Source organism: Opisthocomus hoazin, chromosome Z, assembly GCF_030867145.1.
Source record: "Opisthocomus hoazin isolate bOpiHoa1 chromosome Z, bOpiHoa1.hap1, whole genome shotgun sequence".
Taxonomy (NCBI): Eukaryota; Metazoa; Chordata; class Aves; order Opisthocomiformes; family Opisthocomidae; genus Opisthocomus; species Opisthocomus hoazin.
The window spans coordinates 58,485,742-58,557,830 of NC_134454.1; the positions used below are offsets into that span (position 1 = coordinate 58,485,742).

At 43.2% G+C, this 72,089-nt stretch overlaps 1 protein-coding gene across 1 annotated transcript; it reads left to right on the top strand.

Moving 5' to 3' along the window:
* Positions 1–18,088: 18,088 nt before the first annotated feature.
* TMEM38B (transmembrane protein 38B) lies at positions 18,089–36,355 on the top strand. Its single transcript, XM_075411297.1, has 6 exons — positions 18,089–18,277; positions 25,391–25,547; positions 28,568–28,752; positions 29,825–29,912; positions 32,526–32,643; positions 34,228–36,355. The coding sequence occupies exons 1-6, from the start codon at positions 18,172–18,174 to the stop codon at positions 34,435–34,437; spliced, it is 864 nt and encodes a 287-aa protein (XP_075267412.1). The 5' UTR covers positions 18,089–18,171; the 3' UTR covers positions 34,438–36,355.
* The last annotated feature ends 35,734 nt before the right edge of the window (positions 36,356–72,089 follow it).

The window sequence follows — 72,089 nt, forward strand, 5'->3', positions numbered from 1 at the left end:
TACATGCTAACAAGATTCTGACCAGCCCTTGAAAAAGGCAGATAAAGAAAAATGTCATTCTGCAACACTGTTGTGGTTGTCTTCCAAATATTCATAATTCAAAATATTTTAACCAACCCTGTCTTGAAAATCAGGTCACCTTAAAGAATTAATTTGGACTATGATTTGAGCGTATCTTTGGAGATGTTCAAGTAGGCACAATCTACAGATCTGAACTGGAGTTGAAGTTCAGATATAAAAATTCATCCAAAGCTGAGGGAAGCTTAGGATGTAAAGCTTTCTCATGAACACCTGGTGGCAACAACCTAATCTCCAACTGAATGTGAGGCTGGAAGACAGGAAGCACTAGGATGACAGATGCAGAAGATGTGAGGAGATGGGAAATCACACAAGGCCAATTTCAGTTTCATGCTCAACTGGATGTCTCACAGCCCTGACACTGCTCTAAGATACACCAAGAGATTTCTGCATAATATGTGCCTGAGAAAGGTATAATCTCAAGACATCATGTCCAAAAGTCATTAAATCAGCAAATGTGAGGTTCGGAATATGTATTTATATTAAGCAAGGCAATGCCATCTTAGAAAGGACTCTCTGCTTACAGCAGGTAATTAGTATGCTCAGGATCGTGTAGCAATGCCTCCTCTGGAAGTAGTCATGGTATAGGCATGTTAACATGGTGATGTGCTGTGAGATAATGGGAGATGTATCAAGCCATTTGGACCTGACTGAAAATGTCTCACATCTATTTCAGCCGTGGCAAAACCTAAGGCCCCTACTAGCAGTAACTAGCAGTGCTAGAGCTGTGTGAATAGCACTCTCTTCCCTTTATAAATGTTTTTTGGGGGGAGGATATGGCTATCAGTATTGCAAGGAAGACCAGCTAAGGTGGTGTCTTCTAGAAGCATCTTTTCTGTCTCCTGCAACAAAAAGGCATGATGCAAGGTTAAAACAGTTATGGCTCCCTCCAACCCATGGTATGCCTAACCTGCACAGAGGGTGTGAGGTGTCCTCCCATGCCTTTATGAAGCAGAAATCCCACTGAGACATTCCTTTACTTTGAAGTTCCACCAGGATCAACGCAAGAATATAGCTCCACATTTCAGGTCAAATGAAGATTACCTTCATCAGAGGCTGGGTGCTAGCAGAGAAGTGCCACTCTTCAGCTACCACAGAACCTGAGAGAACTGGTGCTAAGGAGAGGTGCGATGTACACTGTCCTTAGAAGCAGCCCACGCATCGCCAGGAACAAGCCTGCTGTGCAGACAGCTGTTCATCATGTCTGCTTTCTCAGTATCTCCTTTGTGGCTATGGAGTGTAACTGAAGTTGGATATTTGGATTGGGTAAGGAAAGAAGTATGTCCCAGCTGTGCCTTGCAAGGATGCTGTGGTCTTGTGCATGAATCCTAGTGATGACCAGGCTATGGCAAGAGGAGAGGCAGGTCTGCAGACAGGGATTTGGCCTGACATTCAGTGGATTCAAATCCTGGCTGATATGAACACACTGCGCCTTGAGCTGGACATTACACAGTTAAAATCTAGACCTGCATGGTGCCTTTGTTCTTCTGGAGCGTTGTCCGTGCCAAGGAAGACTTTGTGGTGAGGCATGTACTCAGCAGCCTTGTTAGTTGTACTGAGTCTGAATCAGGCAGAATGAGAGTACAACGAGCACAGCAGAGGGAGACTCACAGGATTCCTGAGTCAGCCAAATTAAATGACAAAACAGAGTCATTTTAGGACACCAAGATTCATCCTAGCATCTTGGGCTGAGCAAGAAGCGGAAGCTGCAGGACCGATGTGTTTCAGAGGCATACGACTCATGAACCATTTAGTAATTTATCTTCCAGTATCTAACTGGCGCCCACAAATTTCTTTGCTGCTAGGGAATGATATGCAGTGACCATGGCTAAAGTAGTGTGACCAAGGCAGATCTGACTTTTGTTGTTTGAAGGCTGGGTGATGAAAGGAGGTGGAGAGAATGGGCGACTTAACTAGTGACCTGTGGGGCAGGGGTTACATGGGAGCCAGTCTTAAATCTAAACGTCATCAACAAAGTGACAGAGTCTAAATCCATCACTTTTCAGGGGTATAATTGTATTTTTAATACAGCAGGTGCTGACAGAATCAGAGGGAGAAGGTGGATGGAGGAAGCAGCTCAAGTATTTGTAGAAGGTAGAGATTGCCCTCTGTGTGGTTGATACATGTATCTAGTTAAGTTTATTCATTACCATTCTGTCAGTAAGGCATGGGTAGCATTTTCATTGCACTCTGGGTTGGTCCAGCTTTCCTCTGTCAGAGTTAGTCTCATCCCATTGTATTCTCCCCCTGCCCTCTTCCCATGTGCGCAAATGAATGCGCATCCCATCCCTCCACGGTTTGTTTTGCCACTACAGATTACAAACCTGACAGTGCACAACCGAGGACTCTGTGATAAGCTCCTGTTTGGGAATGTCTTTTGGAAAAGGGACCCCACAGGCAGTGAGAGTCAAAACGAGACGCAAAGGGCAACCATCCTTCCTGTGGGTGCTTCTCCACTGCTGAGCGTCAGTGCCACAGAATAGCACAGAGGTGGCTCAGCATCAAGGGTGGGAAGAAGTCAGTGAGATTCCTGTGGATCTTGGCATGGACTTCATTGGCCTTGTGTGCTGGCAAGCAATGCAGAGAGGTATTCACAAGTACAGGGCAGGAGAGGTTTCCCATTACAGCTGGCCAGGAGCACTGTTTGCAACACCAAATACCTCAGACCTGGGGAAGATCTCTCACTTTCTTTGAAATCCCTTATTCTGCACCTTGAAAGACAGACTCTGTATTAGGTAGCCTAAAACCTTAATGGAAAGCTAAAGGATGATGGCCCACAGTGAGCAAGTCTCCAGGGAGGTTTTCTGCCTCCAACCCTGGGTGTGGGCAATATTTAGCATGGATTTTATCTCAGCGACTGTATTTGGCAAGCCCTGGCAGACAGCAGTGCTCAGTCCTGGAGCTGAGAAAGGCTAAAAGCGGCCAGTATTAAATCCCTCTCAAATCACTCGTGTGTTCTGATATGCAGATGTACAACCAACAAAAAAATAACCTATAGATTCCCCCAACTCAAGACTATAGAGTATTAAATTCAAGCTTTAAAAGGCTTTACACTTACAGCAAAGACATAAAGACTCTCAAGAGGAAACTACAACGCCTAAACGTACCCTGAGTGGAGGCTATTAGACCTAGCTAACCACAGAAGCTCAGGCCAGATGACCATGACGTGAAGTGTTTTACCGCCTGTAGGTTAAAAGTTCTTTTCAGAAGGAAGTATATGGCCCTGTTAAGAGGCTCTGCAGTCGTCTCTATTGGGCTGAGTGGCAAAAAGACGGTTGCCATTGAGAGTCTCCAGAAGAGCGAGTAAGACTGGCAGGTTGGACTTGCCAGAAGTGCTTGGCGTTGGCACAGACCGCTTAGGTGGGAAACATTCCCATCATTTGAATGTGAACTAAAATAACTCAATGCTGCAGGGAGCTGCCTTCTCTGCCTCTTCCTCATGAGCTATGCTGCAAACATTTTCCCTAAATCTTCAGGCATGGAAGGGCAGCCAGCTGCTGTCTGGTGAACATGCCCAGCCACTCTTTTGGCACAAGACAGCCCAGTCTCAAAGGGCACAATTCTGCATAGATACGTGGCATGCAACCCAGCTCACAGATTTGGAAGTGAGAGGAGAAATCCATGGCAGGTAACTCCAGCAGCATAATTTTACCTGTCAATTTTGAACTTAATAGCTGAGTATATTGGAAAACATATATATATGTGTGTGTCTGTCCGTTTGTCTATATATCTATCTACCTGTCTACCTATATTCCCCTTATTGTCTCCTTGAAGTCTATGTCGAAGTTCACTTAAGGTTACATGCAATGGAAGAACCACAAATTTTGCCTTTAAAATCAAAATTACTCTTCTTTCAGACTAAGGAAATAGAAAAATGAGAAGACCGAAAGCAAGATAAAATGTCACTGAAAGTCGGAGAAAGCATGCGGGATGGTTTTTCCACCTCTGACATACCTGGATGGACACTACTCTTCTTGTAAACGGGTAGACTTCTTCTATATTACTTCTCTATATATCATCTACAGAAAACAGAACACCACCACCTTGTTTCTGTTACATCTAACAAGTAAGTCAACCTGCCAGTTAGGTAATTCTGAAAGCCCTGATATGGTGACTCCTACTATTTTCAAACATTTTCCAAGAGTATAGGCTGCTGAACAAACACAGAGCAACATTGAATACATGCTTTTGATTATCTAAACATATTTTGTATTTCCCTTAACAATACATTTGTAAGTTGTTTGCTTATTTCTAAAGTCAAAGAAATGAAAATGCTGTTAAAACAATAGTAAAAAAAGGTTCTTTGCTTTTTATCACAACTTCATCAGTTAAATACTTCCAGCAGTTCTCTGCCGTGTGCTCTTAAGGTAAATCGAACCAAAGACAGTATTTCTTCTTGAAAACTGCAGGTTCAAGTCAGCCAGGCACTTGTCAGAAATACTGCCTCAGAGCTTGACTTACCCTGATGTTTATGTTTTATTTCTATCCTGACTCCATGAAGTACTGAAAAAGTCTAGGGTTAAGGCTGTCAGTAAGACTCTTCATCTTGAGGGGTGAACTTAAAACATTTTAGGGTTGTCATGACTGCTTTTTGGCCTGCTTTTCATGTAATCTCTCTCCATGCATGCTTTTAAGATAGCTCCGAGAGACGAGGGTGACTGGTCAAGGAATTCAGCTGGAAGAACTGGCAGTGTGGGAGCAGCCTTGGAAGGTATCTGAAGATTTTTTTAAAAGCCTTCAAGTCACTTCATCTTGTGTTCCTGAATACAATAGCATACAATGTCCCTAGCTGCTCTTAAAACCTGTGGCTATGGATTTGAGCCTTGAGTCCTCTGGGAGGGTTCTTCTCCCAGCACGGGCAGAAAGAAGAAAATTAGAGCAGGCACTAAGGTAAACAAGCAGATTATTTACTACTCTTTGCAATGCAAGCCCACCACAGGAAACACCCAGGAACATTGTCCCCTCCTCCCTGCCACCACTCATAGCCAGTTTACTTGTTTCCTACCACGTTTCTTATAAGTCTCCTGCAGAGACTCTAAAACTCTTATCTTGATAGGCCAGATTACCAAACTGATCTCCTCTTCATGATGAACAGGAATCAAACAATGTTTTCCACTGTCAGCAAACCATACATTCGCAGTCCAGATTACTCAATTAATAGAACCTCTCCTCTCCTCTCCTCTCCTCTCCTCTCCTCTCCTCTCCTCTCCTCTCCTCTCCTCTCCTCTCCTCTCCTCTCCTCTCCTCTCCTCTCCTCTCCTCTCCTCTCCTCTCCTCTCCTCTCCTCTCCTCTCCTCTCCTCTCCTCTCCTCTCCTCTCCCCTCCCCTCTCCTCTCCTCTCCTCTCCTCTCCTCTCCTCTCCTCTCCTCTCCTCTCCTCTCCTCTCCTCTCTTCTCCTCTCCTCTCCTCTCCTCTCCTCTCCTCTCCTCTCCTCTCCTCTCCTCTCCTCTCCTCTCCTCTCCTCTCCTCTCCTCTCTCTCCATCCCAGCCCTCCTGCCATCCTTTCTCTGCCTCGTTACCCTCCCCCCAATTAATTCCTATGCTTTAATACCATCTGAGAGTCCTTAGAGAGAAGAGGATCTGCTTGCTATGCAGGTGCAAGTTTTCAGCACCACAGTACAGCAGCAGTACCACCCCCGTCCGCCCTCCTCAGGGCTTCTCTTTGTGAACCACTTTTTCTTTTTCTTCCTTTTCAGCTCCATGCTGAACATCCCCATGCACTTAATCTGATTATGCTAATTTGTACTTCATGAACCCAAAGACTGTAACGGGATCTGTGGAGGGTGAGCTGGGCTGGGGATGAGGGTGCTGAGTACAGGAGAGAGGGTATGGGAGGGGGGAGCACAGACAATGGGTTCAAGTCAGTTAACAAAAAAAGCCGTCTGTATTGTCAAACAAAGCACACTCTGGGTAACCCCTTGCTGCTCTTGACAACTTAGAGTGTCCCAAACTGGCCTGTGCTACTCAGAGAAAATGGAGCACAGAGAATATACAATGAAGGGGCACAATGAGAAGTCTGTTTCCTGTTGAACGTTGCTTTTCTTTCTGCTTAACTAATCCTAAGTGGAAGAAAAGAAGGTTATCAGGAGTAGTCAGCATGGATTCACCAAGGGGAAATCATGCCTGACCAATCTGATAGCTTTCTACGATGACATGACTGGCTGGGTAGACGAAGGGAGAGCCGTGGATGTTGTCTACCTGGACTTCAGCAAGGCTTTCGACACAGTCTCCCATGATATCCTCCTAGGGAAGCTGAGGAAGTGTGGGCTGGATGAGTGGTCGGTGAAGTGGATAGAGAACTGGCTGAATGGCAGAACTCAGAGGGTTGTCATCAGCGGCGCTGAGTCTAGTTGGAGGCTGGTAACAAGTGGTGTCCCCCAGGGGTCAGTACTGGGCCCAGTCTTGTTTAACTTCTTCATCAACGACCTGGATGAAGAGTTAGAATGTACCCTCAGCAAGTTTGCTGATGACACCAAACTGGGAGGAGTGGCAGGTACACCAGAAGGCTGTGCTGCCATTCAGCGTGACCTGGATAGGCTGGAAAGCTGGGCAGAGAGGAACCTGATGAGGTTCAACAAAGGCAAATGCAGGGTCCTGCACCTGGGGAGGAACAACCTCATGCACCAGTACAGGCTTGGGGTGGACCTGCTGGAGAGCAGCTCTGTGGAGAGGGACCTGGGTGTCCTGGTGGACGACAGGTTAACCATGAGCCAGCAGTGTGCCCTGGCTGCCAAGAAAGCCAATGGAATCCTGGGGTGCATCAAGAAGAGTGTGGCCAGCAGGCTGAGGGAGGTTCTCCTTCCCCTCTACACTGCCCTAGTGAGGCCCCATCTGGAGTACTGTGTCCAGTTCTGGGCTCCCCAGTTCAAGAAAGATGAAGAGCTACTGGAGAGAGTCCAGCGGAGGGCTACAAGGATGATGAGGGGACCGGAACATCTCCCCTACGAGGAGAGGCTGAGGGAGCTGGGCTTGTTCAGCCTGAAGAAGAGAAGGCTGCGAGGGGACCTAATAAATGCTGATAAATATCTGAAGGGTGGGTGTCAGGAGGATGGGGCCAAGCTCTTTTCAGTGGTGCCCAGTGACAGGACAAGGGGCAATGGGCACAAACTGAGGCATAGGAAGTTCCGTCTGAACATGAGGAAGAACTTCTTCCCTCTGAGGGTGACGGAGCCCTGGAACAGGCTGCCCAGGGAGGTTGTGGAGTCTCCTTCTCTGAAGATATTCAAGACCCGCCTGGACAAGGTCCTGTGCAGCCTGCTGTAGGTGACCCTGCTTCAGCAGGAGGGTTGGACTAGATGACCCACAGAGGTCCCTTCCAACCCCTGCTATTCTGTGATTCTGTGATTCTGTGATTCCCAGAATCTAGTATTTGAAGTATGGTCCCCAAATTGTTCATCGGGTGGTCGCTATGGCACTAGGCAGCCTCTGAGCATGTACAACCTCATCTGTCCAACTAGACTGACACTGCACTTGAAATTTGTTGAATAATAGGCCGTGGCTTTGCAGGCACACAATCACAACTCTAAATATGGACCCAGCTCTGTTGGAGCTGACAGTGTCCCCAACATTACCTTTGCCAGAGCTGGAATTCATCAGGAAACAGGCCTGAGAGAGACATAAACAGTATGGAAAAAACTGTTTTCCGCTCTGTGGTAGAGTTTGGGCAATCACAGAATTGTTCATGTTGGCAGGGACCTGCTGGAATTGTCTGGTCCAATCCCCCTGCTCAAGACATGTCACCTAGAGGTGGCTGCCCAGGATTGTGCCCAGTCAGATTTTGAATATCTCCACAGATGGAGAGTCCACAGACTCTCTGGGAAACCCATTCCTGTGTTTGCCCACCCTCATATTAATGAGTTTTTTATTGTATTCAGATGGATTTTCACGATTTTTAATTGGTGCCCATTGCCTCTTGTCCTGTCAGCAGGCACCACTGAGAAGAGGCTGGCTCCCCATACATCATTCCCTCCCAACAGATATTGGTACACATTGAAAAGCCTCCCTTCAACCTTCTCTTCTCCAGGCTGAACGTTATCTCCTCCTATGAAAGATGTTCCAGTCCCTCAACCATCCTTGTGGCCCTGCACTGGACTTGCTCTCTTTTCCCTCTTGTACTGGGAAGTCCAGAACTGGACACAGCACTCCAGATGTGGCCTCACCAGTGCTGAAATGAGCGGAAGGATCAGCTCCTCAGGACCTGCTTGCAGGACCCTGATTGTTCCTCAGGATACTGTGATCAGCACAGGATCAAGACAGTGTGTTAGTCTGAGATGGTTCCCAGGATGGTGTGAGCGAGCTCAGGTCTACCACTGCCTCTGCTGAATATATTTGTCACAAACCAGAAATATACTTTGTCTGTCAAACTGGAAATCTTTGGAAGGAGGTACCTTGTTTCCACACATAATAAAAGCAGTATCTACACGTACATGCCTGCAGAGATGACAAGAGAGGGACTGGGGCATTACAACACTTCCACCAAGAATTGTCCTGGACTTGCTGTCCCTAAAACTCTGGTGACATTGTTTACCAGCCAAAGGCATGTGGGGAAATATTAACTATTTCCTTAATGTCTGTGCTTTGTTCTGTGCTCCTTTCAGGCAGGGATTCAGAAGGTTGGTTCCTGAAAGACAATTCTTGCCTGTGGTGAAGTTAAATCATGTACTATTGATAGGGAACAGGGGAGATGGAAGGAAGACGTTTGCTCTGCACTCCACCTTAAATAGGACAGCTCCCCTTTCTCATGCAGAGCAGACTATTCAGTCCTGCAGCCCTAAGCAAAACATTTCAGGACACCATTTTATGAAAGCAAATGGAGGAGGAATAATGACTGTCTTAAAGCTGTCATCTCACGTCCGGTCTTAGGTTCAGCTGCATTTGCATTATGTTTCAGAGAGGGGATTACATGTCATTTCTTTGATAGGGTAGAAAATATGTAGTATCTTGCTGGCATTGTTCTTTTCTATCTGAGATCTCATTTGCTGAATGTGTAGTGCATGACAATGTATATATCAGTATCTAACAAGACTAGCTCTAAATAACACTGTGAGTGCAGCGACAAAGCAAAGGAGCAGAAAGAATATCAGAAGTGTAAAATTAACAGGTTAAATTCAAATATAAATACTGTGCTTTTTGAAATTACCACATGCTGACTGTAGCCTCTATGCTCATAACACGCATGCAAATGTCCTTTGCTTTTCTTCTTTTCCCTAAGGAGGGAAGCTTATCAGATGCGAGCCAAACCAAACAGTATTTTTATGAGCTGTGTTGTATTATACATAAATACATCTGATTAAATAAATAGTTTGAAATCTGAGACAATCAGTAAATCCAGATCCTATGCTCCCTGAAGATCAGATTCTTGAAGGTATATTGGAACACCTAAAATCCACAGATATATAATGAAGTTTAAAGACCTGAGCTTTTACCCTACTGATGTATCTAACAGAAAAAAAGACAGTGCATGCAGCAGGACTAACTGCACAACAGTAGTCTGGGGCATGGTGATTCATACTGTATGAGGTCTTGCTGTATTCTTTTCTTCCCTTACACAGCACATCTTGAGTGAGATCAGACTGGAGTGGATTTGACAAAAGAGATAAACAGAGTAGGTACGATAATCTAAAGGATAAGGTCTTGCTTTGTCACCTTGGCTTTCTCCTGACCTGAGGGATGACCTTGCCCAAACCACTGCTTTTCCTAACATTTTGTTTGTAGAGATAATGAGTGGTACTAAGCAAGGGTATTTTTCTTGCTGCGTATATACAGGGAGTTTAATGCAATGGGCTTGGGCGTCATTTGAAACTCCTAAATAATATTGTGTCGTACAATATTAATGCATTAACAGTTATGGTAACAGGAAAATATAAGGAATGTATTGCCAACCATTACTGGCATTAACCTTGAAACTGGCTTGCAGTGATTATTAATGACATGGATTTTTCTAGAAAAATCCTGCAAAGTTGGTTGAAATAGGACCACAACTTTCAGATCCAGAACAGACTCTCATGAGTGAGACTGCTCAATTAACTACAGTGACAGTCATGTAGAGATGAAAGACACTAGAGGTTATTGAGAACACACGCTCGGGAGTCATGTATGTAATGAGAAGAGAGAGAGGCCGCTCAGCACTTGTCAGAGCTGAACAACAAGTCACTACAAAGTCTAAAAATTCTTCAACCAGGGAACATTATAGTAACATACAGTAACACTGCAGCACTCCTGTGTGCCATTGCCTCAGCCCATGTGCCTGCTGAAGGTGAGTCACGACTGTAAAGAAAGACGTCTTTGAAACTCGATTGGATAAACAGAGTGCTGGAACCTGTTTCAGTCCTGTGCACTATGCATCGAGTGATACATCTAATTGTGCAGTAGGGAGATAAAGAAGGCAAGCATGTGTTCAAGGCCACTCTAAAAGTTCAGTAAGCATATTGTTAAGGAATAAGATGTGCTAAGAAGAGGCTTAGCCCAAAACAGACACCTAAGCAGAGATGAAAAGAACTGAACGCTCAGGAGACTTGTGACCATCTCTAGAAGAGCTACATCCCTGCAGCTAAGAGCATACATTTTGTGGGGAATACCTCTAGCACCTGAATTCAGATCCACCTGAAGTCGTGACTGAGTTTACTGCTGTAATAAAGGCACATGGAATATGTAACTCAAGAGCCTGAATCAGGTGAATTGGGCTGAAAGGTACCTTTGTGGAAAGTCTCTGCTCGGTGAAAGCCGGTGGAGCAGGGCCCAAGGGGGAGGTCTTCAACAGGGGGTTGAAGTCTCCAGGATCTCAGCAGGGGGCTGGGATCCCAAAAGGGAGCTCCAACAAGGGTTGGGGTCCCTCTGATTAGTGTTTGTGATATAGTGCACAATCACTACCACTGGTCATTTGAAGGATGGGCACCTTTCCGAGTAAAAGACCCATCCCAAGGGGCACGCCTTTGGGATGTATTTTAAAGCACTGGAAAGAACTGGGGGGGGTTCCTTTAACTCGGAAACAGTTAATTGAATATTGTAATCATCGCTGGCCGTTATATACTCTGGATGACGGGGAGAAGTGGCCGGAGGATGGGACACTGTGTTATAATACCATTTTGCAATTGATGTTGTTTTGTAAAAGGGAAGGTAAATAGGAAGAAATAACATATGTAGATTTGTTTTTCTCGTTGAGAAATCATTCAGAATGGCAAAGGCAGTGTGGGATACATCCGCGCGGTTCTATGGTAATGGCTTTAAAGAAAGGAAACTGCGAAAAGGGTTCAAAAAAAATGTTGCGTCGCTTGTAGTGTTGGCAAAGAGTGTTTGAAATATGAGCCTGAGGAGGATGATGTTGAATTAATGGAGATGGGGAAGTGATCAGGAGGACCGAAAATCTGAGACAGACAGTCCTTCTGTTTCTCCTATGGGGGGGGGGGCAGGAAGATTTAGCCTGGTTTCGGGAAGGACACGGGAAAGGACGGGGAGGGGGGGTAGCAGAATCGGCTTCTCCCCTCCAAGCCCCTCTCTGAGAAGATAGGGAATGAGGAAGTAAAATTTTTAATAAATACAAGGACAACTTATTTGGTATTAAACACATGTAAAAGGAAATGTAGTCATAAATCTGTAAATGTCGTTGGTGTGACAGGGTAAAAAAAAAAAAAAATTAACCTTTCTTAGAGCTGTTGAAATTTAAATTAAGAAAACAGTGGGTAACTCACCAGTTTCTATATATGCCTGAATGTCCGTTGCCTTTGTTAAGACAAGATTTATTAAGCAAATTAGAGGCACAAATAACTTTAAAAAAAAATGAAAAAATTGAATTATTGATACCAGAATCAAAAGCCGTAGAGGCAAGGGTGTTTGTGTTACAGGATTCTTTTAAGGAGGAACAAATTCCAGAAGAGGTGGAAAACACAGTAATCCCGCTTGGTTTAGGCAAATGAAGTTCCGGGACAGTCCAAATTGGCAGAACCGGTAAAAGTGACCTTAAAACCTGGATCCAAACCGGTAAGACAAAAACAATATCCTATTAAGGGGGAGGCTCGAAAAGGATTGGACGGGTTAATCACGAAATTTTTGGAATGTAGACTTTTGGTAGAATGCGAGTCAAAATATAACACACCTATATTACCGGTAAAAAAACCTGGGGGACGGGAATATCGACTAGTCCAGGATCTAAGAGCTATAAATCAAATAGTTCAAAATATACACCCAGTAGTGGCCAATCCCTATACTTTATTGACATCCCTGAAAGAGGAGCATAAATGGTTTACTGTACTAGATTTAAAGGATGCCTTCTTTTGCATACCTCTGGATGCACAAAGTCAAAGCATATTTGCTTTTGAATGAGAGAGCCCTGCAACAGGATGAAAGATGCAACTGACATGGACTGTACTTCCACAAGGATTTAAAAATAGCCCCACAATATTTGGAAAACTGTTTGTCCATGAGAGGCAGCATCTGGCCCTTGGAGTGCTGGCACAACATCTGGGATCCTGAAAGCGACCAGTAGGATACTTCTCTAAACAACTTGACAACGTGAGTAAAGGATGGCCGGGCTGTTTGCGTGCTGTGGCAGCGACAGTATTGCTGATTCAAGAAGCTCGAAAATTGACTATGGGCCAAAAGATGGTGGTATATGTACCACACATGGTGGTAACTGTTCTAGAACAAAAGGGGGTCATTGGCTGTCCCCCAGCAAAATGCTAAAATATCAGGTTGTCTTGCCAGAGCAGGATGATGTGGAACTGAAAACCACAACCATCGTAAATCCAGCAATGTTTCTGTCAACGAAAAATCCAACAGAAAATCTAGAACATGACTGCCTGCTAACTGTTGAACAAATCTATTCCAGCAGACCGGACCTGAGGAATGAGCCTCTGGAGAACCCTAATCTGGAGTTGTTCACGGATGGAAGCAGCTTTGTCAAAGAGGAAAGACGAACGGCCGGACATGCTGTTGTCACCACCACCGAGGTACTGGAGTCAGGAACGCTACCTGCAAATACCTCGGCGCAGAAAGCAGAACTGGTGGCATTGAGGCAAGCCTTGTGAATGGCAAAAGGAAAAAGGGTAAATATATGGACTGACTCTAAATATGCATTTGGTGTAATTCATGCTCATGGAGCCATCTGGAAAGAAAGAGGACTGCTCTCAGCCCAAAGTTCATCGATAAAACATAAAGAAGAAATCCTTCAGCTGCTCGAAGAGGCGCAAAAGCCAAAAGAAGTGGCAGTGATGCACTGCAAAACTCATCAATTTGGTCGGACAGCTGTAAACATAGGTAATCAACTGGCAGACAAAACAACAAAAAAAACTGCGGAACAAGGTATCCTTGCACTAGTACCAGTAAAACAAATAAAAATCCCGAATCTGAAACCATAATATAGTAAATTGAATGAGCAATTAACAAAACAATTAAAGGCATCACAAAATACAGAAGAGTGGTGGGTAATGCCAGAAAAGCGAGTAACAGTAACCCCGCAAGTCATGTTAAAACTTGCGAAAAAAAAAACATGCACAGACACATTGGGGTGTAGATGCTATAGTCTAGAGCCTAAAATCATCTGCAGTGTGTGTAGGAATGACAAGAGTAATGAAATCTATAGTAACTAAGTGTCCAATTTGTCTCAAAAATAATCCTTTAAATCGGAAAAGGGCACCCCTAGGAGTAACAAAACAGAGTAACACCCCAGGAGATTATTGGCAAGTTGATTTTTCTGAACTGCCCAGGCAAAATGGATTCAGGTATCTATTAGTATTAATTAATACTTTTTCTAGATGGCCGGAAGCCTTTCCTTGTCGCACCAACAAAGCGAAAAAAGTAGTTAAAATATTGTTAAAAAAAATAATACCAAGGTTTAGGGTACCAATTGGCATGTCTTCCGATAGGGGACCACATTTTGTAGCAAAAATAGTTCAGCAAGTAAGTAAAATTTTAAGAATAAATTAAGATTTACATACCCCCTGGAGGCCACAATCAAGTGGGAGAATTGAAAGAATAAACCAAACATTAAAAAGACAAATAAGTAAAATTTGTCAAGAAGTGTCTTTAAAATGGCCACAAGCTTTACCATTAGCACTTCTGAAAATCAAAATCCAACCAAGATCTAAAGATGGTGTAAGTCCATACGAAATTTTGTATGGCAAACCTTATCAGACTCCTTTAATCCCAGGGGATATAAAAATAACAAGGGAAACAGATTTAAAAATGTATTTGGTTTCTTTAGGAAAAACACTTGAAGCACTCCGAAAATACATTGTGCTGACCAGATCGCTTGCTTTGGATACCCCTGTGCATCAGTATCAACCAGGTGATTTCATGTACAGAAGGACTTGGAACTCTGAACCACTGCAGAAAAAGTGGAAAAGACCTTTTCAGGTACTGTTAACAACTTACACTGCAATCAAAGTAGAAGGGGTGGAACCGTGGATACACTACACTCGAGTGAAGAAGGCCCCTTCGTGGAGAGTCATCAATAGAAATCCAGAAACTGCAAAACTGACTTTGAAATATATCTAAAAAGAGTAGTTATTGCTGTAAAATGCGAGAAGACTGTATCTCGATCTGGAAACTGATGATAATAGGAGCACTGTTCAGTGTATTAAAAGTAAGAACAGAAAACGTTGATTCACTGCCAATAAAAGCAGAAAAATTAACATACCTCCTAAGGAGGACTCCAGAAAAAATTTAATGATTTGGCTTATAAAAGAATTTGCAAATTTACAAAATGTGACCCAAATAACTGTATGTCTTCCAATCCCAAGGGCGGTAGGAGAATCAGTCCCATGGGAAAATTCAACAAGACATGCAAGAAAATTGGATTGATAAAATTTTTAATGGATTCAGGTGGAATATTAGTTCTTAGGTCAAATCTTTAGTCGGTACCGGACTACTTTTACTGGTAGTAGTTTTAATAATACTGCTCATTTATTATTGTCTAAAAAAAGAACTCACCAACAGAACAGCTTTTAATCAAATGATTATTCAGGCTATTGCAAGAAGACAAAACCTTAGTGAGTCGGTTGTAACACTTCCACCACCCTATAGCGAAACAAGTGGACTATAAGTGTAGTGTTGTAATTTTGAAATATATATTTTAATAATATTTAATCATTATATGATTAAAAAAATTTAATTATGGAAGTATTGAAAAGATAATTATTTCAAAACTTCCAAAGGGGGGAAATGTAACCACGGTGATGGAATTAGTTAATCATAAAGCACGAACAATGCTGCTATGTCCCTTGTACAGCCCTGCCCATCTGGACATTAGGTCTGGGAACAGAGGGTTTAGTCCCTAGGTAATCATTAATGTTAAACAATAATGGTGAAGGGGGATTTTTAATAGAAATAGCGTTACCAAATGATTGCAGGTGTATTTGTGGTACCTATCTATTGTGTGAATTAATTGAAGCAAAAAGTCATACATCTCTCCCCAAAGAAGTTAGTTTTAATTAAAACCAGCAGGTGCCTAGAACTGGTCAAGATGACCCGTGCCGCAGGGACAAGAGCCAGAAGAGGACTGAGTTTGCGCAGAAACTGTGATGAAGAGGATAAGCCTTCATCTTAGGACCCCCGACGACCACCACTAGGAGGCACTGCGCAAGTGCGGGTGGGAGGAGTGTATGAAAATGGACTGATTTGACTATGAAAGAAAGGGCTTATGTAATCAGATGAATATGTATATTTTGATCTATATAAACTGCACGGAAAGGGTATGGGGTATGCACGTTCGGCGGAATTATCCCCCGTGCATCCGACGTCGCAATAAAGAATGCCTGCCTTTTAACACTACATTGGTGTTACGAGGTTTTATTCCCAGATTTTCGGTGACACTATGCTCTGCTGACACTACTCTGAATGCACAGAAATCTCTGGACTCTCTCCTTGGTTACCAGCAAACTAAGAGAAACTGTTGTTCTTATTTCCCACTGGTGCTGGAGGTAGAAAACCCACCGGAACTTCTTTATAGTTAGATGTGTCAGTTAACATGCATTTCCCACCTAACTGCCGCCAGGGTGGCTCGTGAAGATCCACCTTCACACTATCTAGCTCTGCTTTGGAAAGCAATGCTTCAGATGAAGACCCCTGAAAGAGGATGTATTATGTATTTGAGGACTTGACTAAAGATTCAGGTAGCTATTGTCAATCTGCTACCTGATAGTACCAGTAGCGGTGCCATTTCCGGCGTTTTAGAGAACTTGGGTGTTATCTACATGAGTTGGAGGCACAGCAGTAGCTGCAGTGCAGACATTGCCATCAGGCACAACATGTTGCTGGCCCAAATTAAGATTTTCTTTCGTGTCGCTGTGGATTTGTTGCGGCCATTGCCATTTTTATTTCTCTCCCTCTCCTCCTATGGTCACACACAAGATAGTCTGAAGAGTTTTCGCTTTCTAGCAATGCACCTGATGCCGCTCAGTGGGAATAAAACAGTACTGCAAGGAGAAGAAAGCATCTAGCATTTCTAAGCTTGTGGGTTCTAGAGGGTCGCTACATGGTGTAAAACCCTGCCAGCAGCTCCTCTGTTGCTGCAGCTGCACAGACACAAACCACTGTTCAGTGGGAAAGGAAATGACGCTGAATTGATTTCTGCCAGAGGATGCAACTTGCTGATTTATTATGTCTTAAATCTATCAACTGCGGCAAAGCAAAGTTCTCTAGAAAACAACATGCAGTTTCCATGTCGCATATAAGCACAACAGGAAATAAGAATTAGAAATGTTAATCATAAGACTAGTAAGACATATGTGGCTAAATCATGGGCTCTTCACGTAGACGAAATGCAGGATGGAAACATCCAGAAAACAGAAACCCGTTATAAGCATATGGCATAAGCGTAAAGGAGAAAATGAGTCGCTGGACAAACAGAAAGGAAGAGGCATCAAGATGAAGGAGAACTTCTGTGAATATGGTACTGCTGAGGAAAATGAATGAAAAGAATAGCTGAATATTGACAGCAAGGAAAAGTTATTCTGGGAAAAGTTCAGCCGTTTGCTACCTTTCCCTGCATCAACATTTTTCCAGAAATGATTCTACAGTTATTCCAGTTATTTCCTGAACTTAGTAGGCAAAAACCACGTTTAAGAGCACCTGTGGAAGTTGTATGTTTTCAGATGGTTTGGCTTCATTAACTTCATCACACAGCATGCAAATCTTAGAGCCATTAACATTTCTCTTCATCAGCTTACTGAAATTGATCAGAAAATGCAAAAATGGGGCCTTTAGTAGGAAAAAACAGTTGAAGAATCACAAGCCAACTGAAATTCCATCCTCAGGGAGAAAAAAAAAAATTAATATGCCGAAAAAATGAAGAGACCAACAACCCCTAACCTGGATCCACCAGGAACGGTGTCACGTCAACGCGATTTCCTTCTGTGACAAGCTGGCCGTTCTGGTGGACAAAGAAGACGCAGAAGCTGTGCATGCTGGAGTTCACAGGGGTTCCATCACGCTTCACTCGGAGAGCTCATCAGCAAACCAGCGTTGTTGAAAACACTGTAGGGTTGATACAAAGATGGTTAGAGGTCTACTTTTCGGGGACAAAACACGGCTAACAACAGCCTTTGCTAAAATCGGATGTGAAGATGTATTAAATGGGTTTCTGCTGAGGTCTGACTGGGATGTGGTAGACATTAACACCCCGGCAATTAGGCAGGTGATAAACAGATGACATCAGCTTGGGAAAGGCCACACGCTGCAGGCCAAGACTCTCGATAAACTGAGAAAATGCTCGGGGGAGGGGGATAAACAAAGGGAAAAAGGTCAGGTGTCCCGCTTGCGATGCTTTCACGGGCCGGGCCCGCGCCCCGGAGGGGCGGCCCAGAACCGACCCCGGAACAGGTACGGTAGCGGGAACACCCCTCGGGGCCTGGGGGGGCCGGGCCGGGCTCGGCCGGAGCGGCGGAGCCAGGCCGCGCACAAAGACAACGACCGGCGCGCCAAAGCCTGCGAGCTGCGGCCGCCGAGAGGAGCGGGTGCGGGCCCTGCCACCGCCTGAAGGCAGCCCGCCACCGCCCCGCTCCGCCCCGCCGCGGACGGCGGCCGGCAGGGGACAAGCTTCCGCCGGGGCGCCCGCCGACGGCGGTTGGCAGTGCTCCGTCCCGCCGCCGCCGCTCGGCCATGGAGATGGGGCAGGTGCCGGTGCTCTTCTCCCGCCTGCCCATGTTCCCCTTCTTCGACCTAGCGCACTATGTGGCCTCCGTCATGGCGCTGAAGGAGCAGCGGGGTGAGCGGCCGCGGGGGCGTTTGGCGGGATGGGACAGGACGGAGCCCCCCCCCCCCATCTCCCCGGGCCCCGTTCCCCCGTCGTCCCCCCAGGTTACCCTGGCCGTGTTCCCCCGTGTCCCCCGGCCAGGCCAGGCCAGAGTGGGGGCCGGGAAGCCCCCGGCCGCCCCAGCCCCGGCTGGGGGAGGGTGGCTGCCGCGCAAGATGGCGGGGGGTGCCGGTCGGTGCCCGGGGGGGACCTGCGTTTGCCTGGGCTTTGCCGCCGGGTCTCTGGGGGGGAGCTGCAGGTGCCTCGCCCCGGGCGGGGTGCTAGAGCAGCTCGGGGTCACTTGCCTTCAGGCCCCTCCAGCTTGCGAAATGTTAGAGAGCGTTGCCCCCCCCCCCGCTACTTTTGGATTTTGTTTGTGTTCTATGACGGCGAGGGGCTGCACCTCAGTTCCTGTGCGTGCTCCCAGGAAACCTCAGGCGGTTTGCGTGCCGCTTGGGGCAGCGAGAGGTTCCTCGGGGCCTCGAAACCGCAGCCCTGCGAGCGGGAGTTGCAGTTTTACACCTGGGGCCGGGCTGGCAGCAGCGTGCCTCTGCCGTCCGCTCTGCTTCCACCAGAACCCCGGTCTTCTGCGCTACGCTCTGAGAGTGCAAACAAGTTCGCCTGCAGTCTTCCTGAGTCCGTCTGGCCATAAATAGTGTTGGATTGACCGCAGAAACCACATAGGAAGCACCCGGCTGAACTTTTTGCGCCCTCTCAGAACTAGAGGCACCGGTGAAATCAGGCAGGAGTTTTGTTGAAAGCCTTTTTGCAGTTCAAGATTTAAAAAGTCACAGGAAGAAGAGGGCTGACCCCCCTGAAGTTAGGTTTATGGTTGGACTAGGTGATCTTTAAAGTTCCCTTCCAACCAAAACTGTTCTATGCTTCTGTGCAGAGCGAGCAGGAGCGCAGATCACAGGCCAAGCACTTGCTATCAGCTAGCACATCTGGGAGGTGAGAGGAGAGCTGCTCGGCTCGTGGCTTTGTGTCCTTCACGCGCCCTGGTTATTCAGGAAGCTGTAAAGGCAATGCTGTCTGGTAGGAAACATACCTTGGGAATATAATAGGCAGGTTGTGTGCTAGTTAGTGACTTTTCACGTCGTACCCATAGATAGTAAAATTAAATTAGGAAAACTTCTCGCTCCCAGTAACATGATTTTGAATTTTGTATGAGTGCACATAACGACACTTCAGTCTCTACATACTCTTGTCTAGAAAATCTTTTGCACTATTGTTGTTAACCCCAAGCCTAGTTTTTAGTTGTCACAAACGTAGACACTAGCCTTGCTTTCATGTTTGAAATAACTACTTCTGAAGTAGCTTTGGACAGTGACAGTAACTCTGCGTCCCAGCTGAGAACTGTGTAGGAGACTGAGCTGGCTTTCAGGATTATAGTGCAGATTTGGGAGCTTCTGCTTGCGTCAGATTTTTAAGGCTCTGCGCTGTTTGTTTAGTGAGAGCTGTTCTTTGGTCCCTTCCTGAATGTGTCAAGGTGAACTTTTACTTCTGCTGAGTAAGTGTACTTAGCAAACTGTGAAGACTGATGCAAAATGCTTATGTATGCTAGCATCTTCACCAAATTTTGATACTGCTGCTAAAATTGTTTCTGGGTGCTGACTTGTGGCATTGTTCAATATAACTGTTCCATTCGAAAGGGAGCTTTTCTGTGTAAAGGTATTTGGTGTTACTATGCACCGCCTTTCAGCTTTGCTCTGGGATGGACACAGATTTAAAGACCATGATGAAAGGCGTCTCTCTGCTTTGCTAGCATCAGCATAGCTTTGGTGAGAAGGCACTTCTGGACAGTGGAAGTGCTGTCAGAAGTCTGGTCAGATCCGTGCCAGTAATTTTGTTTCTTCTTGGCATAACAGCTGGAAAGTTCAGGACTCTTGAGCATCCTCTTTGAAGTAATACTGTAATTCAGTGTTAATAACTGTAATTCAGGTGACAGCATGCTGGTCCGTTGCTCACTTGCAAGCAGTTTGAACTAAATATTAAATCATAACTGAAATAGCAGTTATTAGGAGCTACTCAAGATAGATATATTATCATTCATTAATATTCTGCAGGTATTACTGGGTATTCTTTTATGAAACTTCAACAGTAGCTATATATCACAGGGAAATAAACTGCGTAACCTCAGTTGGCTGATGATATAGTAAGTGTGTGGTCAAGTCAGAGACATGATTGTTTTATCCCAGATTACTGTCTCGTGAAAATACTACCACCTTGCACTGCTTAAAATCAGATTTGGTGTGGATATTTGCATCATGGATGGGTGCACACTGACTGGGACTTTGCAGTCCTTCTAACTGGATTTTCTTGATCTCTTGTGAGTGCTGATGAGCTACAACAATGACAACTAGTGTGTTGCTTTCCACATATGTTATATATATAGTCAAATACAGGTGCTAGAAAAACTTCTACAAGTACTTCTATAAGTCTTTCTGGTTTGCTCTTTAGAGGTTGTGTATTTCTGATTGCCCATTTGGAACATATTGGTAAGGTTAAAGCAGACCTTATACTGACAGAAATAGTTTGCTGGCATGGTTTTTTTATTACTATTGTGTAGAAACAAGGTTTAAAACTGTATTCAACAACAGTCCTTGTGTTTGGAAACCTTACCTTTACTTTCTAAAAAATACCATTTGTAGGACTAGTGGCCTTTTGGCAGATCATATTCTGCATGGTTGCATGATGCCTCATTAGTTTTACAGGATGCATCAGAGGACAAATATAAACGACCACTTGTTTGAAAACATGTGACCCAGTTAAAATTGAGGTTTTTTTTCTGAAAGGTTACATCCCATTTACAATTTAGGTAGCAAAGCAAAAATATGCTTTAAATCAGTATCAGCAGTTTTTGCCTCATTGTCTTCTATGCTGGATGTATTACTTGTAAGAAAGCAGTATATTTTGTTAAATACTGGTGTTTGAGTCAAGAAAATTCTAATGCTGACCAGCAGAAAAATTCTGAAAGTCCGGTAGAGTTACCAATCTCTTGTGCTTTTACACTTAGTAGCTTAATGAAGAAATTTATATGCTTTGTTGTGGAGCTGGCTTATCGATGGCTATCTGGTAATAATAGTGATTCCTATATGTGTCCTCAGAACTGGAAACCACTTGTTGTTAGCTGTGGGGGAAAGAAAGAGCGCAGAAATGGTGATTGCTGAAAAGCAGGGGAATGGATTCGAAAAGAGAATAGATAGCCAACTGATTTTAAAACAACTCCAGCATTTCATTGACTTTTTTATATTTAAAAGTGGGAGTTTTATCTATCCTGTAGTACAGGAAGTGAAAAATCATGAAAATATTTTCACAAAATATGTAGGAGAGAAGGCAAGTTGAACTAGAAACAATGTACAACAGAAATCAATTTAAAACTGTTCCAACCTGATACATGCAAACCTTCCATTTTTTCCATAAAACTCGTCATTACTAGCTGCATTTCATTAGTTGTAGTCGGTATCCATGTGCATGAAAAATAAAATACAGTGTTTTAAATTCAAAGACATAGCACCTGGAACAGTTTCCTTTTGTTATGTTATTATTTTGACCAAACACTTGGTAAAGTAAGGAAGCAGCTGAGTTTCAGTTAGCTAGCTCTCAGCCATGCTGTATTTTGTGGGGAGGGAGGAAGTAGTTAGATATTCTGATGGGGGCCACCAGTAAGTTGTTAAGATGATTACTTCTCTGCTAATGCAAGGTGAGAAGCCTAGTGCTATATGAAAGAGAGGTTGGTGCACACTCATCTGATGATGGATGTCTGAAGTGTAAGATACTTTTTTTTTTTTTTTAAATCTGGTCTGGAGGCTGACAGTTCTTGGATGTGGAACCTCCTGTCATGATCTGGTTACGGGTCTCACTCCAAGATCAGATTACTGTGCAGATCACATCCTGTATTACATCTGTCCAGGAGCTAAAGTTGGTGCATAACGCAACAGCTGATCTGTTAGCAGTACTCCCCAGTTCCAGCACGTGTTCCCTTGTGAGTTGTGACTTTTACTGGTTACCTCTATCAGCTGGGTTTTCTCATTGTCCTGTAAAGTCTGGGGTAGTATGGTCACTTTGTGTTCCAGTGCCACAGCAGCATTTAGTGGAGGTAGTCAACAAAGAAACTAGTGCCAAACATGGGGGTAGGGTATTCTTTTGTTGCAAGAAAAGGAATTCAGTCCTTTAATGCTAAAGTAGGTATATAGTAGTACTTGTAATCACAGAATCACAGAATGGCAGGGGTTGGAAGGGACCGCTGTGGATCATCTAGTCCCAACTCCTCTGTCAAAGCAAGGTCACCCAGAGCAGGCTGCACAGGACCTCGTCCAGGCGGGTCTTGAATATCTGCAGAGAAGGAGACTCCACAGCTTCCCTGGGCAGCCTGTTCCAGTGCTGTGTCATTGTTCTGGTTCGGCTGTGGCCGGCAGCAAAAGCACCACGCGGCCGCCCCTCCCCCCGCCGGGGTGTGGAGGAGAATGGAAAGAAACAGGCAGAAACCGGTGGGTCGGGATAAGGGCAGTTTAACAGAACAGCAAACAGAGGGAAAACAGGAACAACAACGATACAGATAAGGAGAAAACACAACACGAACCGCACAACCCAGAGAGCTGCCCTCCACGACCGCTGTGGCAGCACGCTCCCAAGCCGCGAGTGAGTTCCCTCCGCCCCGCTCCCCCCACCAGAACCCAGCATGATGGCACATGGTATGGAATACCCGGCTCTGTTTGGCCAGGTTGGGCTTGGGTCAGCCCACCCAGCTGTGCCCCTTCCTGGAGTCCGGTGAAAATTAACCCTGTCCTGGCCAAACCCAGGACAGTCATTCTCAGAGTAAAGAAGTTCTTCCTCATGTTCAGATGGAACTTCCTATGCCTCAGTTTGTTCCTGTTGTCCCTTGTCCTGTCGCTGGGCACCACTCAAAAGAGTCTGGCCTCATCGTCTTGACACCCACCCTTAAGATATTTATTAGATTGCCTCTCAGCCTTCTCTTCTTCAGGCTGAACAAGCCCAGCTCCTTCAGCCTTTCCTCGTAGGAGAGATGCTTCAGTCCCCTCATCATCCTCGTAGCCCTCTGCTGGACTCTCTCCAGTAGCTCCTCATCTTTCTTGAAGTGGGGAGCCCAGAACTGGGCGCAGCACTCCAGGTGTGGCCTCACAAGGGCAGAGTAGAAGGGGAGGAGAACCTCCCTCGACCTGCAGGCCACACTCCTCCTAATGCACCACAGGATCCCATTGGCCTTCTTGGCAGCCAGGGAATGCTGCTGGCTCATGGTCAACCTGTCGTCCACCAGGACACCCAGGTCCCTCTCCACAGAGCTGCTCTCCAGGAGGTCAGCCCCTGGCTTGTACTGGTGCATGGGCTTATTCCTTCCCAGGTGCAGGATGGGAGAGGCTTTCCAATCAAAACAAGATAATAATTGTATGTTGGAAGGAAGCTACTGTAATTCTTCTGGACCAGTGAGTGTCTCCCACATATAATTTTGCATTTTTTTCTGAATGCAGTGGCTGTCAGCGTTTTTAGATACTTCGTTTTTAGTGAGGAAACTTCAGTGTAATAAGCACAAATCATTAATATGCTGCAAGTGTCTTACCCTTTCTAAATACATTGGTAGAAATAGGTTCACGTTGTTATATGGGATCTGGATGTAATGGCTCACATTATATTGTCCCTTTTGCCGTTAAGTAACATTAGCATGTTTTAGATTTTTCTACTGTGAACGTTATGCACATGAACATTAATTGATAGCTATGTTGGAGAAGTGGTAATAACACAGTAACAAAGTTGAGAATAACTGACTTGGAACACAAGCTATTGCAGTATGGAAAATAAATTATGCAATAGTTAAAACTTTTAAAATATTATTTTATGTTCAGACATTCTGTAATACTAAGGAGTGCTCATTTTTATAAATAGGCTGTGACATGGGAGTTTAGAAAGTGCTGGAATATGTGATTGCTGTACCAGAACTAAAACTGGAACAATCTTGTTAATACGGTTATATGAAGTGAATTATGTTGAGAGTGCTGTATTCTCCTTGATACATTTGAGCTTCTCAAGTAAAAAGCTTCTCTTGCCACGCAAGCACCTGAAACACCAAAAGCTTCTCCTCTGAATTCTGAACATGGCAGATTTCATTTTGGGGCAAACAGTAAGTTTCATCTTTGCATTTGTGAACTTCAGCCTTTGGACTATGGAAAATGAAACAAGTTCAGGCAAACACCTCTGCATCTGTGTAAAGGGGAAGCTTTGGCAACGCTCGACTTTTGAAGTCGAAGCAAACAGTCAAAACAACTACTTGAGGATATTTCTGGCTTTGATAAAGTGTTGTTTCCCCTGAATCTGGTTAAGGCTTTCCATTACTTCCAGCGTAATTTTTTGATATTGAATACACTCTTGGCATATTTCAGTTGCCATTTAAAAGGGATAATTCATTTTAAAGATAACAACATAAACTGAACTGTGAACCTTTTAATAATAAGGGAAAGTTACGTTTATTATTATGGCTTCAAGTAACCTTTTTTCTCCGTTCAGGATTGAAGGTGAAACTATTTAATAATTGTTTTGGATACTGCTTTCATTTTGGTCAGCAAACACAGTTAGCAGGGCATTATGAGGAAAAAGGGTGACCTTGAATTCATGAACACTCAGAAGCAGAAATGGAATTTGTACAATAACTCCCCAGAAGTTACCAATACCAATCCTGTCTAGTTCAGCAAAGCCAGTTGTGTATTTTTAATACAAATTTGTAAGCAGCTGTATATTTATGCCACATTATTAACAGTGACACTTCTCAGCCATGCTCTGAAAGCTTCTTCTTCTTGGTAGCCAAACAGTTACACTAAACCAACCCACAGAAGATGTTCAGAGAACACAGTGTCAGTCTTTCACTTGTATTTAGATGCATATGCTTAAGTGAGGGTACTCGGAAGTTTGTATTTCTGAAGACTTTTCCTGTGAAAGCCTACAGATTTTTGCAGTATTTTTCATTACATAAAGGAACAACGTGGGACTGCATGACTTGAAAATTATTGACTTATAAATCATGATGTGATTCTCAGATGTTTATTTCTATTTATGCATCTTTTCTCTTTGTTTCAGGAGCTGTAGAAGTGTCAGTCCGAAGTCCAATTGCCTGCTGGTTTAGTGCTATGCTTTATTGCTTTGGTGGTTCAGTTTTGTCTTCATTGATGCTGGCAGAACCTCCCATAGCATTTCTGGCAAAGGGCACAAATATTCTACTGGCATCTTCAGTCTGGTAAGCAGCCACAATTGAGTTAGATCTGTAGTATTGGTTCTGAGGAAGCTGTGTTTTTTTTCTGTAAACTGTGATACCATGAAGTTTCCATGTAAATCAGAAGCTTAACTTAAAAATATTAAGGATTTGGATGCTGTCTCTTCATCCAGAAAGTCACTGCAGCAAAATAGCTGTTATGATCCTTTCCTGTAGAAGTAAAATGCTCGTAAAAGAGCAGTTCTTGTGTAATGAAATGCTCAGTCACTAGACTAGACTATTCCTGGTCAAGCAGCTGAAAATATTATTTTGAAATAAAGTGGACTTGAGTTACTGCTTTTCTGGATAGAGAGAAGTTATAAATGTAGTTGAATTTTTCAGCAGTAGCTTTTGAAGACCAGAACCTGACTGATGTAAAAATTCTGAACTTTTCTGTGATTGGGGATCTAGGACACAGATCTTCTTTCATCTCCTCTAACTTCTGTTTCCTGACATAATTTTTTTTCTATATTTTGCCCTTTCCCAAACGGATCAGTGTTGTAGCGGGAGACAGTAGAGAGCTGAATGGGAAGTCAGGTATGTGTTGGCCTGTTTTGGAATTAAAAAAAAAGCACTGGAGTTATTTTCATATAAACATGGCCTTCTGGTGGAGTTTGTGTGTTACAGAAAGTGATCTTTGAAAACACCCTCAAACTTCACAAAATTTGACAGGACCAGTGGGTTCATGAATTTAAAAATTTCAATTTCTATCTTAGAAAAGTGTTTATCTGCTTGAAATCTTTTAGTATTTCTTCCTTGTAGCCCCTTAGATTTTATATTTGCAAATTCATTAAAATGAAAGTAACCGTTTCTATCTACCTGTGTGTATCTATATATTAGTCTTTTGATCAGCGTGTTGCAATGGAAGATGATGGTAGATTTCATTTAGGCAACTCAGTGAAATGAATGATGTGCAATAAATAGTGCAGTACTAACAAAGCTTACAGAATCTGCTTATGGTTCATGTTAGTCTGATGTGGGCAACACGACTACTTGTTTTCAGAAATCACACGAGTTAGGAGCGCCTGTAAGCAGAGCATGATTTCTGGTGAACTTAATGTGGTCAAATGTGATTTGTTGTGCACAAATAAAATGATGTTTTAATGAGGAACTGTGAATGTTATGAAACTTTTTAAGCCTCTAGTTTTACAGAGTTCTCTCTTCGTGAGTATAATGGCTTTAATTTTCTCTCTCAATCACGTGAAACGAAATCCCCCAAGCCATACCTGGAACTGGGAAACAAAAGGGGTTGTTCTGCGCGGGAGGAGTGCTCCGAGATAGTCTGTAGGACGGCGACATCTACTGTCAGCACGTGTTACTGGCAGAAATTACAGGCAGAAATGCTGTGGTGGGGTAGCAATGCAAGGTCCAATCCAGTTACCTGTTCCTCGGTGTCCTAAACCCACATTCTGCAATTGTAAATTAGTTCTGGTTAGTGTTGTCACTTGACGACATGGCTTAAGTGGCTGTCTGCAGTAGCTGGTAAAATACGTGCTCTGTACACATCTTTGAATTCGTCGCGACTCAAGCTTGGTTGCATACAAAGGCAGTGGAATTTACAATAGGAGAAGACGGAAGGAATATAAGTAGAGCTGAAACTGAACACTACACCAGTACTTAGCTATTAATGTAAATTCCAGTAACTTTCTTCTATGTGAGAAATAGGCTATTGCATGCTCCATTCTTGGAGGTCTTGAAGAAATGAAGCTTTAGAAGTTTGCAGTGGCAGGGTACTATATCTGCTGCAGCAAAAGCAAATATGTAACTAGGACAGGACTTCAGCTAAACTTTGCCTTTCTGTGGAGGAAGCTTCCTGGCATTCTGCTGTAAAGGATAAGCATTTTGGGGGCATGGAACAAAACCAGAAATAACCGCAACGAGTGCTGTCCTGCTTTCTAATCTCTAACCATGAAGCATGACTCTTCCTAGTTGTGCTGTCTGCTAGTAGTTCTAATCAAGTAAACTAGATACGAGAGGTGCCTCCCTGCCTTGTAGCCTCAATAAACAGGTGAAGGATACAGCTTAGAAATTCTTGGTAGACAGGATTGGGCTTAGAAGCCTAAACCAACAGGCAAGTATCTTTTCTTTAGAAAATGAAAAAGTAACCTTCTCATCTTTTAAAGGCTTTCTCTGCTTTTGTTTAATTGTTACTCTTTTATTCCTGTGCTGAAATAATCTAGATACTTAATCTAGATTTTTTTTTTGACACCTTGAATGTCTCTGTAAGAACTGGATTTTGTTTATGATTCAGAAAATATAACACCACATAATGTGATCTTTTAAAATTTACTGTCAGTTTAGGATTTCATTGTTAGACATCTTTCTTTTAAAAGCAAGTCAATAAAAGTTATAGTTACATTTTGAGTGCTTTTCTTTCAACACTGAAAAAAGAAATGTGCTTGTAATTGGCAAGGTGGAAAAGCTAGAGTTCATGGTTACTGAGATGTGAAATGTATTTGAAAATAGCTGTGCATTTCATCTGGCATGACACTAACTAGTGGAGGCATTCTTGCTGAAGTTACATAATTGCATGTACCTATTAGTACTAAAGCATGGTGTCAGCATGTAATTTACCACCCTGTTATAAAGCCATAAAAAAAAACCCAAAACAAAAAAAACCCAAACAAACAAAAAGTAATTCACAAAACCGCAAACCATACAAAGTCAGTCAGACATTAATTTAATAATTTGAATTATAAAAACATGATATGTAAGCTGTAGTACAGTTAGTGAAATTTAAAGCTGTTTCTCATGTACTTCAGTGGATTCTTCTCTGGGACAATGAGGCAGTAAGAACAATTTCAAATAAAGTTTGATGATTTAGGTGCAAGAGCTTAAGCACACTCAAAAGCATGTCAAATGGTTCCAATATATCTACCACACTGTGAGTTGTCAGTAGTATATCATGCATTGCTAGTCATATTCCAGAAATAAAGGTTATTAGAAAGTGAATTACGTAGCAAAAACTTTCGAATGCTGCTGATGGGTTTTCTCATGATTTTCAGGTATTTTGTGTTTTACTGCCCACAAGACATATTCTGCCGGTGCTTTGCCTTTCTGCCTCTTCGGCTTCTGGTTGCAGGAATGAAAGAAGTGACTAGGACTTGGAAGATAACGGCTGGCATTGCACATGCAGACAGTCACTTCAAAGATGCCTGGCTTGTGATGGTAGCCGTGGGCTGGGCCAGAGGTAACATGCCTAACATGTTGTTCTGATGGGTTGTGATGTCTTGGAGTGGTATTTGAATGGCTAGCCCTTGAGCATAACTGTAGCACCATTCCTTGCTGTGCCGTTTATGGTAGTCCTAATACAGTCTGTGACTCCTGAAGGGGAAAAAGGCCTGTGCAGCAGTTTTCTGCCTGGATTAAGGGTGACATTAAATGACTTTGTGGGAAGTTCATCTTATCCCTTCAGAAGATCTTGCAAGGACTTGTAGGATGGGCAGTTGATGGCAGTAAAGAAATAGATCTTCTGTGTAGCTTCAGTGTTATTACTAAACTTTCCAACAGCATGTTTCCTCAGAGCTGTTTTCCTTGTATGTGGCTGAAGAAGAGAACTTTTCTTAGCTTTTTGGGTTGCAACCATTAGCTGATTTTTAAACACAGGAATGAACCTTCTTGCCTGCCTGCTGCTTGGAGTATGACTCTCGAAGCTACCATCCTAGCAGCTGTGTTTGTAGTCACAACATTAGAACCACTTCAGGAACTATGAGTGCAGCTCTTGTTTCTACTTGCTTGATTCTGTTCTGCTTTGGGAGACAACACATGTTACGGTGATTGTCTAAGGTATTCTTTTCCCAGGTTATGATGCCAATTAGTCTTACTGGCCAGAGTGTCTTAACACCTCCTTATGTCTTGCCTTCTTTTTATGTAAAAATACATATCCACTTTTTCTCACAGAGGATCCTCATACTTTATAGAGACACTCTGTACTTATATGACAACATGAAGAAGGGAATAATATAAGCTTCTCTGGAGATTTATTTTGGCAATTCAGCCATTTGTTTGTGGTGATGAGTGAATCAGTGCAGATGCTATCACATAAAGGTGAACCTGAGGTTCTTGCTAAGTAGCTAAACCTCTGAGGTTCCATGTTGGTTGCTCAAGTTATGCACATGTACAAGATTGGATTGGTGTCTTTAAGTCTGAGCTTTTGGTACCACATTGGCACCTAGTGAAATGGGTTTTGCTGGGAGCAGTAATGGGTTGTGCAGTAGTGCTAGCAGTCAGTACGGGCTTATTGTAAATCTCTGTGATTTCAGGAGCTGGTGGTGGTCTGATGTCCAACTTTGAGCAGCTGGTGAGAGGAGTGTGGAAACCTGAAACCAATGAGCTACTGAAAATGTCCTAGTAAGTTGTTTAAGACTGCAGTGTATTAACTGTTGTTGTGCTAATTCCTTGTATTGACAATCTTAGTGGTTCAGATTTAAGACAAAAAAAAAAGGCAGTAGGAAATGTTTGTAATCTATGCTTTGGTGTGTATCTTGTGGAAGATTAGTTTTAATCATTTTACGTTTACAGCACAAGAACACCAAATGGGAAGACGAGTCAATAAATATGTCAGAAAGCAGTGCTGAGTCGGTAGGAAGTTGCTGGAAAGCAGTGTTTAGTCAATTTGTCTTACAGGGACATGGTCTTCTGTCCAAAATGAAAGGACAGTGGTACCAGAAGTATACAAGTGAAGTCTGCATTTTTGGTGCACGTTCTGAGCATCGCTAAGGTGGCTTCCTTTGAGCATTGTCCCTCTTACTTTCTCTGTCAGTACTGTTTTCCACTATAGATATCAGTTGCTTGAGAAGGTGCAAATTGGTTATCCAATGTAGCAGAAATGTACTATAAGATAGGAAATGTTACTCCTCTTGCAGAAGCAGAGAATGGGAATATTACATGACTCCCAGTTTAGCCTGTACAGTCAAAGGAGAATTAAGACAGGCTAGAAAGCCAGAAGCTACTACTGTAAGTCAAGATAAGCTCGCTGTGGTGATTTCCTAAAATTTGTGTGATCTTTCCCATGTTACTCTCAGGTCTTTAGAAATAATATTTATTTATTTATTTTTAAAGTTACTTTGCTTTTCTGCAGCCACTCTCCACAACAGAGAATAACAGAAGGGAAGTTCGTAGCCTTTCCTTTGGAAATATTTGAGCTTTTTACGGCTTATGTTAGTTGTTGGCTTGTTCTGAAATTCCATGTATTTAGAATTTCTCTCCCTCAGTCAGTGCCTGAGTGGATGCAGTCTCAAAAGCAAACTTCCACAGGGAATATGTCATTGTCAATAATAGCACTGTAGACCCAAATAGCACTGCACTTAGAGGTGCAGCACACAGCAATGCTTACTGACTGTGTGGCAGCACTTGCATATATTCTTTTCCATGGTGGATGTGGCTCAAAGTAACTCAAAAAGTATTTTTAAAATTCTGTTTAATATATAAAGCTTAAGAATATGAAATAGAAGTAAGTTACAAAGTTAAACGTTCTGCAAATGGATGAGATGCCTGCATAAACAGAGGGGTTTTTTTTGACATCCTTAGCAGGAAGTTGATTCAGTAGATCTCTGAGTAACTGAAAAGACAGTGAAGAATTTGTCTACACCAGATGCTCCGTGGTAGCAGGAATGTCGTCAGTATGTCACCTGTAGGTGCAGATTAAGACATGCACAGAATTTTTCTGCCAGTGTATTAGTGCCCTCTCTTCAGATGACTTTGGATAACTAACCAAAGTTGTCTTGTTTTCTGACTGCATACCTAGCAAGGGATTTACCACCACAGTAAAGATAACTAGAAGATGTAAATCTTTGCATGCCTTAAGTCAACAAAGCTATGTTGGCAAAACATGGTCTTACAGGCCTGGCTCAAGTCAAGTATAAGTTGATTACAATACTAGAACTGGTGGAGTGTCACAGTGGACTGAGACTTGGACTAAGTTGTTCTTCAACACTTTAAGCAACTCTAAGCAACTCCCTGGAGTAACTACCACCTGGAGTACAGGAGAGGAGCCTATTTTTAAGTCCAGTCTGAGTAGTGCAAGCTTTGTGATTTAACTCTTCAGTAAGATACACTGGGAGAGGAAGAAGGTCCTGTGGCCAGCAGGTCGAGGGAGGTGATTCTGCCCCTTTACTCCGCTCTCGTGAGACCCCACCTGGAGTACTGTGTCCAGCTCTGGAGCCCCCAGCACAGGAAGGACATGGATTTGTTGGAGCGGGTCCAGAGGAGGGCCATGAAGATGATCAGAGGGCTGGAGTACCTCCTACGAGGAGAGGCTAAGAGAGTTGGGGCTGTTCAGCCTGGAGAAGGGAAGGCTCCGGGGTGACCTTATAGCAAGGGGGCCTACAGGAAGGATGGAGAGGGGCTTTTCACAAGGGTGTGTAGTGATAGGACAAGGGGGAATGGCTGTAAACTAAAAGAGGGCAGATTTAGATTAGATATTAGGAATAAATTCTTCACCGTGAGGGTGGTGAAACACTGGAACAGGTTGACCAGAGAAGCTGTGGATGCCCCCTCCCTGGCAGTGTTCCAGGCCAGGATGGATGGAGCTCTGAGCAACCTGGTCTAGCGGAAGATGTCCCTGCTTATGGGAGGGGGGTTGGAACCAGACAATCTTTAAGGTCCCTTCCAACCCTTACCATGCTATGATTCTAAGAAGAGGAATGAGCTGGCATATAGAGCTCAATAGAGGCATTGGTTTGAGAAGGATTTGTCAAACGTGGGTTTGCTGGGTGCATAAAGTAGTGCTGAATTGGATGCTTATCCATATCGTGAGCAGAAAGCATAGTAATAGCATATAAAGTAAAAGTCTTAGTTTAAGAATAGCTAGCTTTTGAACCTTGTCACTGTTACCACAAGTTTTCCTTAGTTCTATTCAGAAATAATTGTTTTGCATGCTAAGAACATTTATTGCTTTGCAGGCTATGGTAGCTTTCCCTGTGGAGCAGAGAAGAGAGATTAACATGTTTGTTTGACTTCTAGCCCTGTGAAGGTAACTTTGATGGGAGCAGTTCTCTTCACCCTGCAACACAGCCAGTACTTGCCCATAGCAAGACACAACCTCGTGTTTTTATACACGATGTTTCTTGTGGTCACCAAGGTAAGAAGGTGAAAGTGTGGCAAATAAGTGAATAACAGTAAATATTTTATTTCATTATTTCAGAGCAAAAAATATGCCCTCAAACATTCTACCACAAGTCTGAATGTGTGCTTCTGGATAGGAGGGCCACCTCTTACTTAAGTCTTAAACCTGTGTTTAGTCTTCTATACATGAGCTATTCTGTTACTGATACTGTTCAATGTATGGAAAGAAAAATTAAAAAATCAGCAATATATGTCCATAATCTCAGACAAGGCTTATGTTTGTAGAAAGAAACTCTCCTGTTCTCTGCCTTTTGCTAGCTGCTTAATGCCTTCCTTGTACCTGTACAGTCATCTGTGGGTTTGCAAAATAAGCCAGCTGGGTTCTCATCTAGCTTAAAGAGTTTGCAGCTTAAATGTTTAGGTGGGAAGAGAAAGTTTGACAAAACCATTTTGAAGTAGCTGTAACTGCTTTTATAATAAGATAGATACTACTTCTCTACTGAATCCTTTAATCCCCCCAGTCTTCTTCATTTCCAGGATGATGCCTGTTTTCAGGATTATTAGCTGATAAGAAAGTATAGTCTCTGTGTTAGCACAAGTCTGGTGATTTTAAGAGCTTCAAAGCTGCTGTTGAACATACTACAGAATGTGTTAAAGCAGTGGTTGCCAGTTGCCTTTCTGTGAAGTAGCTGACAAGTTTAATTCTAGAACAGTTGCTTTAGGGGTCTGAGACTTCAAGCTGATGCTTACAGCTCACTGATTTCTCCACTAAAGGCATTGTTGAACTGGGGATGCTGGGAAAGGAGAAGGAAAGGAATGTTATTCTGGAAGTGAGAAATTACAGCTGACTTCAGAAGCTGGCTGTCACGCTGCACTGAAGTGAATAAGTTCTTAAACTGATGATCATCTTGACAATCAGGAACTTGAGCATCCACTTAACTAATAAAGCAACAGTTGTGGATCTGCCATAGTCCTGTAGTAGTGTCTTCTTTTAGAAATCTTTCATGTGTCTGAAAACTGTGGAAACTCTTGCAATATAGACTTGTCCAGTACCTGGATCTACAAAACAGTTTTTTTCTATTCTGATTCCAAGTTACATGTTCTAAGAAATTTCTACCCAGATCTCTGTTGCCAACCTCAACTTTATGGAAGGAGTACAGCTGTCTGGAATTCTGAGCTCTGGCCGTGCCTATATCTTTAGGTGCTTACACATTGCATTCTTTCTATTCAAATGGAAGTAGCCGCTCTGTTTACAGTTTTTCAGTTTGAACAAGGTACAAAACTTACACATAAAACAAACGTGAAGAGCAACATTTATGACATTAAATATGGTTTACTCTTAGGAGGATTTTAGTAGCCTTACATAAGAAGATTTTTGTGCACACAGTTTGTGTATAGCTCTGTGAAGAGTGTAGGTCAGAAAGAAAAGCGTTCTTTGATCAATTCAAGCTGAAATGAACATATGTCTGTTCTTGGTGGCATGGCCTGAGGCTTGTGTAGAAAGTTAGAAATGCTATACATAAATTTAACTTTAAACTTGTTTTCAGTTGTTGTGAAGTCATTAAAACTTTTGTTGTAACTTCATCCTTGTTCTTCATAGGTAACAATGATGTTGACAAGATCTGCAACTTCTCCATTTGCTTCCTTTGAGGCTGCATTAGGCCGTATGTTCTTTGGCTTGCAAAAGGCACCATCCAAAGTGAAGGCTGAAGGTGCCACATCTTCCAATGGCTCTTCAGTGTGTGACCGATCTTCTTCTGAACAGCATCGTGATGGTGTTAAGAAAAGACAGGCAAAGAAAACAGAATAAGTGGCTTAAAATCCTTCATGGTCATAACAATTCAAGATGTTCGTATTTCAGATCAGGCTGGCTGAGAAATTTGTTTAAAGACATGTGTATGAGGAGAGGACATGGCTGTATACTACTGTGTCGTTTGCCTTCAGAGTGTGTTTTTAAGCTACTGTTCAGATGTCTAAATGCACATGTTGGATTTGTAAGTTAAAAACTACCAATTTTTATAGTGGTTATGAGTTTACTAGAGTTTGTATTTATGAACAACTTTCAATGCTTGCATGCTAAAAAGATAGTTTCAAAATGTCACAGTCAGCTTTGTTATTTTCTTTGATATATGACTTGTTTCATCTCTTTTCTTCTCTGCCCCACTCCCCCCCCACCCCCGCCCAAGTCTTCTGTTTCATGTGGAAAGTATGGACTTGCACTGCCAAGTGTTCACAGTAGCATGTCCCAAGTAAGAAAGTCATCATCCGAGTAGGTTTAATCATATTGCACTGTAAAACCATGAAAATGTACCAAACTGATGCCTTTAAGTAGAAAAATAGGTGAATTACTATTGTAATTCACATTGCACTGGTCTAGATTTTCTTCTACTAAAGTAAATGTTTTTCCTATTTTTCTATTTTTTTAAAGTAAGAGTGCATTATCTGGCACTTCTAAAAATCTGTACAGTGAGCAAGTAGAAACACTTCAATATTTTAGTGGTTGGCTTTGACACTTTATTTGCAAGCATTTGAGATACAGCTGTTTTTAATGTTAGATAGGTGTTTTACATGTGGTTTGTAGTACCTTGCAGTTTGGGAATAGACATCTGTGCCTGCACTTTTATCCAAGCATATACATTGTTTTCTTTTCAAAGCCAAACTTCCTTTTCAGAAACAACACTGGATAGTACGTTTACCTTGTTTATCATGAGTTCAGTCCTATTATGCCTGCTGTTAAGAAATACCAGCACTAGCTTGTAGCAATTACCTCTGGTGCTATTGGGGGAGAATTATTAATATCAGAAGCACTGGAACTATTTATTAGTGCTTGCTGAAATCTGCTGCTTCCTGCTCATTGCTTTTTTTTGCACATTATGTGGAGCAGTTGTAAGTGGCATACACCTCAGAACTAAGAACTTTGACGTTTTAGAGATGTTACATTTTGTAAGAATAGAATCTTTTCAGAGGAACCTTTCATTGATGTGCCAATTTTAAGAATAAATAATCTATTTTTACAGAATTAGATTACTTGTTTTCAGAGAGTAGTGCTTTGAAGAGTATTCTTCAGCAAGAGGAGGTAGGTTAATCTTTGTGCAGGGATGGCAAGGAGAATGTGGAGGGAGATCTGATTTGAAAAGACAAAGTTATCGTTCTAGGTACATATCTAAATTTAGAAAAACTGTCACCAGTGCTGTGCTTAGAGAAAAGAAAAAGCAAAAAGTACCCAAGAAATTTCTTGTGCCTGTCTAGTCACGTTTCCATGGTAGTGACCAAAACCATTGAACTCCTCAGTTTGGAATCCAGCTTCATAGCAAATGAAACGTTGAAATCTAAAATGAATATTTTCTTCAACACAGAATAATAAATAAATAAAAAAAATTCCCATACTCTTTGGACAAAATACCAGTCATGTTCCTGACATTTTACACTGAAACTCAATGTCCAGTTATAAATGCTTGGAGTATTTATTTGCAGGGTGTCTCAGTTTTTTGTAACTTAGTGTCATGGGTGTATGGGTAAACTTGAAGCTGCCAACTGACTAGTTACACCAGCAAAAGTTGTATGTCTGCAGTTTTAAAAACTTCTAGGTGTTTTTTAAAAAGTGTAATTGTGTGTACTAGTTCACAAGAAACATACAGAATCGGGTTGTGGTATGGAACTACGTTGTACACCTGTGAAATACTGGCTGATGACTGGCTACTCTTAGCCCAAATAAATGTGAAGATACACTTAGACTAATTCTTCAACAAGTTTAGAATTTTAAGGAAAATACACGGTTTTGTATTAATTTTGGATTTGAAGACTACAATATTAAAAAAAAAGTTGTTGACTGAACACCGTAAGAGAAATACATATCACACTAAAAATGTGTATTGTGAGATAGAACATAAGTTCTGCTGAAAGAAATCCCATTATAAGCACCATGAAAACAAACCTGCATATTTAAAGTTCTCATGGGATTCTGAAGGATGGGCGCTGAAAGAACTCCGTGCTGAATAGTTACATGCAAGTGTTGTGAGAATTATTTTTCTACACTACAAAAAATATAACCATTTGGATAGGGTTTAACCCGAGTTCTATAGGAGACTTTAATGCAATCTGTCCAGGGTGCCTTAAATAAACAATTAATTCCTAGCTTTCACGCTAATATTTATATATCTGTGCTAAACTTCTCTGTGTGAGATTGGTGAGAAATCCTTATAACTGGTCTGATAAAGCGTGTCAGATTCAGCACAACTACATATGTGAACCAGTTGGCTGTATCTAATTTTGTCATTAGCCTGGTAAAATTAGAAGTAGTTCTGTTGTGCTAATATAAACTAAGGCTTGAAAGAGTTTTGTTTTAGCTCAGTTCTGAGGCTGGAAGGTCCTATACCCGATTAATCTAGTTGTTCTGCATTTTCATTTCTATTAAGTGTGCCCAATTTCTGTAAAAAGAAATACCTTAAGATGTGATTCATGAACAGAACTAAAGTTGCTTTAGATGATAAATTAATAGAATTGTAGAATCATTTAGGTTGGAAAGGACCTTTAAGATCATCGAGTCCAACTGTAAACCTAACACTAACAAGTCCACCACTAAACCGCGTCCCTAAGTGCCACTTCTACACGTCTTTTAAATATCTCCAGTGATCATGACTCAACCACTTCCCTGGGCAGCCTGTTCCAGGCTTGATGACCCTTTTGGTGAAGAAATTTGTCCTAATACCCAATGTAAACTTCCCCTAGCGTAACTTGAGGCTATTCCCTCTCGTCCTGTCACTTGGTACTTGGGAGAAGAGACCAACACCACCTTGCTACAACCTCCTCTCAGGTAGTTGTAGAGAGCAATAAGGTCCCCCCGCAGCCTCCTCCAGACTAAACAGCCCCAGCTCCTTCAGCTGCTCCTCATAAGACTTGTTCTCCAGACCCCTTGCCAGCCTCATTGCCCTTCTCTGGACACGCTCCAGAACCTCGATGTCCTTCTTGTAGTGAGGGGCCCAAAACTGAACACAGTACTTGAGGTGCGGCCTCACCAGTGCTGAGTACAGGGGCACGATCACCTCCCCACTCCTGCTGGCCACACTGTCCCTGATACAAGCCAGGATGCCATTGGCCTTCTTGGCCACCTGGGCACACTGCTGGCTCATGTTCAGCTGGCTGTCAACCAGCACCCCCAGGTCCTTTTCTGACAGGCAGCTTTCCAGCCACTCCTCCCCAAGCCTGTAGTGTTGCGTGGGGTTGTTGTGACCCAAGTGCAGGACGTGACATTTGGCCTTGTTGAACCTCATACAGCTGACCTCGGCCCATCAATCCAGCCTGTCCAGGTCCCTCTGCAGAGCCTGCCTACCCTCAGGCAGATCAACACTCCTGCCAACTTCGTGTCATCTGCAAACTGACTGAGGGTGCACTCAGTCCCCTTGTCCAGATCGTTGATACAGATGTTAAACAGAACAGGGCCCAATATTGAGCCCTTGGGGAACACCACTCGTGACCGGCCACCAACATCCACAGCCTTTCCCTCTTCCACTAAATGGGTCACCTTGTCATAGGAGCAGATCAGGTTAGCCAAGCAGGACCTGCCTTTCATAAACCCATGCTGACTGGGCCTGATTGGTTGTCCTGTATGTGGCATGTGATGGCACTCAGGATGGTCTGCTCCATAACCTTCCCTGGCATCGAGGTCAGACCGACAGGCCTGTGGATCCCCTGTCTGTTGTAAGTAGTAGCTGGCATTTGTTCTGACAAAACTACCCTGTTAAGCAGTCAAATGCCTTTTGTTAAATGTGTGAAAATGTCCAGCAAGGAACAGATAGCAATATGGACCTTGAATGAGAAATACATCAATATTCTCAGGCAAAAACAGCCTATTGCACACTGATCTGCAAGTGGATTTTATCTCCACTCAAGAAGAAGAATATGATGATCAAAATAGCATACCACAAAAACCCCTGCTGCAACCAAGTTTGATAAAATAGTGCATGCATATGGCCAACAACTTCTGTGAAGGAGTAACAGAATAGCTTGCTAATAGTTTCATCAAAGTTGTTGACGTATGCTGTCAATGTGATTGAGACAGCCTTACTGACCCTGGAAGCTGATAGTGCCAGTGCCCTGTGTGGTTGTTATGAAAGGACCCTAGAAGCATGAAACATGCATCTAATTTGTTGTCTCTGGCTGAAAGATTATTAAGCTTTCTCGCATATTTTTCCATGATAAATTATATACAAATTGTTCTTTGTGGTAGTCACTTCACTCAGAATCAACTTAAGTTTGGTCAGATTTTTTCCTTTGTTTAAAAGAAGACCACAATCAAACAGTTGAATATCAAAGCTGGATTAGACAGTCTTGTGGATTATTTTTTTTTTGGTTGGACTTTTTTGGGCCAAATTTGGAATAAAATCACTGAAAGTTTTTTTGATCCAAAGTTCTTTGGCAAACACTCTGTTTTCTGAAAATTACATCCATTTATGGTCCTGGGTTGTTAATAGAATTATAAGGGAGTATTTCTGAGTGTCTGTCAGTGGAATCTGAGTATAACTTAAGGCACTTAACAAGAAGATTATGCTGAGCAAGTTGAAGACACGAATTTATACGGTTCTTCTGTTGTTGTAGAACAATGTCAGCAAATTCCAAGGTGAAGAAATTAGTTTTGTATTGAAGAAAGTACAGTTTCATGGCAACTTCTCTTTCACAGGAATGACTCCTGTAGTTCAAATGTTTGTATGCAAACTTTGCTATCTTTACTTACCAGTCGCACATCATGCACCACAGCTTGGTTCTGACTCTCCCAAAGTGAGCTGTTGTCCTGTAAAGGAGGTGATTTTTCTTTGGTATTTGCCTTCTAGCTCATGAAAGTTTAGAACAGCAGGAGAGAGGCTTAGCACTTTACTTGATATTTTCAAGTTGAGCCAAGGGGAAGAATGGAGTATGGGAGAGAAACCTATCTTACCAAGCAGCTGCCTTTGTATTGGATGGGGCATGTTTTCTGGCTTGAATCCAATTATCCAATATATTTTTAGGCCCCTTTAATTCAGTGTAGCAGGTGAAAACAAGGAGAGGTAGCTCATGTGATACATTTAGCTCATAGGAGACCCCACCAGTGGTGCTGAGAACCAGCATGTCAGGAAGAAGTAGCAGCAGTAATTTGCCGCTTTAACAATAGCCCCTTCTATAGTGTTTATGGATTTTAAAAATAAATTTAGACTTCAGAGTCTAATAATATGCTAAGGAGAGCTGATGACCTTATCACCAAATTTGAATCAGAGTTTTGAAGCAACATTTCATGCTTCTGAAGATTTGCATTCCAATAATTTGGGTATCCTCCCCTGTAACTAGTACACATATGCTTTATTTTCATACTGGACCTTGTGGATTAAAAAGTTCAAGACTATATTGGAGTATTCTGAATGCACCACTCCCAAGCATAATTCAGATGTCTCGTATCTGGCTTTGGTTTAGAACTGTCTTGCCTAAAGTATAGTTCCTTAGAAATCAAATGTGTTGACTTTTTCATTCCCTCATCTTTACCTAAATCTCCTATTTACTTCAGACTGAACCTTTATGGCAGGAATCAGGTCATAACTGAGTTTAGAAGAAGCTGAAACACAAGGGCTTTTAAAAAAAAAAGTTTCAATGCTAATATCTCTTAAGTAAGAAGGTGCAGATGCCAAATGCTAAAGAGTTTACCATAAAACAACAAAACCTAAATGCTAAAACCATGAAGTTAAGAAAAGCAGAGAAATTTCAGAAAACAAACCCATGCATTGCTATTGAGAGAAGTCACTGCATACAGACACAGGAAACAAGTTTCCAAATCGTGCATTGCTATGTATGTGTCCTGAAGTCCTCACATGCAATGGAATGGAGCATAACGTTAGTGAGCTTCAGACCAAGCTGAAGCAAGCACACAGGGAGTCAGGACAAAGTGGAGTAACTCCTGGAAATGCTATACAGTGCACTGTTACTACAGCAAGAGGAGGAAACCCAGACTGCTGTCAGAAATGTTCTAGGAATGTGGTTCTAACACTAGTACAACCTTATTTTTGCTGACCTAAGAGGTGATATGCTGCGTTTCTGAGGCTGTAGCTGGTCTACATGAATGTCTATGAAATTAGAGCATCAATGCTGGAAGGAAAAGCAATGATTAGGAAGGTCAAGCTGGGTAAGACCCCTGAGGATATGTTTGCAGCATGAACTACAACAATGCGATAGGCATTTCAAGTTATTAATGAGATGTGCCTCTGATATCTTTAAACTGTCTTGATTTTTTTTTTTTAACCCAGTGGTGTTAAGAACCAGGCTGAAGTGATGTGGAGGAGAGTGGAATTATATTTGAGCAATTCCTTAACATTAGGAAAAAATAAGTGAGTGCATTGAACAAGATACTTTTAGTAAAATGCATCTTTGCTTCTTGCTATGCAAGTGAAGTAGTCATGTCAGACAATACAGAATTTAACCACCTCTAGTGTGGGCAATATGGAGCTTCTCTTTGCTTCTCCAGGAGCATCAGACTGGTGCTGCTACTAGATCTCATTTATGGTGATAGGAAAGAGCAAGAAAACTTAAAAAAAACATATGAGTTGTCTTCACACAGAGGGTGACTCACTCAGTAAATCAAGACTGCTGGAGGAGAGAGAGGAGAACACTGGCTGTCACAAAGGTATGTAAAATAAAAATCAAACCTGATGCACATGGAATGATTTTCACCTAATACAGCAACTTCAGGGTGATGGACCCTGAGCAAACCAAAAGAAACCTACTACTTAACCTACACAATCTATAATTAAGCTGTGGAACTCATTGCCTCAGGTAGAAATGCTAGAAATGGAAAGCAACGAGATACCAGTTCTGACTCAGGCAGGCCTCATAGTGTTTTATCAGATGGTGGAAGAGTACTATAAGTGCATTATACAGTACCTGCCTGACCTATTATCAGATTTTTGCTAGGCATTTACTCTTGGCAGACCCTGTTAGCCAGGGAAAGGTGCAGAAAGTTTCCTGCTACCAAAAATTATGCAGCTGAGTTTCCTGCGAAATTACAGGGAACAGCATCTGGGAAATTACAGGAATCAGCACATCTGGAGTGTGAAGGATTGGCTTCACCCTAGAAAACCCACCTTCCACGGTATCTCCCTTACCAAGCAAACAAAAGGCTACTGGGCTAGAGAGACCTCTGGGCTGATCCTGTATTGCAGTATTCATGTTTATGTTTGCTTCTGAAAACTGGGCCCTTGCTTTGTTAGTCTTTCCTCTCCTATAAAACAGAAATCATTCTTTTGCCTCTATGCAGTTCAGTCTATTATGTGTAGAATGCTTTCAGGAGCCCAGGCGAAAGGGTATTCTAGGTACATGAATTATGACTATTAGTGTTGAGCACAGTTGTTTTGTTGAAAGCTTTTTTCCTAGCTGAAAATGGGTTTGACTGAAAGGAAGTATCTTTTTGCAAGAAAACTATATCGGTGGAAATTGTTTTTAACATCAGGTAGCAAAGAAAGCTAGTAAAATTATTTTTCTTTAAAGAATTGGATTTTGGTTTGAGAAAATAATTTTTACCATTGTCTTAATTAAAAGCATTTTTTTAAAAATGGAAAACTGTTGCTTAGTTCAAAACCTTAAACAAAATGAATAGCTTTTGGGAAAAAGTAATTTCCTCAGCTGCATTCTATCAATTTGTTTAGGTATTGGCAGAAAATTTTCTTTGAAGCTGTCACCTTATTGATAAAGCAGACTTTGAGATGAACAAAAATTTTCAGCAAACATCTGCTCTGTGTATAAAATGTATTGTTTTTTATTTTTCAGTTTTCAGTTCAAATACGTCTTTGAAAGAATCATCAAACTGCAGCTGGAAATTTTCTGTGATAACACATTATTTTGAAATCTTGGTTAGTGTGGAGAAAAAGTCTCACCTTTTCAGGTTGTAGTCATGTGGCAATATTAGTGATGACTTGATTGTTTAGGTTGCAGATAAGTATTTTATTTCAATAGTCTGGTCATAAAAGAGGCTTTGTTATTTTCTGTTTCAAGCTGCATTAAAATAAGCACTGTTCTCATGTTGGAAGGCCTCAAAAAGCTTAATGCCAAAAAAAAAAAAAAGAATGGTTTGGTTGTATTTACAGCAGTCATGTCCCCTTTCCCTTCGAATGTTAAGCTCATGCTAAAAGTACTTGTTTAAGCCTATCACATAGTGCTATTAATAGTGAGAGAGTATTGTTTTTTTTAACTTGTGTGAACTCATGCCATTCTACTTCTCTTTTTACGAGAACAGTGCATCTCAAGCAAGTGGGAAAAGCGTTTGCATACCTGCCTTCTGGTTGGTGTTCCAGAAACTTCAACACTCCTGAAAGACAAAGCAAAATGGGAAGCGCGTTGAAACAGGCATGGATGCAGTGCTAAGCTCAGCAACCAGAAGGAACATCTGCAGCAAAGGAAGGTGAGTCTTACTCTTTGGTCTGTGGTGCCCCTCTCAAGGATATTACCCCTCACAGTTCAGGACTGTGGCTTGTGTGATCTGAACTGCTGTAAAACCTTGAAGCCATCTTCCAAGGTGTCAAGCAAGGCTGGGAGCCAGTGTGCCCGGCATTAGCTAAACATGAAGGTTGGCCTGGATATGAATAGTGAAAAGCCATGGGTCACCCTCCATGGCTCTCTTGGATCTAATTAGAGTACCTTACATCTTGTTATATTTATCTTGTCATGTTTACTGGGTCTGAACTATGAAGAGTGCTACAAACATCTCCTTTACTTGGTGTTATTTTGCCTCATATTATTATGACTGGTTAGTGGGTGTGCAGTAGTTGTGCTGCTTAGTATGCTCCATTTCACACAAAAGTATGCTCTTTCATACAGCCAGTAGATACAAGACTGTTCAGCATGAAATGGGTGGGTCAGGCACCTCTCATCTAACCTGTGAAATAGCCTGAATGCTGTTGTTTGGTTGTCTAGAGAGCCTGATGTGAACAGTTTTGCTCTTATTCCTAAGGCTCTTTGCCAAACAAATTACAGATACATCATGAGAAAGCTTGGGTCAAAATCCTCTTTGGTATGACTGCCACCAACTGTGATGGCATTCTCACAGCAAAAAGATTGTCCCCTTGTGCCCCAAAAACATTTAAGATGTGTTACAACTAGCAAGATCAAAAAAATGGAGATCCTGTTTCCAGCTCTGTGTGATTAGGCTTTGGCAGTACATTGAAAGCTCTAGATACTTCTGTGCTCATCTAAAGCTTTAGGCTGAACACTTAACAGAAGATGCTTGGAAAGATGCTGAAAGCTTTCAATGTTTTATTCCCCTTGGGTGTGCAAATTTCCAAAGCAGCTTTGATAATCTTGGCCTGAAGATCCAGCTCTGAGCATATTTTCCAAAGGACTGTGTGTCCTTGGCTTGCAGTCAGGTGAGAAGGGGTGCTGGGTCCTGGATTTGTATGTGCCTCTGCTTTTAGAAAGAATTTGGGAAAGGACAGTTTTCTGGAGCCATTGCAGTCTCTTCTATACATGCATGTTTAGGCACATTTTAAAGCCTTACTTTCCTCAGCCATGAAATCTTCTTCGAGTGGTTGCATTCTGTCTTGTAAGTGCTCTATTTAGGGCTTTTCCAACATGTATTTACAAGCCCATATGGATGCGCTGAGGATCCAGCTGGAGAATTGGCCTTGCCGTAGCAATTCCTGGCTCCACTTTATTGTGAACATCTTGCTACTCACAGGGATTTGGAGAGGGAAAGAGCACAGTGGGAACGACATCCACAATTCCCAGGGGCATGGACTGAAGCTGGGTGCCTAAATGTCCTTTAGAAAGTCTTCCTCTTTCTATGGAATGGGCATTCTTAATATTTTCTCTGCTGGTAATAAAGCCATGCTACTTCCATCAACATACACACACCGTTCTCATTTTACCCTCTCTTTCTCTGCTCACTGTCATCATCTAAGACAGTCTTTAACCAAAAATAACTAACCTGTTCAGTTTTGTATTTGCAGCTTGCCTAGTTAAATGTGTTTCAGCTGATGAGCTGTTGCTTAACAGCCATGACAACTCTTTGTCCACACTCTGACTGGTGGATTTTTAGTTGCCTGATAAATTAAACTGTTCTTTCCACCTTCCCATGGTTATTTTTCTTTACCTCCTTTGACATTCACATTACAAAGTAACAACATGGTAATTATTTTTAAAAAGAATGAAATTACTTTGCCTGTGAGACATTCAATCTTAGGAGCTGTAACAACATAAAACATTGTTGACTGGTAAGCAATAGTGTCATCCTGCAAAACATGGGAGAAAGGTACAAAAGGATTGTGAAAGTAAAGCCGTGTGCCTGTAAACACACACACAACATGCTTGATTTAAGATGGGAGGAGTCATCTCCATGTCAACTGAGACAGTTGTGAACCTCAAGATCAGGGTGTAGAGCAGGAGTGTGTAAGTTTTGCGTGTCATGGCTAAGACTCTGATGAAAGAGACCAAGTAAGTCAATTACTCAGCATGGAAGGTATTACACTAGCACAGAGACACTTCCAATCCTTAATTAGGACAGCATGGACCAGAATATGGGAAGTGTTCTCCACCGAGCAATATTCCACAAATACTTCTCTTCTAGTGCTCACTTCCACAGTCGAGCATCCCCTCCCCCCAGAAACTAACACTATGATTGCTAAGGTATGGATTTCGCTGAGAAGCATGAGAGGTGGTACACATTCCCTCTGAACTATGTAAGGGAGAGGCTGAGCTTGAGGTGGTAGACTACACTCCTAAGCTGCTCTCTTCATTTAGGGAGGTAATCTCCATTCTTGTGTTTGTGGTTCCAGTAGTCTCAGTACCCCCATACCTCAAAGGCATGAAGAGTCTGCAACTTAGTTTGTTGTCTGAGCAGAGAAAGAGCGCTTCTCCTTGTGAGGTCTGCATCGCTATGCTCTCTGCACACACAGTCTCGATGATATATTTTACCTTTTGTATTTGACAATATATTAGAAAAAAACCCCAGTGTCTGGATTGTTTCTAGACTCTCATCTGCTCCGCCCTGCTACTGTGTTTCCTGACACCATCTGGGATCTTCCTAGAGTGTTCGCATGGCTCTGAAAATACCTGTATAGTCCAGATATTTCCAGCCTTCTCTGGCTTGTGGGCAGTAGTATTGATACAGCATTATACTTAGAGCTACATTGAGGTATCCCTCTCAGCCCTGAAAACAGGAGCAGAGAGCTTGCTTTAGGTTTTTAACTTGTCTGGTCACAAGCAACTGTGGAGTATGTTGTAAACGAGTGGTGGTGGCTATTCATGGAGCAAAGGAACCCTTGTGCTAAACAGTGAGAGGTATTCAAGTTTTAGTGTACAACGTGAGATGCATTGAACTAGGCTTTGCCCCAATCCTTCATGCAGCAGTCGTGCTGCCGAAGCACATTCATTAAAATTTCCGTGTGCCGTGTCCTGGAATTACAACAGGGTTTGTAGCTGTTCAGTTTCCTTGCGGCCTTGCCACATGGGCTTTCAGATCGCGCTTCTGCACGGCCTGAGAGACATCTGCTGGTGAAAGCCAATGCAGCATTCTGCATGAATACGGGATTTGAAACAGGCAGTCTAGACAGTAAGGACAGAGACGGCAGTAAGATCACGCGTCAAGCAACTCAAAGTTTTAACAGAAAACTAGCAAGTGCAGAGACAGATAACTAGTCCAACTTAACCAATTGTCTAATTGTGTAAATGCACTTTCTGCATACACAGCTGCTGCCCTGGTTTGGAAGGAAATGGGTACATACAGTCTACAGAATCTTAAGACTCATGTCTATGCAATTAAAAGCTGCTTCTTGACCCATCTGAAAGGGTCATAGCATCTATCGTTTCTTTTGGTAAAAGTCGAGACTGATTTATATTTCATTTCCTAAACAAAGAAACAGTATTTGGTTTTGAAGGAGCTGTGCCAGTTCATACTGGCTGATGACCTAGTCCAGAAGCTGTCAGACTTAATTTTTTTTTTCCAAAATCGGAAAATAGGATGACCAAACAGCATGGAGGCCATGTGTCAAGAAACAAAAGCCTTGCATTTCACCTCCTGCATTGAAGTTGGTTGTTACATCAATACAAAATAGGCAAGGTGAAAACCATCAACAGTAATGTAGATCTGGTGGTTGATTTACATGTCTGTTTAACTGTTACTTCCAAGGAAGAGGTTTGCATTAGAACTGAGACTTACATAGAATTTAAATTGCATGTAAATTGCATATAATTTATAATACAATTTATCTTTCACATAGAAGCTTTGCTAGTCAAAATATGGCCAGCCTGTCTCCAGCCATTTATGCATGCAAAAGTTCTGTTTCTTTCACTGAAGTTTGAGGGAGGATAGAAATTTGCACTGTCAGAACTAGGTGAAGCATAGCCAGAGATCAGAGATGTTCTAGAGGACAAATGTCAGGTCTTTGGAACAATTCCCCACAGTACAGTTTCTAAACAAGTCTCCTCTTGACTATGAGCACGTGGATGTGAAAATGGCCTTGTGGAAAGCCTGTCTCCAGTAGCCACTGTGAATTCCTGAAACTGGCAATACTATACAAGTAACAGTCACCTTCCCTGTGCCTTCCCATATGTATATAACATTTGCCATGGTTGAAGTCTGTCTTTTGGGAAGTTCGAGAGGTGACTGTCTGGAGTTGACTTACAGGGCTTCTGTCAAAAGGAATTAGTATTTCAGCAACTCCTTGGCCAATTCCATGGCGGTACTAAAATAGTTGACTGCCTTACACATCAGCTGGCCTCACTTAGGAGAAGCAACTCAATGGTTTTTAAAAGCAAAATAGTTATCATTCTTCCATTCCTTCCTGCCAGAAATTTCTCCTGGCCCAAAAGGCTTCAAAGGAATGAGTGTCTTTATTATTCTCTCCATCTGTCTCTATTTATAGCTTATGAGTATTGGAAAATATGTGACAAGGAACTGGGAGAGGAATGGATTTTAGGACTTCAGGCTCAAATATTTTGTTCAAGGGAAGTCTAAGTTGTTCATGATGAAAAAGGACAGCCTGATGGCAAAGCCTTGAGGGAGGTATGTGCTGTGCTTAAGGTACACAGCTGAAAAGGGAAAGTGATTAGTTTCAGCGGACACAGAAGGTTCCCCATCACTTCCAAGTGTTCACTTGGAGTCCAGAAGCCTGTCTTGAAGCTCCCTTTTAGATATGATGAAATTCATCAGCCTTTGTTTGTGGCAAGATCAAGTGCTCTTTTTCCTCCTTGCTCATTACAGGAGTTGCAGTGTGAGAAAATATTATTCAGCATCAGTAAGAAATACTCAATTAATTGAGTACAATTAAAACTGTGTTACATTATGAGTTTCTTCCCTCACAACACATTTTCTCATGGTCATTTTATCCACTGATGATTGCATCCCCAGCTGGAGCAGGCTGGCAAAATTAATCCAAAGTCCTTGAAGTCAAGGTGATTTAAATGGACAAGGGATCTTTTTCCAAGGTTATCAGTTTAAAGATATCTGGCACTTGGCCTTCAAACTCTGAGCTGTATAATCCTTATCTTGGTAAAGTCAGCAGCAATGTCTTCACTGATTTCAGTAGAAGTGGACCTTATGTCATACTGCTCAACTATTATCCTTTGAATCATTTCATCCTCTGCAGCATACAGCTGTGTGCCAGATGTGATTATTCCTTTGGTTGTTATTCAGGTTTTCCCTCATTTCTTTCCACTTTTCTATTGCAAATGAGAGTTCACCTTTATTGTTTTATATTCTACCAGAATCTAATCTGAAATGCATTGGTCTTATTTACAATTTTAAACACTACTTTTTCCTCCTCTCCTTGTAATTTTCAGTTCCCCATACTGGGCTGGGATGTAAAACATCTTCCCTGAAAGTAATGTAGTACTTCATGTAGGAACTCATTGGAGGCAATGTCCAGCCACAAAATCTCGGTCTAGCTCCAAAGTTTCTCAGCAATTTTATCTGGGAACTTGATTCCTTATGGGTTCCAGTTAATAAAAGAGGTAAAACTGAGCAAAATATTTAAGCTTGGATTATGTTGTACAAATTTTCCTGGGGTTTTGTTCTGAAATAATATATCTTCTCTGTTAAAAAAAAAAAAAAAAGTAAATCAAGGTAAGCAAACTTTAAATACGTCTGTGTCACAAGGCTCATTTATAATTCAGCTGACAGGGCTGGCTGATCCCAGAGAAGATAGAGAATGGTGAAAGTAACTTTCTACTGCTGTTATGTCATTTTGATTTGCATGTGTTCCTGAATGCATTCACTTTCGGCACTGGTTATGCTTCCTTGTTAACTTTAATTAGAGCAGGCTTTGGCTCTCTGTCGTTCTCTTTGGAATGGCTGTTCATGTTGTATCCTGCAAGAGCAAAGTGTGTATATGTAATGTATAATATAGATGTATGCAAAGAGTATTTGACTTAAAAATCAAAGAGATGCCCTGTATTATTTGAAATATTTAAAACAGAGGACCAAACGCGGGTTTCAGCTGCAGTCAGCTGGGTAGATGGTGTCAATGACAGATTAATTTGGCTTAACGCCTGTATATTGTGATACTTGATATTTTTGGCAAACTACATAAACAAATATTGTGGTATTATTGTTGGCAAACAACATGAATACCACGCTCGCATTATTCTCTTTGTCTCCACAGACATTTTATGGAAAGTGTTCATCACCAAATAAAATATGAGACCGTGTACACTGCAAAACGCATTAGGTCATGTATTTTGGCATTCTGCTAGGCTGCAAGGTCTGCCACAAACTTGGCTGAGCTGTGCATAACGCTGACAGTATTTCCCATGCAATACAAGTCAGATATCCTTTTCTCTTTGTACAGAGAGGTGTATATTTGACTTAGTGGGTAGTGGTGGTGCTGTACACTAGTCTTACACTTGTTTACCTTACCAAGACCTGTGTGTATAATTGACACGTTTAAAAAACACCTTTGTTAGGATTTTTTAAGAGCAATTACGCCACTATTGCATCTGTGTGCTTTTTTTCCCATCCTGCCCTCCCTCACCAGCCAATGCTTTCTACCCTTCCAAGCAGACCATTAACACCTAAGTGTCTCAAGAACCTAAGGACCTCTGCTGTTAACAGCTATGCTAGAAGTTAACTGTAACCATAACTCTTCTATCAACCCTTCCTCTCCCACTCTCCTCTCCTGCCCCACTGCTACTACTGGCTCCAATCAGCTTAAAGTACCATCAGTTCCCATGAGTAACAGTCCTGTCTTGGAAGATCTCCCTGGGAAGCTGGAGGCTTCGGCTTCTGCATCAGTATTTTGGTCTGCAGGTGATGGTTCTGGCATATGTCCTTCACTTATCAGAGCAGAAGTCAAGGATTTTTGTGCATGCTGAAGCTCCTTTTTCAAGCAATGCCTTGGGGACATGAACAGGAACCTGCCTGCAAGTCTCTTTCGCTGCTGAAACTCCCACTAACTGACTGATAAATGGGAAGTAGTCATCTTAATCTCTCTGTGGACATGAGGCTTGATTCTTAGAAATTACTGTGCGCTGGAATTTCAGATGGGCTGCAGGCACAATGTATCTTAGTCTTGGCCTTCTGAGTGTCAAGCCTAACAAACCCCTAGTGACCTGGGTGATAATTGTACTCTATACACAAACTCAGTTGTTTTTCGGTGTGTCTCAGCAATGATGAGTTGACAAATTTACTGGAGTCGGTGAAAGAAGTCCATCTAGCAGCGTGTACCCTGAATCAGTGGTGAAGCCAGGAAGTGACTACAGGCAGCCTAACAGTTCTGCAGTAGGTTACGAACATCATCTTGGGGGGACTGCTAACAGACCGAGATATTGTTCAAAAGAAGTAAAAAAAGGTACTTCCAGAAGTACTTTGATAAGGTTTTCTGTTACTAAAATCTTCCTTTCCATTCACTTTTCTCAATGCCCTCCCCGTCAAAAATCAGCATTTGCATATTTGTAACTTGGTCACCCCCTGCCTGTGTAAATGATAAGCTTGATAAAACGATCTTCATTTAGATTTAAAGGTGGACCTTGAAGTGTTTATGAAGTGAACCATAAGTTGCAGTTACCTGCAATAACAGGGTCTCCATTTGAGAACTGAGGGGGATTTTTCCAGTCATGTGTTTCCAAGACACTGCTGTGTGGATGCCGTAAGAATTCAGACGATACAAATCTGCATGTACCTGCTGCAGTACTTTCGTGTATTTATACTGTCATTGTAGGGTAGCATAAAGACCCTGACAAATTCTTGTTATAGTGGGTGCTGGCCGTACCTGGCTGTACGTTTTCACCAGAAATTTTGGAGGATATGGAAGACGGAGGGCAGTATCGGAACATCTCGCCCATGCTACTGCCATCCTTAGGTAATCACCTGGAACTGAGCATCGAAGGAACCCATCTGTTCTGTAGTGCCTGGAGGGGAATCAAGTCCAGGTGGGTTATCAGCTCCTTCGGTGCAGGTGGTAACATGACAGAACTGTTTACATAAATGTTTCTGCACTAGGATGTATTATGACATGGTACAGAATTTTAAAAAGAAACCATGTAATAAGGGCCTCGAAAGATGGCTACTATCAGAAATTATTTCCCTGTTATCTCTTGATATTAAGGCTATGCTCTAACGTGGCGCTTGACTGTTGTCCTGATTTAAAACAAGTGAGGCTCTGGAGCATGGTGCTTTCCCTGTTAATTCTCTATTTCTGCAGCGGTACTGGATTAAAGCTAAAAAATTAGCTTTGTTTAAGCCGCCTCTAACAACTGGCAGCAGAGCCGGTGGGAAACAGCCTGCTTGGCTAAGTTTCCCATGCTGATCTCTCATCTATTTTGTCTTTGATTTGCAGAATTTGTTCTGATGAATCTTACACACCCTTCTTTCCCCAAGAAGTCTTTTCCGGATGGAAAATGATCTGCCACGGAATCTTCTTGTGCCAGTAGACAGCACGGATGGCCTCAGGGCTTTTATTTATTCTGAAGCTCAGAGCTGTTCTTTCCGGATGACAAACGGATGCTGAAAACGCACACCCAAAGCCACCCAGACCGATTCTGGGTACGACTGGTGGCACCTCAGCCTCTGAGTCTGCGCTGACCCGACTGCAGAGGCTGGAGTGAAGGAAGGATCCCACGCCTGAAGCCACCCTCAGCAGAGCGGGAAAGCTGCCGACGCTCCGGCAGCCCGGCACGCCGCCGCTTGGGAGAAACTCGTTGAATTGGGCACCCAGGCGGCTAAAACCAGGCAGGGGCCACGCGTTGAGGCGAGGCAGCGGGTGGGGGTGGAAAAACTGAGAGTCCAGCACGCATGGAAGCGCAGCAACGACATCAGGCGCGGCTCCGGCGTTGAAGTTTGGGCCGGGGACAGAGGGAAACTTCTGAGGAGGGGGGGCTGGGGGCCGCCTCCAGCCCCCCGCGGCCTTCCCGCGCGGCCCTTCGCCGGGTTGGGGAGGAAGAGGATTTCGCCCGGGAGGGTGCGTGGGGGGGAGGGGGCGGGGCGGCGGGCCCGGTCCCGGGCGGCGCCACGTGGCCGCGGCGCCGCGCGCCCGCCCGCCGGCAGGTGGCGCGCGCCCGCCGCCCGGTCGGCCCCGGGTCACGTCGACGTCCCGGTGCCGGTGCCCGTGCCGGTCCGACCGGGCCGCTGGCCGCCCTGCGGGAGGCGGCGAGGGGGGCGCGGGGGAAGGGGAGCGCCGCCACCGCGCCCCTCCCCGCCGCTCCCGCGGCGAGCAAGCGCGGCCACCCCCGCCGCGCCCCGGCCGTGCTGCAAGCGGGAGGAGCCGCCAGCGGCGGGGGCGGACCCGCCCCCCCCTCCCGGCACTCCGCCGCTACGCGTGTTACCGCCGCGCTTTGGGAAGCGCTGCTGCCGGCCGCGCCCCTCCCCCCCGGCGTGGCGGCCCTGCGCGAGCCGGCTTACCGGCGGGGGCGGGGGGGGGAAGGTTGCACCCGCGTGGACGCAGTGCTCTTTCCCGTCTGTGTCGCGCGCGTGCACGCGCGTCCGCGGGGCTTGCTGCGGGGCCGCACAAAGCCCTCCCCTGCCCGCCAGCGCCGGGCTGAGCGGTTGGCCCCGGCGAGCCCGCACGCCGGGCGGCTGCCGGGCGGGCTTTGCGCTGCTGCGGTTGAGGGACGCGGTGTGCTGAAACCCGTGAGTCAGCGGCGTGCCCGGGCTTCAGCTCTGCGGAGCGAAGCCCTGTGGGTGATGCCGCCTGTCACTCACAGCGTAACCCTTCTCGTGGGCGCTGCCTGATAAACGCGCGCACAGCGGCAGCGCCTGCGCGTCGGCCGGGATTAGTTTCTGGTGCGTTAGCAGTGTGGGATAGAGCCATTCCCCCGAAAAGCTGGGTTTGTAAGTAGCTTAGGTCCCGCACTGAAGACTTACCGAAGGAGAGGCTAAGTGCGTGGCAGCCTTTGCTCATTCTTAGTGACAAATTATTAATATAATACAGGCAAATACATCGTTTCAACCGCTCCTTGTTTTTTCCATTCTCTCTGGTCTCGTCCTTGTAAATTCAATTTCACAGGCACAATCTGCAACGCAGCAGGTGCCAAGTGTAGCCTTCTTGTCTCATAGGATCCAACTAACTGTCGATGTGGGATTCATTTAAAGAGTAGCACAGGCAGCAATGAAAAAACCCGGTGTTTCCGTTATACAAAAAGAAGATGCTTCTCAGCCTGCCCCTCTAGCTTTTTCCAGGGTTGTTAAAGACCACCTACCACCACGCTTCCACGCGAGTTGGTTCTGAAGTCTTTATGAACTCGGTGGAGAAAATCATGTTATCTGTGAGCGTGGCCTTCCTTTTGCAGATGAAGTTTTGTAGGTCAGGCCCAGATACCTAATGGTGCTGAAACCAAAGGAACTTAGACATCTGAATACCTTTGAGGATTTGGACTTCAGTGCTTTATTGCGGTCTGTTATTAGGGCTCCAGAGCTTAGGCTATTAGTTACTGTTTTACTGGTTCTCTGTGACTTATGCTGAATTAATTGACCTAAGCACATATCCTTGTCCTGCCTTAAGGAAAGGAGCTACCTAACTCATTGCCCCTACAGTTGCTCCTGATTTGTAGAGCAGATGCAAGCTAGTAGTCATTCTATCCTCAATAATCTGATGGAAGTCTCCCTGGGGAAAGCCTTTGTGTAGACACACATCCTTGATACATCTGCATGACAGAAACTACCCCCCCAGGAAAATTTTCTCTAATTGACATTGCGGTAGCGATCAAGAAGGGCTGGGTGATTGGTGGGACAGAACTATGTTTTGCCGGTGGGGTGGCTGTGCAGCTGGACCTCACATCTGCAGAGCTCAGATGCAGCGATCTGTACATGAATTTGGCAGAAGAAGGAGGGGTGAGCACAGCTGAGGGTGCCAACATAAGTAAAGCTGAAGAGAAGCGCACGGCCGAAGAGAGAAGTGACTGTTCCCTACCAGCACCCTGTGCTCTGCACCTGAGCACCAGATGAATCAGGATCGGCTCTGAGCAGCGATTTGCATCAGGGTGGGAACCGACACATAATACACGGGCTGCTTTAGATTTGGAGGCAAAATTTTGAGCTTCAGTGCGCTTGACTGCTGGAATTCAGGTCCAGCTAGACCTCTGGTGTGTGACAAGACATGGGCAACCTGAGGAAGCTGCATGCTGAATAAGGAACACCCAACAGGCAGCCAGCTGGAAGCTTGCAAGCTCAGGAGGTTGTTGCAATCTCTTCTCCTCTTTGGAGTGCTGGTGATGGACTCAGGGCTTTGGACAGGCACTTCGAAAATCCTCTCCCAAGAAGAAGTGCTTGTGGTTATTTTGAAGTGAGCAAGCAGGAAGCACCCTTTTGAAGTCAGCACAGTAGCAGGAGAGGGAAGCTGCCGTGCCTCAGTTCAGAGCCTTTTATTCAGCATTGTAATGGCCAGCACACTCATCCTGGAGACCTATGTAGGGAATGCAAAAGGCCCTTCGGCCACGAGAACGAGGATATATGCTGACCTTGCACACGGGTAGATGTGCTAATGGAAGCCACTGGCTAGGGTCACACACATTTTAATTGGACGGTAACATGTAAGATAGAGGAGAGACAGTGGCATACACCAAACCCCACGTTTCCTAGGTGTTGAGCTGTCAGATGCATGAATTATTCCCTGCTAGTTCTGAGAGGCAAAGAGTGCAGAGAGCAGGCTGCACTGATAGCTAGAGGATGTGGCTGTAATGGCGATAAGTATCTGGCTACTGGATTGGCAAGTGGGTCTGGCCTCCAATTTCTGCTTCCAGTATTATTTGCTTTTTTAAAAAAATTACAGTTAATGCCATAGACAACATTCCTAAGCACCTCAGAGAGCACTGAGGCTTTGCTTTTTACTCTGTAGAGACTCTAGCCATAATGTTGGGTAGAGTCGCACAAGTGTTCCTCTGCCAACCTTTTTTAGGAGTATGCTAGGTTCAAGCAGCAGATATCGATGGTGATGGTCTACAAGTAAGTGATAAAGCATTAATGGCTTCTTAGGTACCTGGTTATGTGTAAGACTTGACTATTTTAGCCTAAGTGGGAGGAGAATGGTTTTATGACCTTATAATTAGCAGTGGTGTGAGATTAACAGCAAGACTTAAGTCATTTCTGATAGCACAGTTTCCTTTTTTTACATCTCTTAATTAAAAAAATAAAGTTCAGCATGTTTTGTAACACAACTTTGAATAAACAAACCTAATTGTAAGGGATGGTTCAGAAGTCTCTGCTACTGAGATTCGTGGTATCTGAAGTGTATCTGAGAAACTAAAGAAAGCCGATGGTCTAGCAAAGAGTGGATTGGACAAAGGGCACAGAGGTGATACTTAGGAGCATCTTGAGGTGATGATTAGAGAAGCTTGGAAGATGTGAGAAAGATAAGCGAGTGACCAAACTGGTAATAGTACGCTAACACTCTACAGTGTATTCTTGCTATCAGGTTTTCCAATGGCAGTGCAGTGCAGCTCCATTCGTATCTGTTCACTATGAGTTCATGATGTGATTACCCCCTGCATTTCCCTTACGCACATTCTGTTTCTTCTTTCTTCATTTCCAGCTCCTTCCATGACATGCTTGTAACACAGATATCTCTGATCATTTTCCCGAAGACTGAGATTTTCAGGAAGTCTAAAGGGATTTACTTCTCCAGCTACCAATGATCTTCAATGTACCTGACAATCCAACCCTCACTTTTTTAGAGTGGTTTAGCTGCTCATCTCCCCTGAGTTGTACTGCTGGGTTACCAGCTTCGTTTTCAGGGTCTGTCAGCACCTTCTTCCCAGTGACTTTGGTCACTTAGCCCTGCAGCTAAGTCTGGATGACAAGGCACACAATACTGGCACTGTGCTTACATCTACAATTCCCAATAGAGGGAGAGCTCAGGCAGGGTCTGGAGAAACTACTGGGGGACATTTTGTTTGTGTTGGTTTTGAGAGACACTTGAGAAGCCAGGAGCTGAAGGAGAGATGCTTCTGTCAAGTCCTGAACATTTCTTTATCTGACAGAAGTTGGAGGCAGTCTTCTGTCTTCCTGTTTGAGGTTTCCTGTGATAGTCGCTGGTGCATCCCAGGCACCTGGTTTACTTGGTTTTCTGAGGAGAGAGGCTTCTCTCTTTCCTGGGTGGTGTCAAAAGAATCACACTCAGAAGATGGCTGTCAGCAGTCGCTTGGGACCACAAACCTACACGATGCTTTATAAACAGTAAGAAACATGTCTTGCTCTGAAGTTTACACACTTTGCCCGGAAACAAGGCTTTCTTATTGCCTTCTTTTTGGGGGGGAAGTTGTCTGCCCTAGCACACCAACACACAGTGGTCAGGTTATCAGCTGGCACAAACCATTGCCACTCCAGCAATGTCGAAAAGAAAGATGTCTGAACAATGCTTGTTTGCCGTCTGGCTCCTTTGTTCTCTGTGTGGGTCTCTCAGGGAGGGGCTGCAGGTCTGCTGAGGGAAACAAGCCCGTAACGGGCCTGTAATAGTGCATGGGCACTTCCTCAGTCCTGTCTACCCTTTGCTGTCTGCCATCACTTTTAAATGGCTTGAGATTGCCCAGATGTTTTCTGGGCTCGGAGCTGCTGGAATTTTGATTGCAGCTGACATGCTGGTGTGCTGCGGCATCAGGTAGCCTGCATCTGAAATGTGGTGAGAAGTACTGTCGTGACCTCTGAGGCTGGAGGCTTTATTGTGCTGGCTTGTGAGAGGGAGATCTGAAAGATCCTCTGTTGTTCTCCTGGAAATAAAGAGTCCTGCCATCACCAGCGTCTTTTCTGGGAATGATGGGCTTTGGAATCCATGTGCTTATTAGATTATCAAGCCTTCTGTCTTTCTGAATTTAGGGAGATGAAGAGAGTGAGCATTTTTTGATAGCCCACAGCATGGCTGTGTGGTAGGTAGGAAGCACATCTCACATGGACACTTTGTGAGGTTGTGCTGCCATCATGAATGGCGGGTGGAGAACAGAGAAACATGGGTGTTTCTGCTGTGGGTGCTTGTTGAAAAAGCAGGCCTGAGCAACTGGGTCTGTTTTTTTTGTCTACATAGAGTAGAAGATTGCCCAGTGCAGAGTGCACGGATGGTCATGACTCCTGGCTTGTGCTTGCAGCTGCTCTGTGCGACCAGGGACAGGCATAGATGAATAGTTACCCAATACTTTTGTGGCAGCAGACCATACCATTTCTTGTATGCATCAAGCAGAGGAGACCACCGACTTTTGCATATGCCATTTTCCCTTCCCTGTCTCATTTTTGTCAGTGGACCTTTTTGGAAGTACTATTTGAGGTCCTTCTCACCAGTCTCATTTTAGAGTGGTAAATGGAGGCATTGGGGTGTACTCTGGGCAACGTGTGGCACTTCTCCCTGGAGGCTGCAGGACTTCCTGATGCAATCCATGAAGTCTCTTTTGACATTTAAAGCTTTAAATGGCTTGGGGTCTGGCTGCCATGGAGACATGATCTCAGCCATCTGACGCACAGTGTTTGAGCTCAGACAGAGACTTGAATCAATGGCTCCAGAAAGGAGGCAGCAGGGCATTATCAATGAAATGTTTTCAACTGTAATGCCTTCTTGTTGGCCTACAGACCGTGCTTTCTTTGCAGCTACCTGGAAGGACTGTAGTTCTTGTAGGCTTTGTCTGGATAGGGTGTCACTGCATTTCTATTTTTGCAGCAGCTTGAACTGTGATTGAAGTTTCAGCAGGATGCATTATTTATATATGGGGACACCAATACAAAATGGAGGGAGGGAGGTATGAATGTTTTCAGAAGATACAGATGGGCATTTTCAACCTGTAAAGAGAGCTAGGGGCTCAGATTCCACTGGCGCTGCAGCAGGATGTGGGCACAGAAGTTCATTTGTTCTGTTGGGAAGAGGTCTCTGTTGCAATCTATAAATTGTCTTTGATGCAAATTCTCCTTTGACTGCAGAAGCTGTATGGGCTGAAGACACTTCATTTTTCACTGAATAGTAAGTGAAATGTTGCTGATGGTGTGACCCAGCACTCAGGATGCAGAATGCGTGGGTTGTGGCATACTTGAGAAACAGGTAATGTGCATCCAGTGCCACACAGCTGTAAGGTAGCATTGCTGTCTTTCTGAAGTCTCCATATTTTATGACCAACTCTCAAGTCTAAAATTTTAGAGTTTTCCTGGAGACAAGCACTTATCTTTCCATTTTAAATTTTTCACCATGCTCATAGACAACGCAAGCTTTGAACAGGTGAAACATGTTCTGCCTCTAAGTGTCTACCAGCACTTTCCAAAGCTGTATTTTAGCCACATCAGTATTTTTGTTGAGACAGATGAGATGGAAATAATGTTTTTTTTCCCCACTTGTGCATGCTCAGATGACATAGCAGTCCAGGCTCTTGCAGTCCACCCTTATCTTAGTGATACCCATGAGAGGTGTGTAAGTAACATTTGGGAAAGCTGTTTGATGTAGTCATTTGTAATGGTAGTCACAACAGAGATCTTAAAACAAAGGACCCTGTGTGTTTTACCAAGAGAAGCCACAGTAACAGGTTTCAGTGTAAATGAAAGTTGTATTGCCTTCCATCAGAGATGACTGGAAAATAAAGTACTTTGGTGGTAATACTGCAGATGTCTGCAGGAAACCCAGCACAGCCTTGAACACTGTAGTTAGATAGCTGTGCAAAAAAGTACATGAAGGGAAGAGCTAATGTGCAATACTTCTATTTAAGATAGAGGGAGGAAATAGAAATTGTGATAGCATGCTATTCCAAGTAATAATAGAAAGTACTTGATGTTTACATGGTGAATGGATCAATACTAATTCTGTAGTCAGGGCACATACAGTAGTTTGGATTATACAAGTGATAGATGCACGCGGTATAGCTGAAATTTCCACCCTGCAACATTTATTTCTCACTGCGTGTTAGATGGAATTTTCCACCCAACTATCTGAAAAGATTTGCATAAGAATGGTGATAGAGCAGTATTCTTTAATGATGTGCTTTTCTTTGTTAAACTTCAAAAATGTCTACGATGCATGATGAGGTTCAGATGAATTGCCAAGCTAATGCTTTTATATTTTCTTTAAAGAGCTTATCTTCACTCTGTTGTGGGAATTACTTTATATTGTTGTCATAAAGGCAGTAGCAGTAAAGCCGACTTTGTAGAAACCCTGGTAGGTGCCCCCTCCTCCTTTACCTTCAGGTCTTCAGTACTGCGGAAGTAGACAGATCACAACATCCCTTACCCAGCACCTGTTTGTCTTACGTTAGCTCACTTGTACTGCTTCTCTGGTGCTATACATGGCTTTACTCATGGTTGCACTGTGTCTTTATACTTTTACAACAATGACCCTCTTGGCATTTAACCTAGATCAGCCCAGGCTGCTGTACTGTTTGTTGAAACTGGGTCATAACCAGCCTCTTCCCTGAATGACGTCTTGACTGAAAAGAAAATCAGGATTACAGCAAAAGTGGAAAAATTCTGCCAGTGATGATCTTTACAAAATAGATAGAGAAGGCCCTTTTGTTTTGGTCTTCAGCCCCTTCCAACAAAAGTCTAATTTTTTAAAATATGAGGGAAGAGATGCTTGAAATTGGTGAATTTCAGGAATGCAACCTGATGAGAAGCAATATTTCCTTACTTGGCCATTGGTCCAGTGAGTCACCTTCTGACCTGCACTGCAGTGAAGCTATTCAGAAACCTCCACCAGCGGGAAAAATAAGCAAGACGAGTGACTGTGAGGTTTGTCATCAAATCCAATTGCATGTAGCGTGCAATGATTCCACTTTTACGATAGCTATTAGACAGAGTGGGGCTAATTCTGCCCTTAATCAAGACTTCTGTAGCGCAGTGCGAGTGTAACTGAGGAAAGATATGGATTTTGTTGGGTTTGCTTTTTTGTTTTATTTTTGCCTTTACTAATAATGGGCATTAATTGGAAAGAAATTTTAACAGATACAATTTTTTCCCTAAGGGTCTGGGGTTCTGCTCTGGTATTGGACCTCACATGTCAAATTCACTTGCATTTTATTTCACCTGTGCTTCTGAAAGGAGAATAGAATCTGTGTGTCCTGTATATATGAGAGCCAAATGCATCCCATATGTGTGCCTTGTTAGCCAGTCACATCCACAGGACAATTACTCATCTTCCTGTGCTCTCCTCAGTTCTTCAGCCTGTCTTCATAAGTCCTCCAAACTCTAGGAAAACTCTGTGTAGCGAGAGCAGAGCATAAGTATCTGAGCTGAAAGAATGGAGGAAAATTTTTGTATCAAATCTGTTTCAAAACCAACATCTGTTGCAATGTCTACAAAATTAAGCAAATAAAGATCAAAACCTGCACAGTGACTTCCTTAGCAATAGCTGGAGGAGGTGGTATTTTACCACAGCGCCTTATTGCGCATGTACACATGGGCATAGGTATTTGTGTGTGCGTCTACAGCTATAAACAGTATGTATATATTTATATATTTGTATTGACATTTATAATGTAAGATCACAGGATAATTCAGGCTTGAAGGGACCTAGGGAGATCTCTCGTCCAAAGTCCTGCTCAAAGCAGGCTCAACCATGAAATCAGGCCATGGTGCTCCCAGTTTTATCCAGCTGGACCTTGAAGACCTCCAAGGATGGAGGCAGCACAGCCTCTTTGAGCAACCTGCTCTGGTGTCTACCCATCCTCAGGGGAAGAAGTGTGTGTTTGTCTCCAGCCTGGACCTCTCTAGCTTCAGCTGATGCTGCTGTCTCTCGCCCTCCCGTGTGGAACTGCTGGAATGAGCCTGTCCCTGCTTCATCAGTCCTTTCCCAGTAAGCACTGTGGTGCTGTCAGATGCTTTGAAACATCCTTGCTCCAGGTTGAACCAGCCCTCTCCCCGCAGCCTGAACTTGCAGGGCAGTGCTCCAGCCCCAGCAACTTGGTGGCCTCCCCTGCACCTTATCGGTTTGTTGATATCTCTCCACCCAGGGTCCCGAAACAGGACTCAGTGCCCTGATGAGATTTGATGAGTCTTCTCCAGTCCCTTGCTGGCATCACTGCTGGGGCAGGACTGCCTGCTGCTCCTGCCCCAATTGCATGGGGGTTCCCTGTTGGCTGCTTCCTCCAATGTTATGTATTTATGTACAAATGTTTGCCTAAACCGTGGTTTTTAAAGTGTGCTTCTGCTGATGTTTAAACTGGCACGTTTATGACATAAAATCCTTAAATTCAATCTTTCATTTTTAGTGTTTAGTTGAATTTCTGAGGGGTGACATATCCTCAGATCTCTGAGTCATTACTACGCTGTCTTGTCTATAGCCCCTTACCCCAACATGACCTTTGTCCTGCCTCTGGAATCGTTTCTTGATGGTGGTACAATATATTTAGACTTGGCACCCATAACATGGGTTTGAGAAGGGAGGATATCCTACCTGTGGAGCCTCTTGATAATGAGACTGGCACTAGGACATACACATAGATGACCCAATGGACTAGACAGCTTGGAGGACGGGATACTAGCACAGTCACTGTACTGATGCTAGAGCTGAACGTATGTGGAAAGAATCGAGAAGGCCAGCTTTAAAACACAAACACTGTTGTGTGCATGACTGCTATTTTACAGGATTTTTTTTTTCTTTTTTTACACCAAAACCATGTGGAGTTGGTTCCTGCCAAGCTCTTCTGTTCACATGACAAGAAAAAGCGCCTCTGTGCCTTGGTTCATTCATCACTGCCCAGTGCAGGTGTGCCGGTCCCGCAGTGTTGCTCTCTTGCGTCGGGCCGAGGCGTGCCGGTTCGGGGATAGGCGTGTCTTAGAGTAGTGTGTCCCGGGGTCTGTGTCTCGTCAGATGTCACAGGTGATGGCCGACTAGTGTTGCTAGGTCTGTCTGCTAAAATGGCAGTATGCTTAAAAAAATCTAGCTAACTTCAAAGAGCAGCTAACATGATGGTATGAGATGAAGCAGCATGTGCGTTTCTTGCTGCATTTTACACTCTACTCTTAGTTGCTATTCTGCTACAGCCCTGTCTGACACCTCAGCATGCCAGCTGTACTCATTTTACACAACAACTGAATCCCCAATTAGTGCAATTGATGTTATTTTGTCATTTACACCTGTTCTCCGGCTAGGAACTTGCAGTCGTCCCTCTTCCCCCAGTGTGTGTCTGGTGAGTCTGGGCCAGAGTACGCTGCAGTGGCTTGAGAACCCCACTCCCCAGTATTTGTTTTGTGCTGGTGTCCCATGCTTCACTGCAGGTGAGCAAATACCTGTTGTGGCACATGAGAGGGCAGCAGGTGCCAGGCTCATAGGTGCTTGCTTCAGATTTAACTGATGTAATGGGGAGTGGTGTTTTAGCTGGGTACATTTATGTGGCGTTGGGTATGACAACCTCAACTCAGTGTCTCTTTGCTTTCTGATTTTATGTCCACTCTACATGTTATTTTAACTTGGTTTTTGTGTTTAATTAACCTGTGTGGTGGGACTGAGAAAAAACTACTGCCTTTGTGAAAAACTACTGCCTTTGTGAAGAAGTGATATTTGTAAAGCTATTATGATGAAGATAAAGCTTTATAACAGTGCAGGAAATAAAGCCCACAAAATTATTTGAGAAGCCACACTATCCAGGATAAATGTTACAGGAAGCATTAACCTTCCATAAAAATTCCTTTGCCAGTGAGGAATTTAATACATAGCTTTTGTGAGAGAAGATATTATACCTCAATCATGTTCTGAAATGCTTCATTGAAGAATTAGACATGATGAAAACCTTGTTTTTCTGCAGTTTAGGCTATTTGCATTTAGATATTTAAAACTTTTTTTTTTAAATACTGATCCTTAGTAGCTTGTAGATATGTAAATATTGTTTAGATATAAATGATGTGTCCTGTATTTTATACACATACATGTTTTTTTTTCACTTTCTTCCTTTCTGCGTGTACAGCAATGTCCTGTGTATTTGTTTTCTCTGATAGGCACCTGGAAGAGGATATGATCACAGCTGAATTGTACAACCCTGCTTCTAACTACATTAAAAAATACTGAGGTTTTTATCATGGCAATTTGGAATCCTAATTCTTTCAAAGCTGAAAAAAAAAATCCTCATTTTTTTCACCTGATGACAAGCATTAACTGATTAACTGGGCAATGCTGGAGACCTAAGCTGTCTGCTGATTTGTTGAGGAGACAATGTCCAGGCAGGGATGCTGCCACTGCCTTCCCCTCACCCACTTATGTCACTTTCCAACAGCCTGTTCAGCAGGGTCCTGGCACTGGCACCAGGAAGGCTTGGACCTTCTCTCCAGGATGGACACTTGCTGACGGAGTGATGCAAAATAAACAAGACAGAGGCCTCCAGCCTGCTTTACCAGTCAACAAATGGTGCAGTTTCTTCAGCAGCTGCAGTTTAGTCTGGGCTGGAATCAATATTTAAGATGCAAGGTTTTCCTGTCTCATGTCTAACTGCCAGAGTGGTACAGTTTTAGACTCCACTTACTCGTGTCTCTATAAAACAAACTTGGCATGGGTTTTTTCCTTGCTTCTGGATGGGTGGACCTTGATATCCAACTCAGTGGCTTCTGTTGCTGCATTTAGCTTGGCTTATAGCTGCATTAGTGTCTTGTGAAGCCTTTATAAAACACAAACGTGTTTTGGTTTTAGATAGTTTGAAGAAAGAATTTTGTTGCAATTATTTTTTCCTGGTCCTTGTATTCCTGAAGTCTGGAAAATCTTGCTCTGTGAATTCTCACTCTCATTGTCTCTCGAATGCTATGACTTACTTTGTTTGCCCTTCTTCATAGGACTGGCCAGACAGTATTATCATGTGGTTTCAGACTTGATTTGGAAATGCCTGTTAAAGAATGTAGCTTTTGGAAGGACCTTCATGTAATGACTCCAAATGTTGGAGTCTGCCGGTCTGCCTTGTGGGAGATTCTAGTCTACTGCTCCCATAAAACCTTTCGATGGTGCACCAATTCTACCCTCATGCTTTTGTCTGAAAGATCAAATGCATGTCTCCATGATTCCCAACCCATATTTCATCAGAGATTGTGTCTTCAGCTACCTTTTCTAGAGGTTTCTGCAACTTTTGATGACGAGACAATTCTTTGGTCAGTAAATATTAAGAGCTGTTTGTCCTTGGTACACACTTTGAAAAAACTGCAGATAAATGCTTACAAAAAATGATCTGTCCTGACCATTGCATGAAGCTTTCCAAAAATGGTTGTCTGTAAGTAAAAATAATCCGGAGGTTTTGTATTAATAGAATGATGCTTCAGGTCTTCTCCTTACTTCTGATGCACTAGAACTAAGAATGAGAGGTCTAAAATACTTTCAGAAGAGACTACTGATGTGAGAGGATCTTAGTCTAAAAATACTCCAGTACCTACTTTTTGAAAGAATGATGAGTACCTGTCTAATGAAAATTGAGTGATTTTATGATGGTTTAAGTTTGACAGAAGTTGATGTAATATTTTTCAATGTCTTGGCCTGTTTCTCCATTAGGGTGCTATCCTGCAAGCTGCACACCATAACATGACCCATCTATCTGTTTTTTTCTAATTCATTTTACTGTTTTTAAAGTGAGGAAAGTTTGCAGTAGATGAGTTATTGACATCAATGACTGAATGCATGTGGTCCGTTCAAAGTATCCCCACCCCCCCCATGAGATTTATGTGAACATAATAATTGATATTTCACGTATTTGTTGCTTAGTATGAACTGCTTGTCTTGCTTGTATGCGCAGAGGCGCTGATTCAAATTTCACTCTGTTGTGCAAGGTGCTGCACAGATAGAGGCTACTAGACATCCTCTGTACCTAAGAGTTTGCATTCAACAAAGAGAAGACAGATAAAGGACAGGATGAAGAAACACCAGAGAGGTTTCCCTTACTCTGTTTTTTTCATGCTGCCCTTTATCACTCTGCTATCTTCCAGAAGTACATTAAGTTATGTGATTAGTACTCATTGTGTTCAGTTACCTATCTCTCTATTCAAAGAGAAAAATTCAGAGCCTTCTTGGTGTAGGGTTTTAAATGCACTTCCATATTGATCTCTCCACAGTTTGCGTGTGCCAGCAGTGGCAAGGTCAGAGCAGGGTTCTTGGCACAGAGAGGCCGAGGCAGAATTTTTGCCCATCTACTCATTTGATCTGCAGGTTGGTCTGCCTCACAGGTGGGGAATGTCCCTGGGGGGATGGATGGCTCGCCTGAGACATTAAATTTTGGAGCACCAGGCAATCTGCTAGGTACCTGAGGCTCCAGAGACCAAGGATGCAGTCTGCAGACTTTGCTTGTAATCTTGATTCTGCTCTGTGAGAAGTCATACTGGTAAAAATAGAGGATAGCAGGCATGCTGTGTTTGTGGGAGACTACGTGGCAGAGGAGCATGGTTGCATGGCGTGCTGTGTACCTCCTTCTGGGGAGATTTTGTGCTGGGTGTGCTGGGTTGATAGGACCTCGCCAGTTTCTGAGGGTAGGGTGTCCCACTCATGCCAGGCTGTCGTGCCTTAGCCTGGTGTCCCTCCTGGGGTCCCAGCTGCTAGTCGCGAAAGGACAGCGCTGTATTTTGATGTAACCAGCTTGAGGCACTCCTTTGTGAAGTTTTCCTCACTTTCACTAGGCTGTAGACACTGTCTTTTTCCTTCTGCTTTCTTCGTACAGACAATCAATCCCTGCCTTGCTCAGATATAGGGCCAGGACCCCCAGCTGTGTTTGGACCAGGACTGGCATCTGGAGGCACCCGCATCGCTTAAGCATGTTCGCTCTCAGTGCTCTGCCTTTGCATGCGGTTTTGATTTAGTGATTAGCTTTTCAGGCTTGTAACAAGTAGCCATCCCAAAGCCTTTTAGACACACTTACTCTCTGCTTCAGATAGTCCAAGAGGTCATGTACAGATTGAGACTGAACAGTGAAACATCTGCATATGCTTAACCTTGCTTCACTTTTGGCATTGCTCTGAGTGTTCTTTGGGCTTTGATCAGACCTTTTTAATCAGTCCAGGATCTTTCCTTTTCCTCAATATCCTTGTACATGCCTGCTTTTCCAGAGTCTGGAGTCTCCTCATATTCCTGAATTCAGTTTTTGCTTCTACCTTTTCACTCTTAACCTAAAATGGCCAGTGAGGACCAGCAAGTTTTTATAGCTGTAGGTCCTCTTTGTTAAGGGGACTCTTGGTTAGTTAACGAGACAGTCCATACACCCTCAGGAGCTGATCTGTTTGTTAGACTTGAAAAACTGGTTCATCTCAAAAATAATAATTTCTTTGTGTGAGGGACTTTGAGTGGCACAGGTAATTATCTGTTTAAAGAGATGTCAAACAACCGCCATTTTCATAACAGAGTTTGCAGTATGCAAAACTGATCCGTGGTACCTAGATTCCAAGATAGTGGCACTGGGCTTATGAGTTTCCAGCAATCGCCCCATCAGTAGTTTCCCAGCATCTTTATCTCATGAGGTATGGACTTTTCTGTCCTCTGGGTGCTGAAAAGCAGCACAAGCTCCAGGCTCCTCAGAAGTTTCAAAACTGAGCATTAGATATTTTTATCAAAGGCTACAGTCAAACTTAAATCTTTCACTAGTAAACTGAAGCCTTTTAGGAGTGAAATTTACAATACCAAGATAACTTTATATGCATATATCCCTTATTATAGTATCCTAACTAGAAGCTGCTATACTTCATTTTATTTGGTAGAGCTTTCCAGTGAATTATTTTCTTTCTCAGTAATTTCTCCGTTTAGGAAGCCTCCTGAGAAATCTTCACTGTATTAGCTTCAGCTCTGCTGCATCTTTATCTTTAAATAGCTCTCTTAAATTTGCTTAGAGAAATCTGGGGTTTCGTCTGTCTTCAGTGGTATTAAAATAGTATCTGAAGGGGGTGTCACCTGGGTAAGAAGACATACCACTAGACGATACTATAAATGAGAGACAGATGGATTGCTGCTCAGAGACAACAAGATTATGGGTAGAAACCTGTTTACCTTTTGCAATACAGCCGCTGAGCTGAACAAGTCATCAGAACAGAACTGAGCTGAATAATGCATATCTTTACCAGTCTCTGAGCTGGAGAAGAGTTCCTTACACCAAAACTCCTCTACTGCATGCTTGCAGAGTTTTCTGTCCAGATTTGAATGTTGGAAAGCACCTTTGGTTTGAGTTTTGCTTTGACATTTTTGCAAGTGCGGACGTGTTGTTGACTAGCTAATAGAAAGGCCCCAGTCTTTCTGCAAAGGCTGCCCTTTCCTTACATCATCTGGACATACCTAGTTATTTACCTGGATTGGATGTTCTCCCCCCGGGCTGTCAGAATGATTCCTCTGTGAAGCCTTTGTGTGCCACAGGTAGGATCCAGGAGGACCTGCAGGCCACAAAGAGGAAGTTAACTTGCCTGAAATTTGGTATCAAGACCAGACACAGCTATTCAGTTGCACAAGACAAAATCAGCAAAAGCAACACCTGGTAGGGCTGCTGTGGTGGAGGCTGCACAGCTGTTATTATTTCCTTTTCCTTTTCTTTCTCCTGAGCTGACTTTTGAGCTCTAGAGAATTCTGGACTGAATGTTCATGCTCAGTTTTTTCTTTCTACAGGTGAAGAAAATGGATGATCACGGTCTTATAGGCTGTTGTGGGGGCTAGATTTTGCCAGTTGTGTATTGGATGGTAGCATTTGTGGGCAAGGCTAGGCCTGTGCTTTTGTCATTTGAGCAGAAGAGGAAGAGGGAGCAAGTTGTATGTCAGCTGGAGGATTTTTTGCACTCATTTGAAAGCAACACTAAGATCAGAGGTTTAACTCAGCTTGTGGTAAGGTGGTAAAGAAAAGTTTTCCAATAGCTTAGCAGACTCGCAGATACCTGTGTGACCACAAAATGAAGGTTCAGGACAGCCTGTACTCTCATCATGTGCATCTGTCTGTCTTGGCAGGAGCTGCCATTGCAGTGGTCCCCAGTGGACAGGTCCTCACATGGAGAACCTCATGGAGAAGGAGCACAGTTGCATGCAAACCTCTCCCAAGTTTCAGTCTGCTATTATATTAACTGAGGGAGAGACAAGTGGGAAGGGAAGTCTGTGGCTTAATGATAGAACATTAATACCTTGTTAAATATGGGAGACCAGTGCTGGGCCTTGGTTACAGGTCGCTAAAGTATGTGGATCCTGGACCGCAGGGGTGAATAAAAGCACAAGGTTGGCCTTTCCACTTTGTGTAATCTATTTCAACATAATCAGTGTTAATCAGAGAAAGTCAATTAGTTGTGTAGAATTTTAGGCTGTCTTGCCTCTGTTCTGCTCATGTGTGTCTCCACAGGGTATGGCATCCAGTAACATGTTTTCAGAACTAAATGCTGGGAGTCCTGTGGAGAAATGCATCTTGGATCTCAGAGCAACAGTGCTGGAGGCGAGTCTGCTTCTTACCTGTTCACACACTGAGCTCCAGGCCAGAGCCACAATTCAAAATGGATATACTGAGGGATATTGAGCAAGTGCTACTAGTGTTCTCTGAGTGGAGGAAGAGCTCAGAAAGTGGCTATGGTCATCTGAATGTTCTTTTCATGTTCATCGGGTCAAAAAATTCAAACAAGACATTTAGTTTTGCTAATTGTAGTAGAGCAAGTTCTTCGTAGTATTGGAGTACCTCAGTACATCTTAGAGCTGAATCCCTCCCCATCAAACAAAATCCCCAAATATTGTGATAGGTAAAGATGAAATGCCAACTAAAAATGCTACTGGATTCTCAGAAGAGCTATAAAGACAAAGCCTATGTATCCTTTGCCATAGATACAGGCCCTGACCCCAACATTTGGTAGCTGGGAGCATTTGTAGAGAACAGTGGAATCTAAAAACATACACAGGACGTTGTTGTGCTGTAGCGACAAAGTGGACTCTGGTGCTCTTCCAAGCAGAGGAGAAAGCAGAAACTGGGAGTAATGAGGTGGAGTAATGGAATAATTCTCCTTTTAATGAGCTATTCTCCAAAGTATTAGCCAAAGAACCCAGCTTACTTCTGGTGCAACCAAGTACATCTTGGGTGGTTTGACAAGGAGACACTTCTAGGCCAGATCTGTGCACGCTTTTGTCTTGTTGAAGGGCAGTGTGGTGCTGCTAGAGGTCATCCTGGTGGTTCTTCCTGCCTTCTTAGCTGGTGACTACTGGTTGGTCGAATTCCCTCTAGAAACAGCGATACCACACGGAGCAGCAGCATGTGTGCTAGGAGAACCTGAGGTATCGTCCGAAATACACCGATCTCACCCTTCACAGGAGAGGACGTTACCATCCCAACTGATTCTGCACATGAGGAAGCCGCTCTGCCATACAGAAATATGTTTGCTTCACTCTGCAGTCATGGGAGTGGTGCAAGGCTGGTGGCACGACCGCTCTCAGCCTGGGGAGAAAGGCTGGGTGCAGCCCTACTTTCCCCTGCCCTGTGGGGGCAGCGTGGATCTGAGGTCCCAGCCAGGGCTGCAACTCCGCTGTAAGGGCCAGGCTGCATCTGTGCACCCACTGTCAGATGTGGGATCGTCCAGGGACAGGCTTTGTTGGAGAGCACATCTCCAGCTGATGTCGGTGAGGTCTTTCTCTCAAAGAGAACATTAGGCAGCTATCAAAGTGCCGTTTGTGAGCAAGATTCATGAACTAATTAGTCACTAGGCCCATTAATCAGAAAGACTAGAAATAATTCAGTAGAATTCATGCTGTCAGCAAGGATGAGAAGAGCCCTCTCTATGACAGCTTACCTTGCATTTTGATCATTAGGCGATTCAGAGTTTAGCCCATCCGTCTTGTTTATCTGCCCTCAGGGGAAAATAATCCCTGCATCCTAGCCATCTCGACAAGTTTGAAATTCAAACATATTTTCAGTTCTGTCAGTAAAATATCAAATGGGCACATTCGGACGAGTATTGACACAAAACACTGCTGGTGCCTTTTTTTTCGAAATGTATTGTCAACAAATCCCCCCTTCCCTTGCTGCTGGTCTACATATAGTAGCTTGACACCATCTTAGGGAAAGTGAAGGGTGGAGTTCATGTGTGGGTCATTAAAAAATAGTTAAATTGAAACACGCTAATTATTCTTAGCAGTCTTCCCAAGACAAGCCAAAGGCTTTTCCCAGTGTAACTCCACCTTCTTGTGTCTTGGGTGAGATTTATTTACATGTGCTTGAGCAAGAGGTACATCTTAAAATAATCAAGCCAGTGTTTATTTTGGCTTTCCTTGCATCTTTTCTGCACATCAGAAATCCATCCAGAGCCTGTGCTGTAAAATATTTCTTTAACAGATGCATACCACACTGTTGGTAGGAAGTAGATTGGTCACTCTAGAAAGCGTACACTAACAAGGCAGTAACAGATGGTCTGAAATCTTGGTACAGAGTTGTTGTGGCTGCTGTTTTTTCATTAAGCATTAATTGCTGGAAGTGGAAATCATGCTTCTCAGCGTGCCAAAGCCCAGAGACAGGTCTCACTGTGTAACTCAGATGCAGAAAGCAGAGCAGAGAAGAGAGAAATGTGGCTGGAAACCTGGGATGCTGTGAATTTCTGCCCTTGGCTGGAAGGACTGGCTGTTAGCTCCACTTTAGGAGTTGCTGTCTGGGATGCAGAGGAATTCCGATGTGGAGCAGGAAAGGTTTACCAGGCTCTCAGGGAGTGGAAGCAATTTGGGAGGTAAAATGAGTTGTCTCTCAAAAGAAAGTCTGCCTGAGAGGAACTGTTGGCCTGCTTGAGGTGAAATGAACATGCTGTTGAAACTGAGGAGAGCTGATGTAATGGGAATGTGGACCAGGCCAGGAGTATACTCAGTTACACTGTATATGTTCTGTGTTTTGTATTTTTAGTGTTACCAGGTGAAGCTTTGGATCCTGAAGAAATGAATACCAAGTTCCTCTTGTCCTGTGGAATGTATATGTGCAAATATTCTTTTTAATACCTTTTTTTCCATAGAATGTCGTCTTTTTTCCTGCAGTATTTAAAAGAAAAATATTATTTTTCCCTCTGGATTTATTGAAGTATCAAATCTACTGTACAAAATCTTTAAAGAACTACTATCCCTTGTGAAAAATGGAAACCAGACCATTAACCCTCTACCCTAACTACCGTTTATTTGTGGGAGTATGGTTTTCCTCAATGTCATTTCTGTTTCTGCTCTTTTTCATGCTATCCTTATCACTTAATATGCTTTCCTCATCCATTCCTTTATCTGATCTTTGGTGTATCAGATGATATTATTCCTTAGGCTAAGCCTACCTACATAATTTAACCTGATGCTCCTTTATAGGAGATGCAGTTTAGCAGTAGCATCTCTTTGTTGCATATACATGTACAGTATGGAGCTTCATCACTATGGTGCTGCTCTAACTTTATTAGCTCTGGGTAGTGCTTTGGCACTTCAAGCTTTAGCTAGGACACAATCTTCTTTACCTGTAATCTTGTTTGATTTTTCATATAAAACCAATTGCATGCTGTACATAGAAACAGAGTGAGTGTGATATATCTTATAAAAGGTCCAGATCACTTGTTAAAGTGATTCACAGCAGAGCTCAAGAAGCCAGACTTGATATCCTGGCCATGTTCCTGTTTCTGCTGTTACATACTGCCTTCATCAGCTGCCTATGCGGTATCACTTATGGAGAACATATCGTAACATCATTACATTTTTCATCTGTCTTGAAGTGTTGATAGGTTCATCCAGTTTCATTCTGAGATGGTGGAAGAAGAACAAATCAAAAAGTTCTGACTAATATTAAAAAGTCCTCATGTTGTCAGAATGAAAAGTATCAGTGCTTCAAAAGGCAGGATAAAAATTTTATGTTTTGACTTTTTAATTTCATATTAAGTATTATAATGTAAAATAAAAAACTAGGTCACAATTAATTTCATACTAGCATAAGCTAGTGGATTTTTACCTGTAGGCTGTAATTTTTTTTCAAAGTGAAAGGTTTCCTATATGTGTAAGAAGATACTGTTCTCTCTTTTCGTGATTCCTCTTATCAGTCTCATTATGTCTTTGTGTGATCCATCTTTGTGCTATACCTTACATTTTTATTAGCATTTATTCCTTGTAATGCACAGATTCTGATAATTAGAAGTTTCCAAACCATTTTTCCTTTTTAGGATTATTTCTTCTCTCCTTTTGT

Coding starts and splice junctions, on each gene's coding strand:
- TMEM38B (XM_075411297.1), top strand. CDS start 18,172: ATGGAGATGGGGCAGGTGCCGGTGCTCTTCTCCCGCCTGCCCATGTTC. Junction 25,548..28,567: donor CTACTGGCATCTTCAGTCTG/GTAAGCAGCCAC, acceptor CATGATTTTCAG/GTATTTTGTGTTTTACTGCC. Junction 29,913..32,525: donor GAGCTACTGAAAATGTCCTA/GTAAGTTGTTTA, acceptor TTTGACTTCTAG/CCCTGTGAAGGTAACTTTGA.